The sequence below is a fragment of the Eublepharis macularius genome, chromosome 2 (assembly GCF_028583425.1).
Source record: "Eublepharis macularius isolate TG4126 chromosome 2, MPM_Emac_v1.0, whole genome shotgun sequence".
Lineage (NCBI taxonomy): Eukaryota > Metazoa > Chordata > Lepidosauria > Squamata > Eublepharidae > Eublepharis > Eublepharis macularius.
Window position 1 is genome coordinate 80,942,212 of NC_072791.1, and position 72,089 is coordinate 81,014,300.

The window sequence follows — 72,089 nt, forward strand, 5'->3', positions numbered from 1 at the left end:
CAGCAGAAATGGGCCCCAAATGGCCATTTTGGGCCCGGATCGGGTCAGAATAGGCTGGGACTGGGTCGATGCCAGGCAGGGAAGGCTTCCCCTGCCCGGCACCAACCCAATCCCGGCTAGTTCAGCCCTGAACCCGGCAGAAATGGGCCCTAAATGGCCAAAAGTGGCCATTTGGGGCCGTTTTAGGCCCAGATTGGAGCCGAAATGGCCCGGAACGGGTCAGTGATGGGTGGAGGAAGGTCTCCCCACCAGGCACCAACCTGATCCGGGCTGTTTCTGCCCTTATCCGGGCCATTTCAGCCTCAATCCTGGTCAAAACGGGCCCAAAATTGCCACTTTGGGCCCGTTTGGGCTCAGATCAGGGTTGAAACAGCCTGGATTGGGTTGGTGCCAGGCAGGGGAGGGTTCCCCCACCCAGCATTTCAGTCCTAATCTGTGCCGTTTCAGCCCCAATCCAGGCCAAAATGGGCCCCAAATGGCTGAAAATGGCCGTTTCCCGCCCATTTGGGCCCAGATCAGGGCCAGAATGGCTGGGACCAGGTCGGTGCCAGGCAGGGGAACCCTCCCCTGCCTGACACCATTTCAGCTCTGATCCCAGCAGAAATTGGCCCAAAATGGGCGAAAGTGGCCATTTGGGACCCAGATCGGGGCCGAAACCACCGAGATCGGGTCAGTGCCAGGCAGGGGAGGGTTCCACTGTCCGGTACCAACCTAACCCAATCCTGGCCGTTTCAGCCCCGATCTGGGCCATTTTGGCCCCAATCGAGGCAAAAATGGCCCCAAATGGCCAAAAGTCAGGTGGGTGGGGCCACCTGACAGTGACCGTTTGGGGAACTGCCGGAACTGTGTTCTGGCGCGTTCCTCTTCCAAGTGAGCCCTGCAATGATGTATATACTTGTGAGGAAGTACATGAATCTGAGCACAGAAGGTCAGCTGAGAACCTCTAGGTTAAAAGAAAAAAAAATGGTGATATTATGGTGGGTCTCCGTTATACGGCACCAAGCCAAGCAGGGGATTTGAATAATACATTCCTAGACCAGTTTACAATATTTTCAAAGAGACGGGACATAGCGGTCGAGATTTCAAGTAGCCTGATAACTGTTGGAATTCAAACTGCTAAAAATGTACGATCTAATAAAATTCCTGATTTGTCTTTCCAACTTCATCTCCCAGAAGGTGAAGGAAGAAACAAGGGAGTCTGCTACCTTGGTTGTGATTCTCACCAACAGGGAAGAACTGGTTGATAAGTTGAAAATAGTGGGCACCCTGGGTACTAGTGACCATGTAATTTTGGAATTTAAGACATTGCAGGAGGGAAGATCTAAATTCTGTAGTCAGACATATAGGATGGATATTTGTAAAAAGTTAATTTTAACAAGCTCAGAGTTATGCTGGTAGAATTCCATGATCAGAAATACTTGAGGAGAAATGAGTTCAAGATGGTTGGGAGTTTCTTAAAAGTGAAATTTTGAAGGCAAAATCACAAACAATTCAAATGAGAAGGAAAAATGGGAGGGACCTAAAGAAACCAGGGTGGCTCCATAGGCAGCAAAGATCTAAAAATTTAAAGACACGTTTAAGAAATAGAGAACAATATAACCAAAGATGAATATAAAACAATAGCCAGTGCTTGCAGGGAGTATTAGAAAGGCTAAGGCTCAGTATGAGCTTAGGCTAGCGAGAGATGCAGAACACAACAAAAAAAAAGATTTCTTCAGTTATTCAGAGAAAGACAAAAACAAGGAAGTGGTAAGACTGTACAGGGAGAAGTAAGTGGAATTTTAACAGGTGAAGAGAGACTGGGTAGAACTGCTCAATTACTACTTTGCCTTGGTCTTTTCTTGCAAGGGGAACTGTGCTCAACCTGGCAAAAAGAAAACACATGATGAAGGGAATTGCAGCCTAAGATAGGCATAGGGGTGGTGTGTAAACACCTAGCTTCTTTAAATGAAATCAAGTCCTCAGAGCCAGATGAATTGCATCCCAGAGTACTGAAGGAACTTGCTGATGTAATTGCAGGGCCTCTATCATCTCTGAGGATTCTTGGAGAACAGGTGAGGTGCCTGAAGATCAGAGGTGGGCAAACGTGATCCCATCTTCAAGGAGAAAAAGGAGGATTCAAGTAACTACCGAGCCATGAGCTTGACGTCCATACTTGAAAAGATTTTAGAACAAATCATCAGTCATTGAACATTTAGAAAAGAAGGCTGTAATTATTAAGATCCAGCAGATTCCTCGAGAACAAGTCATGTCAGACTAACCGTATGTTCTTTTTTGAGAGTTACTACTTTGTTGGATCAAGGGAATGCTGTGGACATGGTTTTATCTTGATTTTAGTAAGGCTTTTGATTAAGTTCCACATGAGATGCTTGATGACAAATTGGTAAAATGTGGTTTGGTTCCTACCACTGTTAGATGGATTTCTAAGTGGTTGACAGACCACACCCAAAGAGTGCTGGTAAATGGTTCCTCTGGGAGAGGCGTGACAAGTGGAGCGCTTCAGGGATCTGTCTCAAGGCCCTGTGTTGTTCAACATCTTTGTAAGTGACCTGGATGAAGGAATAGAACATCTTTGTAAGTGACCTGGATGAAGGAATAGAAGGGATGATCATTAAATTTGCAGATGATACTAAATTGGGAGGGGTAGCAAATATAGTATATGACAGAATCAAAGATTCAGGATGATCTTGCAGGCTGGAAAACTGGGCTGAAACTAACAAAATGAATTTCAAGAGATAATGTAAGGTTCCGCATTTAGGTAGGAAAAATCAAAGGCATAATTATAAGATGGGCGAGACTTGTATTGCGAGTAGTACATGTGAAAAGAATCTAGGGGTCTTAGTAGATCATACATTGAACATGAGTCAGCAGTGTGATGTGGTAACTACAATGGGAAATGTGATTTGGGGCTGCATCCATAGAAGTATAGTGTCCAGATCGTGTGATGTGATAGTATCACTTTGTTCTGCTCTGATAAGACCTCACTTGGAGTACTGTGTTCAGTTTTGGGCACCACAGTTTCAGAAGGAAGTTGACAAGCTGGAGTGTGTCCAAAGGATGGCAACCAAGATGGTGAGGGGTCTGGAGACCAAGTCCTATGAGCAAAGGTTGAAGGAGCTGTGTATGTTTAGCCTGGAGAGATGACAGAGATGATATGATAGCCATCTTCATGTATTAAGAGGGTGGAGCAGAGTTGTTTTCCTTTGCCCCAGAGGGCTGGACAAGAACCAACACTTTAAAATTAAATTGCAAACGTTTTTGGCTAAATATCAGGAAGAATTTTCTTTTTTTTTTCTTTTCTTTTTTTGAATTTTTTTTTATTTTTAATATCTAAAACAAAAACCTACAAAAAAACTACAAAAGTACTAAGAAAGGGGAAAAGGGAAAGAAGAAAGAAAAAGGGGAAGGAGGGCTGGAAAAAGGGGGGAGGTTACATACAAACAATAAACATATTATATTTTCTTCTCCCCCCCCCCTGGGCCTCGGACGCAGTTCTCTCTGAGCAGCTACAGCCACTGCGCTCACTGCCTCCCCCCTCCCTTCAGGCTTCGAGTCTTCTTCATTTTGCATGGTATCTTGCCCGAATTCTTGATTTTTGTCCACAAAATCCCTTAGCTGATCCTCTGAGTTTATCTTGTAGGCTTGATCTTTATAATTAAACCAAATTCCTTCCGGAAATAGCCATTTATACTTTATCCCTCGTTCCCTCAGGAGAGCCGCGAGCTTTTTGTACTTAAATCTTCTTTTCTGAACTAGAAATGGAACGTCCTTCAGTATCTTGACTTTATTTCCCAGAAAATCCAAGTCCGCATTATGAGTTAAATAGGATAGTGTCTCGGACCTTCCTAGATGAAAACTCAATAAAAATCTCGCGAGGCAGCTGCCGCTTCATTGCATATTTTGAAGAAACCCGACGGACTTCCAAAATGGCGCTTTTTACCTCTTCCTTAGTTGCCCTCGCGGGTGACGCCAATAATTCCGAGGCAAGCTCCCTTAAATCCTCGTTTTCCTCCTCTTTAACATTCTGGAGACGCAAAACAGTCTGTGTTCGTTCCACTTGCAGCCCGATCAGCTGGTTTTCCACCAGCTTTAGCTCCTTGTTCGTTGCTCTCATGAGTGACGCATTTTCCCGAGCAGACTTCTCTGCCCCCCCCTGCTTCCTTAATGGCTTTCACATCGCTCTCAATTAAGCCCACCCTTTGATCTGTTTCATTCAGCTTGTCAACAAAGGGTTTTATGGCTTCGATGACCGACCTTTTCACCAATTCCTCGAGCGACTCCGCTTTTCCCTGCAGGGCAGCCGAAATTGACTTGCCCAAAGCGGGACTCTGCTTTTTCGCTGCCATTTTAGGGGGGGGGGGACCGCCAACCTTCTGAAACTCAGCGAGGGGGAAGACATCCGAGTCTTCTTAACTTCAGATCCCACCACTCCTTTGCATACGCTTGTAATAACAGAAGGGATTCGCTTACTTACAGGCTTCCGCCTAGTCCTGTTCTTTGCCGTTTTCCGTGGCCCGGCAGCACACAAGGTGCCGCGCACGTCTGCCGGCCTCCATGGGGACAAACGGGCAATTTACCCCCTGCCTCGATTTGCCAGAGGGCTCTTTCCGCAGCGTCCCGGACCCTGACTCCCTCCCTGGGAGTCCTGGGGGCTAATCTTTGCAGATCAGCCGCCCGGTCAGGCTGCTCGGACGTTTCCTCTCGGACCTGCGAAGAGGAGCGTCCGACATGGCCGCGAAAACGAAACCGAATCTGGAAGAATTTTCTGACAGAGCGGTTGCTCAGTGGAACAGGCTTCCTTGGAAGGTGGTCACCTCTCCTTCTTTGGAGGTTTTTAAGAAGAGGCTAGATGGCCATCTGACAGTAATGCTGCTTCTATGACTCAGTATGAATTTAGGCAGATCGTGTCGGGGAGGGCAGAAAGGGATGAGCTGGTGCTAGGCTCTTGTGGCCTCTCTTATATGCACACAGTAATGCTGATCACCATTTTGGGATCAGTAAGGAATTTTCCTCCAGACCAGATTGGCCAAGGATCCTGGAAGTTTGGTGCCTTCCTCTGCACATAGAGCAGGAGGTTTGGGTTGAGGTAGCTATGAATTTCCTGCACTGTGTAGGGAGTTAAACTAGATGACCCGTTGTACCTTCCAGCTCTTTATTTCTATTTTTCAATTTCCATAAATTCTTCAGTCTTACTATGTACTAGATAGTCAGATGCAGCACAACTAGGAGTTGGCGTCACATAGATAACCATTTGCTACTTCCACATGACACAAACACGCTATCAGTTGTGCAATCTATCAAAATTGCATTCACACTGAGGATCTATGACTTTATTTGCACTCCATACCATGAAGATGGAGATACCCTACTCTAATCCTAGTAATTGGCAGCTACAGTATCAATTGCAACTAAAGTATAATCTAGGAATGCAAAACATTAAATGATCAGGATTTGTATATTTATATATTGATGTCAGCATTTTCCCAGGTTTGAAAAATTGGCAAGGGGGTTATCTGTCAGTTCCAAGATTGCTTATGCCTGAAGAACATGTTTTTCAATGCTGGCTTTACCGTTAATTGCCTGAGCACAGGAATGTCACTAGAGAATGTTAATTTTCTTTAAAAAATCAGTAGAGAGCTTATAATATATATGTGGGCTAGATAGATTGTGAACTTGTTAATGTTTAAACAATAAATTATCCAATTGTAAGTGGTTGCTTTATTCAATAACATTACATCCCCGGTATAACTCCCATGATTGTACACAACCAAGCAATAGTTTTGTCACCTCTTTAAAAATACCTCTGAGTTTGCACTTGCAGATCCTAGAGCTCCAATGACTCGTCTAAACCACTCTCCTTGACCTGTTTCCAAAACACCCCTCCACAACCAGGCAAATGGCAAAAATCCTATGACTGAGACCGCTCTCAGTCACCCTCAGAATACTTTCTGAGAGTTGTATATGCATGAAGAACCAGGTAGGAAGTAGGGGAAACTGTTCAAGAGAGCAGGGACTGTGTGTTGGACAGTTCCTTTCCAGGGCCCAGCGCGTGCACACACACACACACACGCACACACTTTCAAGCTCCTCCTTACAATAAGAGTGAAATATTTATAAATTAATATTGATTGTTTAGATTTGGGCCTGGGACAAGCATGTGTGGCAATCAGTGCAACTGTTACTAGTATAGTTTCAGATGGGCAGCCACATTGGTATGCGGTTGAACAGCAAGATTTGAGTCTGGTAGGACCTTAAAGACTAACAAAACTTTCAGGGCATAAGCTTTCAAGAGTCAAGGCTCCCTTCATCAGATAATATATTTTTTCCATTATTGAGCCTTATCCCATGTAATTGGTACATATTCTCTTCTTATAACATCCTAGTCCTCAATTTAATTATTTTTCCTGCACAACAGTGAAATCCTAAGCAGACTGACGAAGAGAGCTTGCATCTGATGAAGAGAGCTGTGGTTCTCAAAAGCTTATGCCTCAATAAAGTTGGTAAGCCTTAAAGGTGCTACTGGACTTTTTCCTTTTTTGCATCCTAAGCAGAGTTACTCAATGGGCTTAGACTAGAGTTCCTCTTCTTAGGATTTCACTGTAAGTTTGTTTTCTGCTACAGTGCTAATTAAGGGCAAAACCTGTAATCTGATATGTTTAAGATGTTCTTTAAATATGGCAAAGTGTATGTTTTTCTAGAACTGCTGTCCATTTTCAGATCTAGAGATTTTCTAGTGAAAGAGTCATATGTACACAGTAATCCATTTGGATATGCTGGACTTCTCATCAATTACCTGAGATACAACAAATAGGGTGATAAAAACATTTATAAAACAAATTAATAGTTAAACACAACAATAGCCAAAGCTGGAAAACATTTCAAGGAAGAAAAGTCACAGTTTCTGAATCTGAACTGTAGTAAGTGCGTTTGTTTCCTACTCTGCAATACAGAACAGAGCTGAATTCTTCTCATGCCCTCTACCATATGACGTTAAATATTTACAAGGTGACAAAACATTAGATAAAAAGGATTATTTAGCTTTCTTTAGAGAGGATTAGTCATAGTAGTTTGGAAAGTGGACCAACAGAGCAGCATTCCTTTCAGGGAAAAGTTACTAGTTCTCAACATATGACCAAATTATAGTGATATAGCTTATAAAACTGCATGACTTTCCCCATGAATGCATAGCTTCAGGTGTCATCAAGTCCATTTCCCCCTTACCAGTGTTCTCAAATCCAAAGCCCAGACCCCTAATTCAGGTAAAAGTCTGTGTTCCCATTACAATGGAGAAGGCCATCAAGCAATTTTCTAGCTCTACATACTGCATCTGTGACTAGCTTCTTGGAATCTGCTAACACAACCAAAGTATTTTATAAAGCAAAAAATATTATTCTGGGTAGTTCATTTCACTACATGATAACAGCTACATAGAACAGTCTTCCCAGAGTCTTAGAAAATATGGCATTTCCCATTGGTGTGATGCAGGAAGTGGGCCAGCAACCCTGCCAAGACCACACTGAAATCAAATGATGGCCACATGTCCAATAATCTGAAGGAACTATGAAGATGTCTTTTTAGAATTCCAAATTCTGAGTAAGATTAAAGAGAAGCACACAGTCTCAGACACATACTCTAGGAACAGTTAAAGGTGCAAATTCACTGCATCCTATAGTTGGGAAAACAGAACAAGAGAAGTGCTGAAAAAAGTCTATAGACAGGAAAGATCTGTTGGCCTTACTAAATCCAAGTGACACACCTCCCCCCACCCCCCAAGTCATTACAATGGATCTAGTTCAATCCATGTCAGGAGCTTCCTGTAGTAAAAGGGGGGGGGGATTCCAGGCAGCGATGAACAGATAGGCCTTTCCTCAACTGGAAACAGTTCTTTCTCTTTGGGGAGTACACTTGTAGAAGAGCAGGCCATCAAGCAATTTTGTAGCCACATACTCTAGGAATAGTTAAAGATGCAAATTCACTGCATCCTGTAGTTTCCACCAACCTTCTTTGCCTAATAATCCAAATTCTGGAAAAACAGAGAGGTTGCAAATCAAGTTATATTTATGTACTCTCTCTTATTCTGCACAATTTATTTTGCTTCTGCTAGTCTTGGGAGGAGGAAGGAGCTACATATGGCACTAAAGCCACACCTTTTGATCACAGGAAATCTTATTCAACAACTGCTCTGGTTTCTGAAATTTCATAAGATATAATGAATACATTTAAAGCACTCTTTTTTGTCTTAAAAAAGCAGAGGCAATTTTATGGTAGCCAAATTCTGTGGCAGTTCTATTCTGCAGCATTTTTGTTGTTCCTGCTGAAAAGCAGATATAGCCCTGCCCACAGGCAAATGATCAAATAGCAAGAATACCTCAGAATCTATTAATAGTTAACATGTGGTAAAAAAAGCTATAGTGGCCTCTCTGGACTAACAAAATAATTATTTCCACTCTGACCCTCCACCAACCTTACTACCATCTGGGAAAAAATGGTCATTATTATGCAGCCACCTTAGAATCACTCATTTTCCTCCAAGTACTCCAATGCATGATGCTTCTCCTGTCTGAATTTCAAGAGACTCTCTATTTGGAGTGTTTTAACAGGTGCAGCAGCATGTGGACCCATGGTGAGCACCATGACATATTTTGCATGGCTCATCTCACTACCTGCTAATTAACAGCAGAGAGAGAACACTTAGTAAATGATGCTCTAAATGGAGCAACAAGTGGAACAGTACATGAGGTAAATGGAATATACTATGGAATAAGCACATTTCATTCCAATGTCTTGTCTTAGCAGAATCCAAATGTATCTCAGGAAAGCCAGATATTTGTTCCCTGGGCTGCTGTTTACTGATGAACCTTGCTCACTGCATCCTGCACTGGAGTTGCAGAATCCTTTGTGGCGGTCATGTTGGTTACACATTCATACAGACACTTGACAGATGAAGTTGGTCAACATTATGATCCTTCAGGTAGCAACACCTCTCTGCTACTGCAGTGGCCATTCCATTATCTGGTTGTTGCCTTGTCAATCTCCTATTTCAGGCTGTAAAGAAATGAAAAAACCACATAATCATTTCCCCCCTAAAACAGGGGATTTTCTTCAGAAACACAACCTTGATGCAGTCATGAAACAGTACTTCCTAGCTATTATTTAGAAAGTCTTCATTGCAGTATTGTTCAGCTTGGTCAAACTCTACACTCACTCAATCTGCTATCTTGGACCAGACTTTTTACCATCCTCTCCTTTGTTTTACTACGTTTTTAAAATTAAGATGTACAAAATGGCATCATTGGGGCATGACTGCTTGTGGGTGACAACTCACCGGCTGAAGAATAGAAGTGTTAAGTTTACTGAACATTAGACAAGTCTGAGCTTTCTCCTCCACCCTTTTACTAATATCCTTGTCTTTTATATTTGGGGTTAGCTTTGACTTAACAAATGCTAGCACCTGCAGGCTTACAGTGTAAGAACAGGGAAGGAGATGCAAAGATACATTTAAGTAGCCTCTGAAAATATGTAAGGAAGAGTAGTGCAGTTGTTAGGAGGCAGTGAGTTCCAAAGAAAAAGATAAAAGACAGAGGTGAAATAGAATATGTAATCTGAGGTTTAACCAAAAGGAGAGTTCTGGCACAGTGAAGATAACAGGAAGCAAGGTTCGCTCCCTATCCAAAAATAAGAATATTTAAAGATAAAATAGTAACCTGATTGGCTGCAATAAGGAAATGAAAAAAGAAGAACAAACATAACGAGACACAGGAAAAAATAGAACAAGCAACAGCATTAAGAATGAAAATAAAGGTGAAGCGAAAAAACAAACAAGCAAAGGTAATTACAGTAAGTCAAGCTAAGAGCTGGAGAATAAGTCACTAATTTTGCAGTGAGTGAAGGCAAAACAAATTTTAGCAATAGTTAAGATGGCAAGTGGTAAGGTTTTGCTGTAGAGTGAATAAGTCAAGAGACCAGGTGAGTAACAGTATTTCTGAGTTCCAGAGTGGGGGAGAAGGAAGAAGAGTAGCATTCTCAGGGAAAGAAAAAGAAGGTGGTAGTGGTACAAATACAGGATAAAGAGAGAGCAACAATTAAGCTAGTGAGAAACATCCAGTCAAAAATGCCAGAAAGTAAAATAGATATTAGAAAGAGGTAACAAACTAGAACAAATAAGAGGTTTAAGGAGATTGGTGCTGTTGCTCGGAGCACCTTCTTTCAATTATATCTAGCGCATAAGTTGGGCCACTAAATTACACAAGACTTATTATTAAAAAGCACTGTAAAGTAAACATAATATCAATAACAGAACATGTAACGAAGTATAGCAGAAAGTAACATTAGTGAATAGACATAACAGAATATTAAAACTATACTTTGTTATAAATTCTGCTCTTGCTATTTTTCCTGCAGTTCAATGCTATTTTCGGTTTTAATAAAATAATTTTTAAGAAAGCATTGTTAAGTTTGGCCCTAGTGAGTGAAGCTCAGAGAGTGGCTTTTGGACAATTTACAGTTTCTCAACCAACCTTAATGTATGGTTGCTGTTAGCTTTACAAAGGGATAAATATTGCTTTGAGCTCCTTGGGAAAAGAGGCAGGATAAACTGTGGCTAGATATCAAACAATCTTTTAGACATACAATCACATCAAAGGTGATAGGGTGGGAAACAATGCCTTCTTTTTAAAAACAAACTTAAGGCCAGTTCCCAACAGATTCAGAACAAAAATATGGCACTGCCCAATGCTGGCTAGCTTAGAAGCATGATAAAGATCTCCAGAAGACACCTTTAAATGAAGCAACCCCCTTTCTTCCCCTATCCTAATCCAGTTTCATAAATCAAAAACCTGGTGGTCATCAGTCTCTCCTTTAAAATCACAAATGTTCTTACAAGTATGAACCAATAGTTTAAAGAGCCAGGATAGTACAAATATGTGTGCTTTTACAGCATCTCCTCTATTTTTGGCTTTAGAAGTTACATAATTGCCCTTTCTTCCTTCTGTGCAGCATTCCAAGTGGGATCCAAGCATTTTGGTGGTGGTGGGGCAATAGTTTCACTTTGGATATTACAAGACAGCGCAGGGCACTTCTGCTTCCTGTCCATTATACAATGTGTAAATCCACTCACACGGCACCCTTCTAGTGAACCAATTTTATCCCACCCTTTCTCCGAAGAAACTTGGGGTGGCCTACATGGGCCTCTATGCTTTCATTTTATCCTCACAAGCAAGGAAATAAATCATATATAACAGTATTCAGAGGGAGTGTTTCAGCATACGCAAGGGTTTTATTTTTTACTGCTTTAAGACTGAGTAAATCTGACAATGATATCAAGCAGAAAAAGTACCCTTCTGCATAAAGTGTGCAGTTGTATGGGGCACTAGTGCCTGAATAACAATCAACCAACAGGGCTCTGTTATTTGAATGGACAATCAAGTGAGTTCCAGTGCAAAAAGCAAGCTAGCTACTCACATTCTCAAGTTCTTGCTGTGGATTCTGTGAAATTTGCAGAGCTGTTACCCTAGCTCGTTTGTACAACTCTCCACTGTATTCACTTACAACCTCATGCTTTCGTTTTGGAGAAGTATGGCCCAGGAGAGACTGTCTTGGCACTGCAAAAGGATAGAGAAGGGTCATTAAAACATTCCTCAGGCTCCAGAGATTCAAATGCTATTGACTAGCTTTGCAAGTGGGTAATCACTGCAAAGTTCAAGCAGAACTAACTATATATAGAGACTCCCCTTATTGTGTTGTTTCAAATTTCAGCACTTACCATTTCTCCTTTAGCCCCAAGCATTAAAAAAGGATCTTTTTATCAGCCATGAATTCCAGCTTTCCTCTTTAAAGATCCTCTCAAAAAGCCCATGTCTGGTCAGGCTTCATGTGCAGCTCGGAAAATGTTTTACTGGTTAACTTAGTTTTACAGAATTTCTAGAAAGAGACTTCACTGTATTTTTGAGAAACCCTAGCAGAGATGAATAAAAGTTATGCCTTGCTACCTCTATTCCTTGTATAAACGGCCATTTATGGTCTTCAAGTGCCCATTAAAAGATCTGTGTAATTTACAGTCAGATGCTACTCACTTGTATTAGTACTGTTTCCCTGTCCCACAGAAGGGTCTGTGACTGGGCTGTTGAAGTCTTCCATGCAGGAAGGGACAGAGGCCAACAAACCTGTAAAAAGTAACATGCAGTCTCTATTAAAGCAAGGCATCATTTTTCACTGATGCACACACATACCAACAGGTAAGACCCACATGTTTGCTTTTAGAGTATCATGCCATCTTTCTTACATCTGAGAATCAGTGACTGACTCTTGGAAGAATCTTATTAGCTCTTAAGTGCTGATGGCTGCAACTAATTTGCCTTTATCTGTTTAAAACGTTTATACACTTATTTTGTTGTTGACTCAAAGCAGTTGCCAAGTATAATCCTATAAATACTAGTAGAAAAGAGCAAGATCCCAGTAGCACCTATAAAAATAACAAAATTTGTGGTAGGGTATGAGCTTTCGTGAGTCACAGTTCACTTCTTCAGAACATCTTGACCTATAAATACTGAAACCAATAACAAATTCAGACAACTAGCACAATAACAGGTCAATTTCCAAAGGCCCATTTAAACAATTCAGTTGTACATCTCCCCCTAAAGATATATTAGTTTTATTATCATAAAAGCAATAGTCCATAAATGCCATTCTAATGTACCAATACGGTTGAAGCTTTCAAAGCGTCCAATTAAAGCCAGAACAGTTGTATTAAGAAGTTGCTCGTAGGGGGAAGTGGCTCTCTTCTAATGACAATCTTTTAGCAACTAACATATTCAGTATTAGAAGTGCTACTTCTTGCTAATAATACACCCTGAACTAATTTTAAATGAATGCAGCTACATCAAAGCCTATCTGAGGGACTTTAAATAGTTTCAGAACCATTTCTGCTTCCCGTGTTTGTGCGACTTTCACACTTGGGATGCAGAACCGAACAATGTCCGTGGTATCCCCAATTTTTCCCCTTGCACACGTACCACGTGTTTATTTTGAAGTCGCAGACAAGTCGCAGCTGGTGTGAACAACATCAGTGTTAACACTTATACTCCTGCTTCTCTTCTCCCCCCTTCTCCTTTACCACAGGACCTGATTGGTTCATGCGGAACTAACCACACGCACTCTTCACAGCTCCTCGACCGCTTTTTCCACCATTACTTTTTAGTTTTCGTAAGGACAGCAACGTTGCCACATTGCAATATTAGAAGATAATTTTAAATTATCACATTTCCTAAAGAAGACAAAAGTAAACAGTGGGACTCTAGCGAGTTTGTTCATGGTGATTGCTGAATCTAATTTTTAAAAAATGTGAAGGGAGGAAGCAAAGCTGAAGCGTTACTTTAGTGTGGGGGGGGGGGGAGCCTTTGCGGAGACTCCCCAATATTTGCTCTTTTCCATGGAGAGTGCTTTTTACACATAATGCAGCAGTCACGATCAGGCACCAAAAACTCCTATCAAACAACAAGAGGAAAGTGGTCTCAAACACAGCATTTTACACGGAGGACCCCGTACAAAGACACAGTCCTAAGAGACCACTGTATATAAAGTATAAATTTAGTATATCAGTGAAAGTGCAAGAAAATCCCAATCAATATCAAAGCTCTTAATAATATTTCAAAGCTCTCTGACAAAAATTTAACCAATGCCTAATACCAGTGTTAAAATTGGTTAAATTTTTGTCAGAGAGCTTTGAAATATTATTAAGAGCTTTGATACTGATTGGGATTTTCTTGCACTTTGCACTTTCACTGATATATTAAATTTATACTTTATATACAGTGGTCTCTTAGGACTGTGTCTTTGTACGGGGTCCTCCATGCAAAATTACCATAAACTCCTAAGCAACTCCGAAGAAAAGCAAAGGAGACAGGAAGCTGTGCAGTGCCTATATACTGCACTGGCATCTTTCCCGCCAAAGGATTACAGCCAATCTTCAATGTTTCAATTTTGGTGGGACCCTTGAAGTCCAATGAAGGAAAGATTGGCATGGGAGGGTGGGATCCTATTGGGCAGACAAGGTAGCAATGCCACATTACAACACATGCGCAAAGTTAAGAAAAAAAGGTGACGTGCACCTCGGGGAAGCTGTGCAGTGTCTATATAGTGCACTGGCATCTTTCCTGCCAAAGGTTTACAGCCAATCTTTGCTGTTTCAATTTTGGTGGTATTCTTTCAGTCCAATGAAGGAATGATTGGCATGGGGGAGTGGGATCCTGTTGGGCAGATGAAGTAGCAACATCACGTTATAATGCATGCATAAGGTTTTTTTAAAAAAAGATGTGTACCTTGAAGCCCCAAAAGCCCGAAACTGAACCGAGGAAGAACCCACTCCCCAGGAGCGCAATATTCACTTGAACCTTTTTCCTTTTCACTAAAACTTATATATTCATTAAACTCTGTAAGGATGTGTTGAACTGCTTATTATTATTCACACGTATCACATACAGAGGAGCTAATTACAAAAGTACCTTCTTTGAATACAGGACATGTATAGTAACACCTAATCAATACAGAAATTAGTTCCTCAAATATACATAAGAACCAGGAAGGATCGAGAGCCAAGGGGGAGCAAAGTTAATTCATTTCTGACTTCCCCCTACAAGCAACTTCTTAATACAAATGTCAGAATATGGTCTACCATTCTCTCAGTTCTATCTATATGGAGGTACTTATGATTTTCCTGCACCACTGGAAAGAAACAGACCCTTCCTCTTAGCACAAAACACTTACCTGTAAAAGGTAAATGCCAATTCTACTACAGAAACTAAGATGGTCAACTCCACTGCACGATGCAGCTGTCAGTACTTACAGAGGCCTCGGTAGCGTGATAGTTGCTGGTAAATCTGTTTCATGCGCTCGATGTTCAGTCGACTGGTTTCTGCATGATTCACCATGGGTTTGGGATAGTCTACCCCAATGATACATTTTGCTGCCTTCTGCACTGACTCAGGGGCATTCCAGGGCTCATAGATATAGCGTGAAGGAAAGCCTTTCAGCTTTGGCAGATATCGTCTACAACACAAATTGAAATAGGTATTGTTCACTCTTTACATTACAGAGTTTACATATGATCAGACAGTCAAATGGCACAATTCTATAGAGTTTTTATTCTTTAAAAGGTAGCAGACAGAATTGGTCAATGTGCTCACCTTACAAAGTCACCACTAGGATCTGTACGACGTCCAAAGCCAACAGGGCAATAGCAGTGGAAGAACTGTTGGAAGAAAGCACTGCAGGAAAGCCACATCCAGCTGCCTGAATTCACACTGAAATCTGCATCCAGCAGCAGCTCATCAAACACCTGTAACAAATCAGAATGAGAACTCCAATGAGGAAAGCCTTTTAAGGCAAATTTCAGAGATGGTGTCATGATAAGTTACTGGTGCAAAAGTTGATGAGTGGAGTAGGAACCAAAGCCCCCTGTCAACTCGATTATATTTAATTACTTGTGCCTTGGAAAAATAAGGTGCTAAATAGTCAACCAAATTATAGGTTTGTGGTATAATGAAAGCCAAACTAGATTGTTATGGGGAGATTTATAAGCATGTTAAGCTGTTTAAAGAAGGGTGTCTATTTTTAAACACAAGGTACATGAATGAGGAGAGTTAAACTCTGCCCTGTTCCCCCTTCTTTAGCTCACTGTATTAATGCTGATTTTTTTTCTCAAATCCCAGCTTGAGGAGATAAGATCCTGAAAACAAGAGTATAATGAGGAAGGGTTTAATACCTCTCACCCACACAGTTTTTTGCCTACACCCTCCTACCCAGACACTTTAACTATGGACATATTACTTCTTTTAGCTTTCCCCCCAGTTTGGTCAGACAAGAAAAGTACCTCCCTTCAATCTAGTAGCACCTTAGAGACTCTCCCTACCTTTAATTCTCTTACTACTCTTAGGTAAGAAAAAATTAGATTTCAACCCAAAGAATGATACATTTCTAAATATATGCCAGCTGAATTTGGTTTTTGGATGTCTGCTTGTCAATTTCATCTAGATTCTAGTATTTGGCCTTCAATACAAGATCATTAATACATCCACATTAACATGGTAGCAGGATTTACATGTTCTATTTAAGCCTAGGCATGGCCAGAGGCTCTTCTAGCAAGGGAGGTGAATCCTGAGATATCTGCCAGCAGAATAAGATCTAGGCTGAGTTTCTGCTTCCCTTACTGTTTAAGCCTCAGCATGGCCAAAGGGAGTGAGCCTTCTAGCAAGAGCCAAAGAAGTCTTGACCCTTGACTCTTAACCCGGGACTGACAACCCGTGATCCTGAATAAGCTGGCCAAGCCAATCCAGGAGCAGGCCAGGATATGGTGTATGACTGGTTTGGGTTTTTGTTTATTTAAATTTTACTAGTTGTTTAGGGTCCCCACTGAGGGTTTAAAAAACCTTAAATAGATCTTCCTAACAAGCTCATGAAAACAAACTTACTTCTGGAGGCTATCCATAACACCTTAATTCAAGAGTTTCTTTTTAAAGAGGCTTTTGTCAGATTGTAGTTCTGTGGGATAAGCTTTTGTTTCAGGAGGTAATATGCAGAGGTGATGCATCTACAGAACTATTTCAAAGATCTCAGTAGCCAATGCACACTTTTTGACTCAACAACTCACCTTCACTCCAGACTCCCAGCTGATCCACAGATCACCTCTTGTCAGAAAGCAAGCTACAGCATGCCGGGCCAGATGATGAATCCAACCCTCCTGTCTCAATTGTGTCATGATGGCATCAATCCAGGGGAATCCTGTCTTGCCTTCTGCCCATTTTGCCAAGGCTTCAGGATTCTTGTCCCATGGGATCTGGATGCAAATTGGGTTTCCATCCATACGGTCAAATTTGGGATTGTTTGTTGCAGCTGTATAGAAAAATTCTCTCCAAAGCAATTGGCCATACAGCGATAGCGGAGGAGTACTGTTCCGCTTCACCTAGAGAAGGCATGAAAAGAAGGTGCATAAAACAGAACTAGGATTTTTTTGGTACCCAAACACATGTCTACACTTGGGATGTCCAGTTGAAATCTGACTAATCAAGAAGCTACCCAAAGTATGTCCAATCTTAAATAAAGTAAATGCTCCAAATCCAAACAGAACTATTTCTGATATTCAGTAATGGTTAGCAGCTTTCCAGCTGGTAGTTATTCTGCCACTATTTTCCCAAGCAGCAAAGGGGGGGAAAACACCAGATATATGACCCCAACCAGGGCTTTTTTTGAGCGGGAACACCCCGGAACAGTGTTCCGGCAGCTCTGGAATCTGCCTACGTGATTCCTTCCTCCTTCAGCTCTGTGGGCTCTGCAGAGGAGGCTAAGCTGCTTTGAATTCATTCTGCTTTCTTTTCATTCCTCTCTCTGTGTGTGTGTGTGTCTGCGTGTGTGAGCGAGCGGCGAGAGAGAGCAAGACGACGCTGCTCGGGCCTGGCGCGGGCTCTGCAGAGGAGGTTAAGTGAGACTGTGGAATTTTGAGAATTTTGGATTTTTTTTTCTACGCTGGCAGAGGGAATCTGTTAGAATTTAGATTCGTGAGATAGGTTTTGGATTTTTAGAGGCCTCCTTCTTGCATTTTTTAAAATATGATTCCAAAGAAATGAAATGTTTGGGAAAGGGAATGGAAGATTTCACTTTTGGTAGAGGATACAGAAAGGAAAAAAAACCCTCTCTCATAATACTTTAATTTTCCAAGTGTACTAACATTTATCTCGTAATGCATTGTGCTATGTTCCGGGAAGCGGCATCACTTTCGGGGGTGATGTCATCACATATTTCCAGGAGCGCGTGCATGTTTCACGCGTGCACATGTGGTAATAGAGAGTTCCACCACCTCTTTCCCCCCCCAAAAAAGCCCTGATCCCAACCAAAACTATTAGTCAATCTTCTCATCAAGCAGGACTGTCCTGCCAATCAGTGCATCATTGTACTGGTTTGGGTGGGGCTTTTGAGTATATGTAGGCACACAATGCATTTGTACAAGCTACTTTGTACTCTAGGGCAAGGTGGAGTTGGGGAGGGGGGAACAGAGGCAGAGGCTGTAGCCTCCCTCTTCTGATCCCCTCTTCCACAAATAGGCTCATTTGTTTTGCAGACTTGGAGGGAGGAAGAGAAGAGAAATAAAGACAGAGAAGGGAGGCTAGAGCCCCCCAACCCCCAGCCAAGCCGCCAGTCATCCTTCAGGGAGCAGTTACAAAGACTCTCCTTGCATATGTTAGCTGGCAAGTGGGACTGCAGACTTGGGAAGGAATAAAGCATAGGCCTAGCTCTGACTACAGTATTAGGCAGCCTGGGGTGCGTGAGAAGTGAAGAGAGGTGTGTGCATGTGTATGTGTTGGATAATTCAGGGTTTTGTCCCCTTGTCTGCATCATTTTCACAAATACAGACCTGCAGCCAATACTATAGTATCTTCAGAAAGGAGGAAAAAGCTCAATCAAATATTAGTTTACACATCTCCGTGCCTGCTCTGTGAGAACTTAGTTGCTTGAAGTAGCAAGAAGTTTTTTCTTATCAGCCTGAAATTTGGGAGCTAGGATCTCTTTGGTAAGGAATATAATCCCTGTAAATTTAATTCCGAAGGGTTTCGGGGGGGGGGGTGCCTTTCAGTAAAAGACCACCTAATTGATTTCCTAATATAACTGACTATCTTTAGTCAGTTATATTACAGTTAGAACATAGCCTAACTCAAACAGGGCACAGTATCTTATTCCAGGACACCAAAATACTGGACAACACTTCCAACTACTTTGTCAGACTGCACAGGGAAGCCATTGAAATTCACAAGCATAAGCAAAACTTCAACAGGAAAGAAGAAACCTTAAGAATGAACAGAGCATGGTTTCCAGTTCTGAAAAACACCAGGCTAACAAAACATTCTATCCCCGACAATAGCCCTGCAGAGAAGATTAGCACATCAAGTACCAATCCATATGCAAAAGAACCTCCTCAGGATACAGTGAAGCCTCCCGCCATTAGCATTCCACACCCTGGGAAACTCTTACAGGATGACTCAGCTCAACCCCACCCCTCCTGAGTAGATACAAATGACCTACATCTTTACCACACTGTGACACTGAGAGATCTCTGTCTTTTGGTGCTACACCTCTGAAGATGCCAGCCACAGCTGCTGGCGAAACGTCAGGAACTACAATGCCAAGACCACGGCAATACAGCCCGGAAAACACACAACAACCATCGTTCTCCGGCCGTGAAAGCCTTCGACAATACATTGACTATCTTTAATTATAATATTAAAAAGCAAGATTCTAGAAAAAAATGTATTGGACATTTTTGCAAACAAAAATTTCCTTCCATATCCTATTTCAGGAGAGACCATATTAAGAGTGTCTTCTTTTAGTGATTGGACCACAGAAATAATAGATTTAGTCAAAAAGCATCCTGATATACTTAACTCAGGGAAGGAAATTGGAGCCCAGTGACACCTTAAAAACACATGCTTTCATGAATCAGAGCTCACTTCATAAGATGTGCTCATTTTATTTAATTGTTATAGCAAACATGGCTACCCAGCTGGAATTACTAGATTAGGGGAGGACCTGAAACTCTGTAGCAGAGCATATGCTTTGTGTACAGAAAGCACTGCATTTAATCCCTAGTCTCTCAAATTAAAGGATCTCTGTGACAGACCTGGGACTGGAGAGCTGCTGCCAGTCACAACGAACAACACTAGATGGAGCAGTGATCTGACTCACTGCAGCTGTTAATGCAGCTGTGTATGTTTCACCACTCATTTGTTTATCCAGCACAAGATAACAGGTTATCTTTCTATAACATGGGATATCAATTAAGCCATAGCTACAGTAGGAAGTAAAGCACAATCCAAGGAAGAATGCAGATAGAGGGGAATAGCACATTGTAAGGAATAAGCCAAAAAGCTACAAAATATTCCAACAACAATCTTTGCTAGAGACAGAGAATTAATGTTTTATTAGATGTTCAAAACATCTTGATTCTTGGCCTAGATATCTTCCATTTTTGTTTTCTCACCTTTTTGTATAGTTCCAAGAGACGGTAATAGAACAAGCGGCAGGATAAGCAACCAAACCGAAGATAGGGACTGACCCCGGTTGGGCTTGCCAGCAATGAGTTGGCATTCATCCTTGGCCTTTCATAATTTGCAACCCATGCCTTGGAGGATTCAAGAAAGACAAAGAAAATGATTGTAAGTGGATATGGGAAATAAAGATCTTTTAAAAGTTTGTCAACAAGAGCTGCTTATTGCTACTTCAGTATTCCTCAGTATACCTCAGCCATCTAAACTCTACCAGCATTACAACCCAACAGGATTCAATGCATACAGCACTACTTTCTCAGTTTAGATTTTATACCCCATTTCTCACTAGTTCATAAAACCTGGTTAGCTATCTCTTATACATACTACGAATGTTCATGGTATCAGGGGCCCAACCAACTGTTTCCACAAGAATGTAGGCAAGGGATACTAGAACAGTAATATGAGTGCATATTAAATGTACACCAATCTGTAAAGCATATACAAGCCTGGTCAGAATGCTACGTAGGATACTACTCTCCCTTGAATATTTTTACTTACTGTACCGCTGTTTTCCCCCCTTAACTCTCCTGCTGTTATCTGGTGCCATACTAAAGACTGATGAACTCTTTTTTCCATGCTTGGTTAGTTGGCATTAAATTTTCAGATGACAGTATTTACACAACAAGAAATACAGGTACAGAAATAGCATGAATTATGTGGGGTAAGCCATACCTAAAATAAGTATGTTTATTTGAAAAGAAATAATATGGAAGACAATTTGGGACTTAGTTCTCATTTAAAGAGAGAGAACAATAAATAATGACAACCTTTGGCTTGCAACATCTTCAACTAGCCAGAGCAGCAGTGGGATGATCATTATTTTTATCATCAAAATATAAATGCATTTATACTCAACAAGTTAAGAGCAGTTCAGCAGATAACAGTTTAGAAGCAAGTGGTACAGTAACGGTTGTATTGCAATGCACAGTTTTATGGGGTTACCTTTCTTTCCAGATGCTTATCCAGACGAGTTAAGGCTTCAGTTTCCCCTCCCTGCCAAACAGCAGGGGCAAGCCCATCAGTGGAGAAACCTGAGGGGAGAGAGCAAAAACAGAAGTGGTGGTTAACCTTAAAAACCTCTAACATTAGGCGTCTGCTTAACTCCAGCTTTAGTGGAATACTGCTGCACTTTTGCTAACTATGATCTTATTTAATTCAGGATTGAAATAACCACCTGTAACCACAAGAGAGTACCACTGAATAAGGACTTGCACAAGGCAACTAAAAAACGCAGTATGTTCTGAAATACAGAAAAGAGACCTTTTTTGTACAATTACCTTATGAGCCTGGAAAACAAGCCCCATAGTGAAAACTCAGAAAGACAACAGCAATTTAATTTAGAGATGCCTCAGGTAATAGACTGTCATGAACTGGATAAGATAAATTGACTCTTTTTGCCCACTTCTAAATTTAAACAGCCCACTTAAACACACACTTTTCTATCCAATATGCTGTACTTCCACCTGTTGGGAATGAACTGAATGGCAAGAAGGGTTATGATTGGGACATAGCAACAAAACTATAGTAGCACTGGAACAGCATTAAATAGCAAAACATTGATAAATACTAGCAGGAAAGCATTTGAAATGCTTAAATTCCTTTTACCTGCCCTCAGTGCATGCCATTTGCTATCTTTATGTCAAAACAGTGTCTGGTTCTATTTTTTAGACATTTCTGTAACAAGAATAGGGTTTCACAAATGCCCTGAAATACTAAGATCCTTAAATAAACATTACTTTAATTGATAACATTGTCATTAAATTTAATAGAAGGCTAGATTCCCTGTCAAATCATTTATTTTATTTACTTAGATCTTTATACCTCACTTTCCCCTCCAATGGGGACCCAAAGCAGCTTACAACATCTTTTTTTCTTCCTACATTTTATCTTAATAACAACCTTGCAGGGTAGGTTACACTGCAAGAAAATGACTGACCCAAGGTTACCCAGCAAGTTTCAGTGGCAAGGTGAGGATCTGAACCCAGATCTCCAGACCCTAGTGCAACACTCAACTACTACATCATCAGGGAATTCACCTGGAAAGCAGAAAAATATGACTTCATAAACTGACTGAAAGGAAAAGACTGATGCTAGAACAAAATCATCATATTTGATCTGGTTCTTAACGTCGGAGTGATATATTTTTTGCTAAATAACCTGATTTGTGGGGGGGGAAACCCATCTATTAGTAGGGGGGGGAGTTCTTAAATACTGATGCTTTCAACAATTGCTAGTGACAGTATTTTATAAGAAAATTCAGAGCAGTTTTTCATGTATAGCTTCTTTTTAACTATTGCCCTGCAATTAGGCAATTATTACTGCAAATAAAAAAAAGGTTACTCTGTAATAATGAGATGTAGGATAAGAACACTTCAATTTGTTTTCTCAAGTCCCAAGTTGCATCAATAACCTGGAAACTTTTTCTAAATGCATAGCCAAATCTGGTCAGGCAAGGAGTAAACTGCGGCCCATCTTGAAGGCATTACAAGCCCAAAGCAAGTTGGGTGTAGCTGCCCCAGAACTCTGCAACATACCCAGCTCCTCCAGGGACGGAACCCCGTATGTGTCGTCATGATTTTCTTGAATCTCAGTCTTGCATTTTTCCATTTGATTGCTTGTTATGGCAGCAACTGGCTTCTTGGGCAGTTCCATACGACTAATGATGGCTTGGAAACGCTTATACGTAAGAGGAGGCTTGTGTCCATTCAGTTCAATTATCCTATAGAACATGAAAATGCAGTTACAGAACAGTTTTACTACCATAGGATGTGTAGGAGAAAATGCAGCTTCAACCATGAACAAAGAATGTCTTTGTCCAATTGGGGCGGGCGGGCGGGTTAAGAGAGAAGAAAAAGAAAAAAAGGCACAAAACAGACATCTTTATTTATTCTCTTATTCCCGTCTCAGTCACTAAACGAGACCAGAGTACCCATCTTTGTCCTAAAAATCCTACCAAGCCCATTGTACATCTTTTTAAAATCCCCACTCAACAATATCAACCCCCAGAAAGAAATCTTACCATGAACCTCTCCTCATTTCTTCACTCTAGGGATAATATCCCAAGGTATGGCATGATCAGAACACTTGCCAAGAAGTAATGCAAGGCCTCAGTTCATACTAGTATTGCATGTGTGTCTATTAGGTTACAGTGAGAAAATGTCATTGTTCCTAGAACTTTGTGTTATATGAGTTCCCTTCTGTGCGATCAGTGAAATCCCTCTCCAACTGCAACAAAGAATCATGAAATCAGGTTTCACATGTTTGTATTATTTGTCATGTAAGAGTTCTATTGTCATATATGTCTGTCTACATATCTGCCATGAGTATTCTGTGCGCTCTGTAATGTGTGCTGATCCGCTGAGAGTATGTGAAGTTGCATATTGGGGGCCTGTTTAGCTGGGAGTTTCTTATCTTACAGGTGCCTGCTGTGATGTCTATTTTCATTTTCACAGCTGCTTGAGAATGTGTCCTTGAGTGCTGGCTCTTCCTGGAACTGAAAATAACTTCACTCTCCTACAGTTCTTCTCTCCTCCTGTCCCAAACCCCTCCCCCCTTTCTGGCTCCTTCGCACCAGAATCCTAACCATCCATATCGTAAAGGCGGGAACTTTCCCTATAACTAACCCCACCCACCTTACACAAGTCACTTCTGCCAATACCCTTGTCTGCGTTTGCTGATACTGATGGATCTCTAATAAAGTAACTTTAACTCATACACTGGAGTGAGTGCAGTGGAGTACTATGGGGATCTAACTGCCAGAACCCGACATCTACCTGCATTTAATTCAGGCCAAAAGCACAAAAAGAACATTAAGCAGCACTCAATGAGTAGCACAGAATGAACTCACAGGCCAATGTGACAGAATTCTGGACTGTTTTGCTTCAGCCTACAGGGTATATGGTAGTGGTATCAAGTATCACATTTCTGACGGCTTCCCTACCCAAAGACTCCTGACATGTAGTGAGCTAACATATCAGGAAAGGGAGCTATGTTAAAGCTCTATGCCTGGTGTGTTAGCTTTCAATATGCAGGCAGTTTTTAACGTGGGCAAACATTCAAAAGGTATGATGGTTACCTACTCGCAGTCTCAAATGGAAGGGGGCCTAAATTCTATCACCTCATTCTGTATAACTTGTTCCAAGCTTTCTTCTTCTAAATTCTTACTGTTCAATGGGAGCAAAACCTTGAGAGTACATAGGATTGCAAAAATATCACTTTTTTGTCTACAAAGACAAAAAAGTCTTCAGGAAATATATGGGTTATGAGTGGAGCCTGAGCTGCTCCAGATTCCCGAGAGTAGACTTCCCCTTAAGATTCTACAGCTTTTACTGATGCTCAGAAAGTAACTGTTCAATTAGTGGTAAAGTTGCTACCATGAACGCATTTATGTTTAGTGCTCCTCCTGCTCATGGTCAGCCAATTTTGATCACATTAGTGAATGGAGTTATTACTGCAGTTAAGAAGGCTCAAATAGGGCAAGGTGCTGCATAATTCAAATGATTTCCTATGTGGCTAGGGAGCCCATATGGTGTGGGCTCACAGTAGCAATCATGCTCAAATATAACCCAGGAATGATCCCTAGATGCCCCTGCAGGATGTAAAATCCAGCTAATGAGGAAGCTTAACAATTATGGAGTGGCAGAATCTTATGTACTAATAGCCAAATGGCCCTGATCTGCGAATTCTTGAAATCTGAAAACTGGAGTCATGGAAAGACAAGACATATTTCTATGCGCCTGAAAAATATCCCAGGTTTACAGAAAAATCTGAAATCTAAAAAATAATACATTGGATGTTGAAAAAATCAGTATGATAGAAGAAGCGTCTATGGGTTTAACCAGATGCCTCCAGTGACAAGTGATGCTAGAAAACCGCACGTTAGCCAGTATTCCAGCCTTAGCTTCTATCAGTAAAAGGCAGGGGATGGGGACAAGACTCTTTTTTTTTCCAGGGCTGTTTGGGCCTTTGAGGGAGGATTCATTGGGGCTAGGCCCAGAAGCAGCCACTAGGCGACCTGATACCACATGACTTGCATGATTCACCCAGGCTGGCTTGCTACTGTTCAACAGCACACCCCTCAGCCCAAAAACCAGTGTAATGTAGTGGTCAGAGTTTCAGAGAAGGACCTGGAAGACCCATAGTGTGGGGGACAGATAAAAGGTAAAATTTTAGTGGGTTTGAAGGGAAGAAGGATGTAGGAAAAGGTGAGCACATGCAGACTGCCAGGAGGTACACAGGAAGTCATATGGGGCTGGAGATATAGGGAAAACTGAAGACCCTCCCACTAGTCCTATGCAACTGAGCCTGGCTCAGCTGGCACCATGCAACTGGGCCATAAGGGACAGGCTGCCAGAGGATGGAAAAAATGGGAAAGGTGATGGCACGGAGGGCAGACAAAGGTGAGTGGGAAGGAGAGAAGGAAAGGGGAAAGGCTATGAGGACTGGGAAGGGAAAGAGGATATGGTGGGATAGGAGAAAATGAGATGCCCCCTGCAAGTCCTTGTGGTCTGGGTCCCCTCACTGTGGTTTTCTGAAACTTACATACCACCAACACAGAACACACTGCCATACATTTAGAATGGTTCCAGATACAGATCTCCATTGTAGTGATGCATGTTTTATACAGATTAAGTACACTGCCTTCGTTCTTGGCTTCCAACCCTCCTCTGTATTGAGGAAGCCAATACCAACTAGGAAAAACAGAAGCTCCAAAACTCAAAAAGTATTTCACAAAAAACAGGAGTGGAAGAGTTAATGAGGAAATCTGAGCTGAGTTGCTAACTTATATAAAATCGAAGCAGCCAAATCAGCTTCCTGCTCAGTGTGCGCTGCAGCAGTTACAGCTCCAATAGCCACGTCCTCTCTGTCAACAACTTATGCAAAGGGTTGGGCTTTTAGTCTAGTGTTTCAGCAACAGCTGTGTGCCAGTCCTTCCCCCGCAGGCTGCACGTGTAAAGGGGAGGGACTCCACACCACCCAGGTATCCATGATAGCTTTCACCAGCTACATTCACATGCAGTGTTCTGTGAGCCAACTTCTCAACAAAACAAGGCAGCGACAAAACAAAAGACAGCTCCTTGCTTCACAGTACTTCAGTCCCTTGAATCCAAGTTAACAAACATTAATATTATTAGGAAGCGTTGGGCCAAGGTACCCTTGAAAAAGACTCTTTTCTTTGACAAAGGAAATGTGTGATCACTGTGAAGATTTGAAAATGGAGTCAAAGAAACAGTCCTGTATCAACAGCTAGCATGGTCAAGGGACCAGAGTACTCATCTCAATATCCCCTCCCCCCAGTTTAGTCATCTCAGTAAGAGGAAAGGCTCTCAACTTAGCCTTCCCTTCTTCCTTGACATCTGAAACAGGCATTTCCACTCATTTTTTCACACTGTAAGGATGAATGAGGTAAGAGTAAAGATGGGCACAAACCGAGATACAAACCAAAGTTCGTGATGAACGGGGCCGGTTTGTGGTTTGCGGTTCGTCAGCCCATTTCTGACGAACCGTCACGAACTTTAGGCTGGTTCGTTTCGTTCATTTTTTGGTTCTTCACGGCAGACAACCTGGTGCAGATCAAACAGTTTCCTAGGCAACAGGGGATGGACTTCCTGCAGACCTTCTGCTGACCAGGAACTGGCCTTCTGCTGGCCAGGAAGTGACGATTTGCTGACCTGGATGTGACGTTTTCATGAACCAAACGAACCGGTTCGTGAACCGGGGCAGGTTCGTGAAATGTGGTGAACCACAAACCGCATGGTTCATCCCCCCCCCCTGCCGCCCGTTCGTGCCCATCTCTAGGCAAGAGTAACAAGAATGCTTTTTAAGGATGCCTCCACCCAAAGGCAAAAACATAAACAAGCTTCTTTTCCAGGGACAAGTATGATTTAGTAAATCAAACAATAACACAGAGAGAGAGAAGAGGAGGGAGAAAGGGAGGGAGGGCCATATGATATCATATGCTTCTTTCACTTTTGAAGCAATCAAACAAGATCTCTATAATTCAGAGGATTTTCTTTTCCCCACTGTACTTCATGGCTTAATATGTAATTTGTGGCCCAACCACAAGAGATTGTACTATTAATAGTGGCAAACCAAATTCTATCCTGGTAGCATCTGCTGAATGGTTAAAGGGTAAACAAGGCTGGGAAACCCAGGTTCAAGCCCCCACTCAGGGTGTCTCTAAACTATTCTTTTCTGCCCTGTCATGCACTCATTTTAACATGGTCTCCACATGGTCACACAGCAGCTGAGGGGAACTGCTTCTTAAAAAAAAAAAAACAGACTGGCTGAGAATAGTACCAAGAGGGGAGGAAAGGCTCCTGAAAGGGGAGAGTTATTTTGCCAGTTTTGCTATTCTGCATGGAGCATCTGTGAACGATGCTTCACACAGAGAAGCAAAATCAGTGAAATAACTGTCCTGGCATTGTTCTAATGAAATAAAACTGCATTGTGGGAAGGCAGAAGCTTTCCCTCCCCCTGTGGCTCTGTTCTGAGCCCATTTGAGCTCTCCTTTTTTAAAAAAGCAGCAGTTCCCCACAGCAGCTGTGTGACTGCCAGGAGCACATTAAAACAAGCGCATGCCTGTTCAGAAAAGTATCATCTGGAGGTGCTATTAGCCATAATAAGAGCCAGTTTGGTGTAGTGGTTAAGAGCACAGGACTCTAATCTGGAGAGCCGGGTTTGATTCCCCACTCCTCCACTTGAAGCCAGATGGGTGACCTTGGGCTAGTCACAGTTCTCTGGAGCTCTCTCAGCCCCACCCACCTCACAGGGTGTTTTGTTGTGGGGATAATGGCATACTTTGTAAACCGCTCTGAGTGGGCATTAAGTTGTCCTGAAGGGCGGTATATAAATCAAATGTTGTTGTTGTTATTATTATAAGGATCACTAATGAACTTGGGCCAGTCATACTTACTTCACACCACTGTTGTGAGGATAAGCTGATCAGTGGAGAATCATATACCTGCCTTGAGCTTCTTAGAGAAAGAATAAAATGTAACTCACATGCTTTTTAAGCAGTCTCAGCTCCTCTAATTCACTAATGAAGTAGTATAACTCTTCCTTATGTCTGCATATTTTATTTTACTTCATTTATACCCTGCCCTTTTCCCCAGTGGGGACTCAAAGTAGCTTTACATTGTTTTTTCTCCTCCATTTTATCTCCATAACAACCCTGTGAGGTAGTTTAGGTTGAAAGTGTAAGACTAGCTCAAGGTTACCCAGCAAGCTTCCATGGCACAGTGAAGATTCAAACCTGGGATTCCCAGATCCTAGACCAATACCCTAACCACAATACCACACTGGCTTTTATCTGACTAATGTTTAGCACTGACAAGAGATAACTATCAGTAATGAACCAGGCTTTATACTTTGGCCAAGACATCCAAAGGCATCCTTTGGTAAATATCCTGAATCCCTGGGACCTTTAGCTTATGAAAGTGTATGGGAAAAGGTTATCCTTGATACACTAGGAGGCAGCTCTGGGTGCATATAACCACACTGAGGAGAGATCACATTCACACCAAAAATAAAATATTTGGGTAATATGGCACAGTGCCCAGCTTTCTATGTGGTTGGTAACTTGTAATTCGTAAATCTCACAAGAAACTACATCCTTGCTACTGACTCCAGCCCTTTAGTACTTCCTATACTACCAGGCACACATTCAGCAGCAGGACAGGAAGAAGTGTTCTAAAATAAGGATGACAGCTTTAAAATGAGGCAGACATTGCCAACACTGTAGCACAGTAAAACACACCGCTTGTCCTCAAGCTACGCACTATCACTTCTTGCATGAATGATTCACATGACAAATACTGCATGCTTGCTTTCCTGAAGTTTTCCAAAGATAGCCATATGAAAAAAGAACCATACTCATAAGAACAGTTGTATTGCTTGTCCCCTCACCCCAAGTTATTTAGCAAAAAGGCATACACACTCTTTGTCCCCAAAGACAAGGACAACCTGCATTTTAAATTCTCAGGTTAAGTGCAAAGAAGCCAGTAACTTCTGCAAGTAAAGTTTTTAGCTTTTATAACTTATTCCCACAAGTCCCTTTTCAATAACAGCATGACATTCCATCTGCACATGCTGAAGGAGGTGGGAACAGAGAAAGCTGAAGCAGTCAACCCTGGAAAAACATGCACCTGTCAAAAATGGAATTCAGGGACTAGTTCGCTACAAGGAGAAAGAGGACACAGCCTTTGAAAGTCTTAATGTCAGTAACCACAATTTTGAGGTTGGCATTGCTCTATGTATAACTTTTGCCAGCAAAAGGTCTAATGAGTATCCCTCTGATGGAGCTGTATAGAAGGAAGGTGCATAGTCTTTAAAGAAATTTAAATTTTATTAACCAAAAAGATCAAAGTGGTGCAGGCAAGGGAGATTATAATGAACAGTACAAGTCACCTTCAACCACAGCACAAATAACATCTAACAAGGGCCCATCACTTTGTGCAACCACATTCTTCACAACAATCACAACAGTTATAAATGCACTATCAGGGTAAGAAAGCAGTAACCCATAGGATCGCACAGGAAACTATGTAGTCTGTGTGCGATGTATACTACACAGTTCCATATGCAGAATAAGAAACCTCTATCAGAAATCTGGACAGACACTGAAGGAAAAAAATCAAACAGTAATCCAGATAGGTAACACAAAAGAATTCAATGCTGATGTCTCAAAACAGATACATACCATACACAAGATGGTCTTGTTTTAAGATTACCACTACCCTCTCATTAATATGTCTATACAGCTAATCAACACAATTCAAATAAACACCCATATGCAAGATGGTCAGAAGTATGTATGTAACTGTAAAATATGGAGTTTACCTGAATATGACAAACATAGAAGTGTGAGAATCTTGGTTTGTTTTTAAACAAAAGCAGAGTAACTGAGTGTAATAAGCCATTGCATAATAGCTACTGGAGCCACCCGCACAGGCCCAGCTATAGCCGCGGGAGAAAACGTGCCTTAACACCCACTCAGAGCAGTTTACAAACTATGTTGTTATTATCCCCGTAACAATCACCCAGTGAGGTGGGTGGAGCTGAGAGAGCTCCACAGATGTGTGACTGACCCAAGGTCACCCAGTTGGCTTCAAGTAGAGGAGTGGGGAATCAAACCCAGTTCTCCAGATGAGAGTCCCACTCCTCTTAACAACTATACCAAACTGGCTCTGGTATTGTCTGATACCACTACATATGCGTTTTCCTTTTATAAGTTATGAATCTCCTTCTATAGTCTATATTCAAACAATTCACACACATCCTTCCCTAATTTGTCTAATGTATATACCTGTAATGACTCTTTGTCATATCTTAATTATTGTATAGTTCCTCACAGTAGTAAATAACGATAAACTTTTTTTCCACTTATAAGTTCTGGACTAATTCCTTGTCTCCTCAGTAAACCTGGAGTTTAGTATGAAAAGTGAACTCCTGCTCCAATGGGAGGAACTGAAATCTCATTCAATTTACATTCCAAACCTCTCCAATGTATAGGTTTTTTCTACCCAAACATTACAATATCATCTGCTTTTATCTTACCTGTCCAAGTCATAAAGGGTATGAGAATTCTCTGTCACCACTTCCACACCAGCTTCTTTTGCCAACTTCACTATAGCAGCATCTCTTTCTTTCCCAAATGGTTCAGAGTCATATTCAAAGGTAAGGCGAGTCACCCCCCATTCCTGCAAGAAATCACAAAATATTTAGCACTCACTACAAAGATGATTCACCATTGTTAGGGAAGCAGCAGCAACACTGAAGTTTAAAGAAAAGTCTTATGGAAGTTAGGCCAATGGGTAACGGAAAAGTCAAATAGAGGAATTAGGGAGAGGACATTTTCCAAGAACAGTGGCCTTCAACTTGTTGGTACCCTGGAATGCACTGCAAGCCCCTCTGGAACCACCTTTTGGTGCTTTATAAAGGGCCTGCTGCTCATGCATATTCATAAAGACCATGCCTCCTGCCTCTCTTTGTGTGCATGATGAGAAAAGCACCAAGATGGCAAGGCAATGCCACTCAGCAATGAAGAAGATTCTTTTGTAGCACAGGCAAGTTCAGGTATCCCTTGCCTCCCTCCTTCCCCAGCAAAGAATGGTCCAGATAGCTCCAGCAATTGGCCCTCCAATGTTGCATGAACGCTTGCAGCACCAAGCCCCTTCCCCCAAAGAAGTCACAACTCTGGGCCCTCCTTTTCCCATCATGCATGATGTTACATGACTTCCTGTCAAATTCTTGCAGCTTAGTGGGTATAACTGCATTGCATGTAGATTAAGGTGGGTCCTGGGCCTGGAAAGATTTGTTTCAGAAGTAGCATTAACAGCTAAAGCACTGAACACTCCTCTTCCAACTACATACAATCAGGATGCCTAAAAAGCTTTTACTACTAAGAAGAGCCGTTTCAACCCTTACCATCAAGACACTCAACTCATTCAAATAGAAACAGGCATATATTAGAGATTTTGCACACATTCACTTCTATTCTATTGTACAGTGTATAAACCGGCATATTGCTTTTATTCCACTGCATGCTTTTATGTTTTTATTCTACTGTGCATGTGTGTATATATAAAAATTAAACATGATTAAGAGTTGTTATTAACAGGGGTCTGCCCACTTATCTTTCAAGCAGTACAATTAGCTCACAACATGGAAATGAGTATGTGCCAAATGTACTTGTACTCTAACAAGAAGCCATGACAACTTCCTGAAGAATTAATCCTATCAGCAAAGTGTATTAAGCATCAAGAATTAAAACTAAGATGTATATGTGTACTGAATATTTATATTTATTTTTCAAATGTTTCTACTGCCTCCCCCTTGAATGAAGCCCAAAGCGGTTTACAAAGATTAAAATTTTAATACATAATATATGATAAAATTGGAAAGCTCCCACCAGGATTCAGTCAGTAAATCAATGTAATCCCAATAACTGAACAACCCAAAATTAAGTAGCCAGGTGGCAAAAATTCTAAATGCTGCATCACAGCTAGTTAAAAGCCTGTAGGAACAATCGTGCTTTGCATGCCCTGTGGAACATAATGAGATTCCACAGGGCACACAGGTCATCAGACTGAGCATTTCATCAGGATGGGGCCACCACAGAGAAAGCCCTTGATCTGGTGGAAGAGAGATGATCCACCTGTGATCATTTAGTAATGTGACATTATGCTCCAATTGTGGCAGAGATCATGAGACGGGAGCAATAATGCAGCGGGAAAGCACATACTTTCCACAGTTGGAGCCCACTGTCAACACTACTTCCAAACTACCCAAATTCTATGTGATATGTAAGGTAGTTAAGGCATCTAGTCTCCCAACAGTAATCATAAAAAGACCCAAAAAAGTAGTATCACAGAACTCTAATAATCATTCTAAAAATGGGAAATGGTGTTATTTTCATGCCTAGAAAGGCACAGGGAAAAAACCAGGCACATTAAGATAAGGCCCTTCTTTCCTATACAGAAGATCTATTTGGAAATATACACATACATAATTGTATAATTACAAAGAAACATTCAAGCACATTCAGAGCTTCATCTAGAGCTTTCTGCAATGTCTCACTCTTCAAAAACTTTACTTTTTTTATAAATATGGGGGGAGGAGTAATGATCGCCACAGCAAGTATCCCATAGTCACCTCAAAGCATGACACAGTTAAATAGATATGGAGGACACAGTAAAACTTTGCAAACAAGTTCTAGGTTTTCCCAAGACACAGACACAGGGTTGCTACAAGTTTGAAATGAAATAGCTTAAAAGCATACAATATTACCCAATATAATATTATTTATTTATGCAGAGGAGTTAGCCGTGTTAAGTCTGTGGTAGCAAAATCAAAGAGTCCAGTAGCACCTTTAAGACTAACCAATTTTATTGTAGCATAAGCTTTCGAGAATCAAGTTCTCTTCGTCAGATGCATGGTACAGAAACTGGTCAAATATAGAAGAGGAGGGGGGAGGAGGGGAGGAGAGAGAAGATGCAATTAGGGGGGGAGAGGGAGGATGCAAGCAAAACATTCCTTTGCTAGTAAATGTAAACATCTCCTTTTGGTGTGGAGATTAGTTGGCTTGTGTGAGGCTTCAAAGGAGTTTGCCATGTTGGTTTGTAGCAGCAAAACAGCCAGACCATCCAATTCCAATGTAGTATAAGCCTTCGATAACCACAGCTCTCCCCGTCATATATATCTGACAAAGAGAACTGTGGTCCCCGGAAGCCCACGCCAGGTGCCACTGGGCTCCCCCAGACCCCGCCTCTGTAAAGGAAATCTGTTACCTGTGATAATGTGATAACCATTATCACAGGTATAATATAATGTGCTTCCTTCATGTGGTGTTTTGGTTCACTGGGCTTTTTTATTATCAGCATTGGTAAAATAACTGAAACTAACATTATTCTTTGCAATATTACAACTGACTTAATTTACAATGGCCACCTCATAACTGGCTGTTTGCAGAAACTAGGTCCGATTCTTAAAATAAAGCAATCAGTTGAGAGCAAAGCAAGGCCTTGTTTATGAGCTTATATTTATGTTTAGTGAACACTTGTGAGAAATGAAAATGCCGATAAACTGTTCAGCAGGTTTCGTTAAGACAAAAGCAGCACACAGTTCTTCTAAAACAAAGAGCAACTCTGAGGCTTAAAAGGTTTTATTCATCTTTGAGAGGGCAAAACATACTTATGGTGTGACTTGGTCAATGTCTTGGCAACTGGCTTGCCTCCAAGTGAAGACACAGACACAAGGATGTGTAGACTTGTTAGCAGGTCTTCCTTAATTCTACTGTGGCTCCTTTCTTTATGCCCACACACTAGGATGTATTGCCTCCCACAATTCGTGTTATGTTCAACCTCTTGAGAATTCAGAAGGGTGTACTGCACTGCAAATCTCACATGACCAAGAGACAGAAGCTAGCTTTTTAAAACTATAAAATTGACAAGCATACAAAAAGCACCAGCCTTTCAAAGGGTTCACTCTTCCACAAATAAAGAAATCCAACAAGGTTATTTAGATCATAGATTAGAAATAATGGTTCTTTTGAAGCTAGTTCCCATTGGACACTTTTAAATGCACCAAGGCAGCATTAGGAAGCAGATGGTGTATCCTGCTCCTTTTACCCATTCCTTTCCTCCCATTGACTGTGGTAAAACTGGAATCCTGTGACAGGAGGCAAAGGAATAGGCAGACGGGACCATTAAAGGAATGGGAGTCACATTACTATAGATCATTTAAAGGCAATAGGTCAGATAAGCTTAAGACTGTACCCAAAGTGAGATTGAGTGGGTTGCCGAAACCTAAATAATATATTCCAATTGACTTCAACAACCTTTTGCTTTAATTTCATTTGTTTGCCAAATATTAACATGCATATTTTCACTGTTCTGGACATTTCAAACAGACGACTTATTCACTGCTGATCACCAGTCTAATCAAACATGCAATCCTGAAAACTGCTCTCCATTACTGGCATTGACAGGGAGGGCCACACGTGGAAACCTACTTAACGTAAGGATTGAAAACAGGAAAACTAGTATCTGTAAGGAGCCTCCTATTAGATGGATGTGTTACATATACTTGTACTGGGGAGATGAGGTTAATACCATGAACTTTAAGATTCATGCAGAGGGCATGAATTTCTCACACAATTATAAACTTACTTTAAAGAGCCTTGGAAAAACATCAGTGGGTTGACCTCGTACTACAAATAAGCGGGAGTTGAGTTTCCTTAAACTGTTGTCCAAGTCTTCCAAGGATTGGAGCAAGAACCTATGGAGAAAAAAGAAATGCAATCAGCAATAGTTGGGAAAGGCAGAGTTAGTTTATATCCATACAGCACTGACAGATTCCCTTCAAAATGTCATTTTTTGAGATATGGAAGAATTTATTAGAGATTCTTATGATATCATAAGTACTATATTTCTGTACTACACTATAGTTCCATAAGCACACACAATACTCCTCTGCTGGGATATAAGTTCTCATGTACAAATTTTGCAGTTCCACTGGATTCAGTATGACAATTCTAAGTAAATAACCACAGAATTGTACTATTAAGCAAGTTTCCCCCTACTTCTTTACTTCAATTTGTGGAAAATAGTCAATAAGTCATCATGGAATCCTGAAAAGATAACTAAAATTATTTTAAGTTTTTGGTCCAGAAGTTGATAACTAACAGCTACCACACACAAGCTTCAAGCAATAACCCAACAGGCAAATGAAGCAGCAAATTTATTCACTTTTTAAAAAGATCTATGCTGTGTTTTTTACAATGTGATCTCTTTGCAAACAATAAGTTACAGCATGAAACAAACTCCACAAACCAGTATCAAACAAATTGATGCGCAGCTCTGAGACAGGGAAAGGCACCCAAACTGCTACAGGATGGGAAAATGAGACCCAACAGGAAAAAAAGAACTCAAACCCTTACATTCTCAAAGACCAGTTGAACAAGACAGACTTTGCATACTGCTTAAAATACAAACAAAAAATAACACTGTGATCTGAGATCATTTAAGACTTCAGAGATCAAAGCTGGCACTTCACATTGTACTCTAGTGTCTCCACTGTTCCACTATATGAGTTTTATATTTATTTATATGAGTTTTATATTTAAAACTCATCTGCTTATCAGGATCACTACATAGACTGAAGTTCTCAGCAAACGTGGTCAATTTTCTTTTAGTTTCCAGTCACAACTGGGTCTAGAGACCAAAGTTCAAAACAAAAGAAAATAAACATTGCTCTGACAGATTCTAAACTGTCCTAGAAAGTGCTTTAAATTGCATCAGCTATGCAAGGACATCAAACACTAAACATGAAGTCCAGATTCAATGTTTCCCATTTGTGAAGATGTGCAGGCTCATGTGTTATCAGTGAAACCTGGTCATAACTGATATGCTTTTTAAAATTTATGAAGTCACTCGCCCTTTAAATTATACCCTTCCACCATCTAGAAGCCTTACTGACTGGGTACATCTAAGTTTCGGTACTTTTGCACCTCCTGACTATCTTTTGGTCCCTCCTATCCTCTCCCTCCCCTGTACATTTTATGGCAACTTAAGTTTGTGGTAAAATCCTGCAGCACATGTGCAGGATTTTTGGTTTTTTGTAAAAAAATTATTACAGGTATAAATGCTCTACTACATCTCAGTCTCCCTGTACACAGAAAACTAGTATAACATGATGAATGGGTTTCATCCAGCTTAGTACCAGCGTTTTGTGCATAGTAAGTTGTGATGTCAGCAAGTATTCATATTTTTGTTGGAAGCTCTGACTTCCCTTGCACACAGCCAGGTGGAAGTAGAAAGGCTGGGACAACTGGAAGGTCACAGTGCATCCCACATTTCTAGCTTTGCCAATTTTTTGGCTATTACAAATAAGACAGGGATAGTTTTTTGCTGTCATTCCCTTCCATTTGAAAACTCTACTTCAAGAACTCTCAACTATTTGTCCATGGGATAATTCATTTAAACATCACATTTCGATACATATTCTCTTAGAGGAATAATTCCAAAAACTTTCATAAAGAAAGAGTTTTGCCAAAAGGTCTTTCCCTCTGAATTAGGCACAGCCTACAATAACAATAACAATAATAACAACAATAATAATGTCTTTGAAATGGAAGCATTATTTGTGCATACATATGATGAAGGTGAAAAATCATTTATAATCAAAGGATTCATTCAAACAAAGTTGTGACATATCATTATGTAATGCTATCAGACAAATAAAGCAGGTTACATATTCAGCTTCTACTCATAAGAGCAATTTCAACATACAAATCATTACAGCTGCTGCATTAAGGAGAAGAGGTAACTATTCACTCCATCTTTTCTTCCTCTAAGCAATCACAGAAGTATGTCTACTTGCATAAAAGGCTGAAAACTTCATAGGCTGAAATGCATTTTGCCTAAGATTTCACACACATACAATTAAAGGTACAAAAGGAACATTATTGTTAAGAAGTACAATACTCGTTCTCTTGTGTCAGTTTTGCACTTTTAAAACATTATACAAAGCAGAACACAACTGTACACATAGTTACTAGATGCTGGCACATGTTGTGATAAACAATACAAAACAAAAATCCAAATCTTAGGAATTTGCTATCACTAAGAACACAGAATTAACTGATTTTATATATCAGAAGCAACGTCAGTCAGGCAGACCCAATCATCAAGAGTATTAAAACGTCTTCTACAGAACCAACATATATATATATTTTAAAAATCATCACATCCCCAAGAAATTAGTCATGCACTACTGATGCTTTCTACTTTCCAGTAAATTCTTAACCATTTAACTTTTAAATTAGCTAAATTACATATAAGGGCACAGACACTATTCCTCTGGTTTAAACACAGAATAATCCAGGTCCAATTACAACAGTGATTACTGAGCACAACATAAAGGGCTTTCCCAGATTCTATATGTGGAAACCAAGTTAAGTATACACCATGTATTTTCAAACCAGTAGAACAAGAATAAAACCAACTCGAAAAGGCGCTGCCTTTACTGTGGTGACATAATTCCATCAGCCACACCAACTGTCAGCAATACTACCACTTCTTTCCACAGACTTTTAGCACATTTAATTTTTTTAACACTTTTACAAAGGTTGCAAAAATTCTGAAGTAAGGAAAGCTTTTCAAATGGTTATTGCACTACAGCCATACACAGAAGTCACAAATTCTACCAAATCCAACATCTTGGAAAACCAACACAGAATCTACATTACAATCCTATACACATTAACAAAGGAAAAAGCCTCATTGAATCCAACTACTACTTGTAAGCAAGTAGGCATTGGACCAAAATGTTTGTTAAACTCTCTGTCACTAAGTATGTGGGCTACAATCTTAATGGTCTTATTTGTAAAACTGAGGAGGGAAAGCTATACAAAGCAATCTAACAAAGCAGCTAGAATAACAAAGTCTATATAAGAAGGGAGTTCTCACATGCCTTCCCAATTAAAATATTTAATTGCAGAGTCATCTTATCATAAAATATTATAAGACAGTTTACAAGTCTCAGTTCTACAGCTGCTTAAACATGCCCACAAATTATTTTTGATGCAGCAAGAGCAAGGAGTGACTCTTCCAATGGTGAGGTCACACTTTCCTCCCATTCTGAATCCTACGGACCTGCAGGGGGGCATGTTTGTGTGGCTCACTCATTTATTCCCATGATTGCAGAACCTTCCTTTTTGCAGCATTAGATACCCTATGGAGAAAGAAGGGCCTGCGAATCATGAGAGGAAGTGAGGAAGAGAGGAAAAACACACATGCATAGCTTTACCAGAGACAAAACTGCCTAAACACCGGAAATCAACTGAACAGCATTACATCCCATACTGTTCCTCAGTTAGCACATAAAAGTGGCGATACAATTCTTGTTAACAGGTATTTTCAACAAATGCAAAGCTGTTCTCTGCTTTCTGTAAATTAGCAAGCCATCGTTTTCTGCACGAACCGGCCTGACCTCTTCATTTAATACAAAGGGCAGCATATCTAAGAAGCTTCCTGGTTACTTAACCCGACACACGGCTTTCTCCAGAATGAATCATTCCTCGCTGGCTGCTGTTCTGAGCATCCCAAGCCCTGAAGCGAGAGGGAGCTCCACTATCCGAAAAGAACCGGCCACAGTAAGACCCAGAATTCGCAATGCCTTTCGGCTACCGATTTAAGACTCATTCTTTCGCTGTCAAGTCCCCTCCTACGACATCGCCCCGGGATTAAACTCATCTCCAATTTTAAAAAGTTTTAATCGTCAATTGTCTTCAGGGGTCAACGGACACCAAGTGGCCAAAGGCAGCCTGCTCCGACAGCTCCCAGTGGAAACTGGTTACATATATTCTTTTTACAACCGACTGGGCTACCCTTCCGCAAGCTTTCCCACAGCCTTGGGAGAGCGGGTCCCAAGAGGCACACAAGCCTTCGACCATTCGTCTCTCCCCACCCACCCCGACGCCTGCTACTGAGAACAGCCCCAAGGAGCCGCGCCTTATTCCCCTCTTCCCCGCACAACGCCGCGCATTTCGCGTCCCCCGCTCACCTCCAGCGGTTCATGCCCACGGCGGAGGAGGCCGCGAACCAGGGGTCCAAGATATAGATGCACCGCACCGAGCCGCCATCCCGGACGGCCGCCTGCAACGCAGGGTTGTCGTGGAGCCTCAGGCCCCGGCGGAACCAGTGCACCGAGCAACGCTCGCCGCCACCGAAAGACCGCGCCGAGGCGCTCAAGCCGGGGAATGCGGCCATCGTCAACCACAGAGGCACAACCGCCACCACCGCCTTCCCAGAGGCTATCCTCGCCCCCTCCCCCGCCCAAGCGCCGGCACCACTCTGGCCCCTCCCCCAGCTCGGGCGCGCGCGGCTCAACCCACCGAAGCCGATTGGTTGTTGCTGCTGTTGCGCATAACCCAGAGGCCCCGACGGGGCGGAGCCACCGTTCGCTCCAAGGGGTGCGTCAACGCCGCGCGACCGGAGAATGGGCGGGGCTGTTCCAGGCAAATCCCCAGTTGCGCGCCTTTTCGCGAGGCACGTTTTCTCCCGCGGCGATAGCTGGGCCTGTGCGGATGGTTCCAGCGCCTATTATGCAGTGGCTTATTAACTCTCTTATTAAGCAGCGTGTGGGCGTATATGCTCCTGGGCATCCTCTGGCCCACCCAAGAGCCTTTCTATCATATCATCCCTTATGTGGCCGGGTCTGGAAACTGTGTCGTGCCACTTTGGGTAGAAGGGGGGGGGGCGGTTTGAGATAGAAAACCTGACGTCAGGGGCAGAGCATCTGAAATGATTTCACGGGTCTCAGCCACGCACGCGCGCTTATTTAACAAGGCTTTTTTTAAAGAAATGACAAACGTTACTAATGATACCTGGGGAACTCTTACCCAACCCTGCAGATCTTTACAATAAAGGACTTTTTTGTCATTTTCATACAAGTTTATGTGCAAGCGAATACATACACAAGCATGTGACGTTTTGTGCTAAGCAAGTATAGGAACACATGGAATATTTGCACAAGTCAATTCATAGGTCTATTTTGGGGGATGTACTAAAAGGAATCACAGGATTGCCGGTTGAAAATAATGGGAGAGGCTTGAAGGTCCATTCGAAATAAACAGGAATGCTCACTTACAAGGGCTCCATGTGAATGCTCAGCATAGCCAGCTTAAAGTGTGCCTTGCAGACTACGCCGTGGTTTTCCTGGTGCCCACCAAGTGTTTTAAGAAAAAGCGTGGCCAGATGTGACACCTGCCCAGCAAGGATACTGCTGCATTGTGCAGATTTAAAAAAATATTCCATTGGCAGCAACTGACACTTCATCACAAGGATCTTCACCGTGCAACTGGAGGAACGCTGTGGCCAGTCTTTCCTGACTAGATCACCTGCTGCAGCAGTCATTTTGTGTCTGCACCCACCATGGTGTGTCAGAATTGCAAATGTGCCTGCAGGCTCCAAAAGGTTGCAAGTTTGGGGACCTCAGAACTATTTGTTTCTTTTACTGGATTTGTAGTCCGTTATCCCTGCAAACAGACTAAATGTGGATAACAACAAACTAAGTAAATAAAGAGATAAAACAGTAAAAGCATAAAACAAGATAAAACCATTAGTTTGTTAACTATTTTATTTGTTAACTTGAGTATGAGATGGGATTTTTCACAGAGAGACTATGGAGGAGTGTTCTGGGTCAGTGGTCAAGAGAGTGAGCAAAAGTGAGCAAGGAACTCATGCAGAGTGTGACACTTAAGGGGAAAATGGAGATCTGGAAAGCTGTGGAATAGGTCAGGGAAACAGGAAGGGGGGCAACAGAAGGATACATGTTTGAAAACAGAGGAAGTGGCCAATATAAACCTCATGAAAGTGTAATGAAACTGAGCAGGTGACAGGAAGGATAAATATACAAATGGAGCTGATATGGTGATAGCTACACATCTCCCCAAAATATCAATTAAAATATAAGTCTTGGTGACTCGAATTGTAGACCACTCTGCCCTTATATCTACCCAGGGAATACAATTACAGGACCCAATGGCATCAACTACACTGTCTCTGGCTCTTACAGCTGCTCATCCTCCAATGTGATATATGCCCTCATGTGCCAACGATGTCCATCTGCTCTGTACATTGGACAAACCAGCCAACCTCTACGCAAAAGAATAAATGGACACAAATCTGACATTAGAAATGGCAACATCCAGAAACCAGTGGGAGAACACTTCAATCTACCAGGACATTCCATCAAAGACTTAAAGGGCACTGTAGTTCAACAGAAACCTTTCAAAACCAAAATCCAACGGGAAGCTGCTGAATTGGAATTCATATGTAAATTTGACTCTGTCAAGCTGGGACTGAATAGGGACTATGAATGGTTATCTCATTATCAAAAGTAACTGATTTCCTTTACAGAAGCAAACTGATCTCCATATCAGAAGGAGCTGTTTGCATTACGCCGCCCTCCCCTCTCCTCCTCTATATCTGACCAGTTTCTTCTTGCCCTCCACGCATCTGACAAAGAGAACTGTGATTCTCAAAAGCTTATGCTACAATAAAGTTGGTTAGTCTTAAAGGTGCTACTGGACTTTTTTTGATTTTACTACTACAGACTAATACGGCTAACTCCTCTAGATCTCTCAACTCTCAGGTGCCATCATTCCACTCAGGGGCATGTCATTCCAGACACAGAGCTCTTCTGCAGTATTCAGGGAGCATCATTCCATTCAGGAATGAGTCATTCAGGTCCCAGAACGCTTCTGTTACACCTAGGGGCCATCATTCCACTCAGGGGCATGTCATTCCAGACACAGAGCTCTTCTGCAATATTCAGGGAGCATCATTCCATTCAGGAATGAGTCATTCAGGTCCCAGAACGCTTCTGTTACACCTAGGGACCATCATTCCACTCAGGGGTCTGTCATTCCAGTCCCAGAGCACTTCTGTCACACCCAGGGGCCATTATTCCAGTTAGGGGCCTGTTATTCCAGTTCCAGAGCCCTTCTGATACACCCAGGGGCTGTCATTCCAGTTAGTGGCCTGTCAGTCCAGTTCTACAGCCCTTCTGTCACACCTAGGGGCCGTCATTGTACTCAGGGGCCTGTCATTCTAGTCCCAGAGCCCTTCTGTCACACCCAGGGGCCATCATTCCAGTTAGGGGCCTGTCTTTCCAGTTCCAGAGCCCTTCTGTCACACCCAGGGGCTGTCTTTTCACTGAGGGGTATGTCATTCCAGTCCCTGAATAGTCTATCTGGGCTCAGAGACCTTCCTTCAAAATCCATTCCACTTTTTCTTTGCAACTTTTTTTTTGGCTGTAATGTGTTTCAATGGAGCCCATGCAAGTAAATGTGCATTCCTGTTTCCCATTATTTCCAATGGGCCTTCAAGCCTCTCCCATTATTTTCAATGGGCAATCCTGTCATTCCTTTTAGTACATCCCCTAGTACATCCCCATCTCAAGACGATACTGCCAATGTGCCACAACTCAGGGCAGCAAGCCCTTCTTCCAGACCACCTGTCCCCAGTTGACCAAATACTGCATTTAGTTACAATATTTGCACCCAGTTCTTCTGCCCCATCAGGGCCACCCCCCCTGGGTACCAAAGGAGTAACACCCTTTCCCAGGAAGCCCACTTAGCATCTTTGCCAAGGAGAGGTTAGTGATAAACAGGCCTCATCCTCCTTAATAAAGAAAGGAGCCAGAGAAGGCACTAGTGAGGCTCCTCGTAAAAGCTAGAGATTACCAGGAATGTGGGTTTATTTGGCAGCGCCCCCCCCCCCTTTAGGGTTGCCCATGCAAAAGAAACGCTGTCCTTTTAACAGGGGCTTTTCATGGCAGGGAGGTAAACAGCATCACCTGGTCGTTGCTGCAGCTTAAACAGATCCTAAAGGGAGGAGGCCTAGAGGGACTAGTTAGCAATCCTACTTGGCAGAACCGAAGAGGGTCCAGCTACCAGGACACCCAAAGCAAAACTTGCAAAGTTTAGAAAAGCGGCATGCTTGCTCAGGCCAGTAAGGTAGACTGCCTCTCTCCTGGAGGTTTGCATCATCCTTCGGTTCTAACACACACACCCTGCCCCAGCTACCAGGACACCCAAAGCAAAACTTGCAAAGTTTAGAAAAGTGGCATGCTTGCTCAGGCCAGTAAGGTAGACTGCCTCTCTCCTGGAGGTTTGCATCATCTTTCAGTTTTAAACGCCCCCCCCCCCTATTTCACCATGCTTCAAAGGCTGGTTTGATAACTGCCTTTTAAAAGAAACGGAACAGGGCAGGAGTCCCTCAACAGGGACAGGGGTGGTCTAATGGTGCAAGTCATGCCTTCCCGATAGGTCTCTGGTAAAGGCTTCTCACCAACATACTTTCCAGCTGGCCAGGTGAAAACTGCCCTGTCCCAGAGGCTGAACGTGCGCAAAGGGCCAGCTGAGCATTCTAAGGACATTTAGATAAAGACCCCCCACTGGTGACTGGGACGCTTGAACAGATCCTGAGGGCATAGTGAGGGTTGCCAGCCTCCAAGAGGTGGTGGGAGATTTTCCCGGAATTGCAACTGCTCTCCAGCGTTGGGTAGTGGATTCTATGTGGGCTGACTCCCTGCACCCCAGAAAAACTGCCTGTGCTTGAACTGGAAGCTGGCACCCTCCCCTTTCCTGGTGTGCAAAAATGCAGCGGCCCCTCTCCAGTACGCCCTTCTCGAGTTGAGGTGCTCTTGGCCGGTATCCCAGTGAGAAGATGGATGCCACCAAGAGTAGGTGGGCCAACAGGGCTACGGAGGCCAGGCAGGGGCTGATGCCCAGCAGGCAGCAGAAGAGGCACGAGCCAGGGCAGGACAAGGCAGAGGTAGCGGGACTTGGTACGGCCGGGCTGCTGCTCCCAGGAGCTGCTGCATCTCGCAGAGGTCCTTCTCTGGTTCCTCTGGCCCGGGAGGCTGCTCATCTGCCCTTCCTCCCTGACTCCTGCCCGGCTCCACCTGCTCCAAGCTGCCCCAAAACAATAGCTGGTGTTCCCCCTGGCCAGCGAGGCTTGAGGCCGCCTCTCTTCTGCACTCCTGCTGGTGCCAGCCGCTTAGCTCACAGTCTAGGCTGTTGGAGCAGCCAGTACCATAGGCAAAGTGCGTAAAATGGAGTCTCGAGCTTTTGATTAATTTTCCTTAGAGTCTATTCTATTTTGTCTTCTTTGGGGGGCTGCAGATGTTTCACGCGGAGGGTTGCCAACTCCGAGTTGGGAGAGAGAGTGCTGGAGGTTTGGGGGTGGAGTCTGGAGAATAAGGCCATAGCGTCTACTCCCGAAGCTCTCATTTTCACTGGGGTCTAGAGAGAGGAGGTAATTGTCATGAATCAGCCTCCACTGGCCACCTTACCTCTTGCCCCAGAATCCTCCTCAGAGGATGAACAGGAAGAGCCAGCAGGGTCTACTCTGGAGCTGGAGCCAGCTGTGGAAGAGCCAGCAGGGTCTACTCTGGAGCCAGAGCCAGCTGTGACAGCTGCTCCTCCAGAGGAAACTCAGCAGGAGCAGCCAGAAACCTCTGTGGAGGCTGTTGGAAACAAAGACTCCCCCAGAGCAAAAGAGAAACCTGAACTCCCTGTGCCAGCTGAGAAGAAGAAAAATAAAGCAAAGGCAGCTCTGTTGGAGAGGAGAAAATGTGCTCGTTTGCAGGCACAACACCGGCTGGGGCAATCAGGCAAAGAGGCAACACCTGCCCCTTGTTAAGACAGTATAAGAGAGAGAAGTGGAAAGAAGTTGAGTGTGGAAGTAACTCAGCTTGTCACTCCCTGCGATTGAGAAGCGCCTAACCTGCCCTTGCTGTGTACTTTGCTCTGCTTATTGATTTATTGGACTCTGACCTTGGCCTGACTTCTCTTCTGCCTGCTCCCCTCTCTGACTGATGCATTGGCTCTGATACTTGGCCTGACTTCTGGACTCTCGTGTGCCCGCTCCTTGGCTACTGACTTTCTGGGAACTAACCTGGGTGTGGCTTGTGTACTCCCAGCAACTGCATCTCGCTGGGACCATCTGCAATACCGGTGAGCCACCTGCCTGATGTGGCCAGCCCTGAGTGCGACAGTAATTTAGGGAGGTCTCTAGCCCCCACCTCAGGCAAATGTTTCCTAAAAGGAAGTCTTTTTCCTTGCAGAAAACTATGGGTTTGAAAAGCCTGAGGAATTTTTTTTTTAAGTATTCCACTGGAAAACTTAGAAATTTGGGAGGGGGGAAGTGTTGAAAAAAGTTAAAGGTATTATTTTCTCTTTTGTCATGAAGTAGGTCTTCCTTATACATGGGTTTTCCTCACTCAGAATGCTGGGATTGAAAAGGCTTTTTTCAGATATTCCAATGGAAAAGCATGGAAATTTGGGGGTGCTTTGTGGGGAAAAAACCCATGGGAACTTTTCCTCTTATGTCATTAAGTAAATGCTTCTTTAGACAAGGTTTTTCCCTGCACTAAGCTGGGCTTGAAAAGTGTGAAGACTTTTTCAGTTCCAATGGAGAAAATGTAAGTGGTATGGGCACTGGCAAAAAGAACCTAATAAGAACTGTTTCCCCCTTTTTATAAGGTAAATGCTTTCTATAAGGAGGTTTTTCCTCACACAAAACACTCGGTTTAAATAGCCTGAGGACTTTTCAGTTATTACAAGGGAAATCATGGAAATTTGGGGGATGCATTAAAAAAAACCCTCATGGGAACCTTTACCTCTTATGTAAGGTAGCCAGCTCAAGGTTAGCTCAGTCTTCCATCCTTCCGAGGCCGGTAAAATGAGTACACAGTTTCCTGGGGGTAGAGTAGATGACTGGGGAAGGCAATGGCAAACCACCCAGTAATACAAAGTCTGCCAAGAAAATGCTATGATGTGACATCCCCCCATGGGTCAGTAATGACTCGATGCTTGCACAGGGGACTACCTTTACCTTTTTAATGAAGTAAATGCCTCCTTAGACAATGTTTATCCTCATGCAAAATACTGGGTTTGAATAACCTGAGGAATGGATAAAAGAATCTCACAGGAACTGTTTTCTCTTTTTTCATAAAGTAAATGCTTCCTATGAAGAGATTTTTTCCCTCACACAAAATACTGGGTTTAAATAGCCTGGGGACTTTTTCAGTTATTCCCATGGAAAAGTCTGGAAATTTGGGCATACACTGAAAAAACAAAAACCCTCATGAGTCCTGGCTGTCACAACTGTTTTGCTAAGTTGAATTTGAGGAAGGAGGGGAAGCAGCCACACTCATGGGGGCTAATTGGGGAGGGACCAGATTGCATGCCCCCCTCGCCTTAATTTTGCTGGGGTGCCAGTTGCTAGCTTTGTGAGGCAGGGGTAGGCTGTACAACTGGTGTGCTCAAGACAGACTGCAACTGGCTCAACGGTGAGTTATTTACTTCAGTTGTACCCTGCTTTTCTCCCTAGTAGGAATCCAAAGCAATTTTACCTCATTTTTCTTTCCTCCATTTTATCCTTACAACAACCCTGTCAAGTAGGTTAGGCTGAGAATGTCAGTGGCCCAGGGCCCCTCAGGAAGCTTCCATGGCAGAGTGGGGATTCAAAGCTGGGTCTCCCAGATCCTAGTCTGACACTGTAACCACTACCCCGCACTAACTGCCAGCCAGTAAATTATTGCCAGTTACACGCTCTGAGCATATCCTGCCTCACAGGATTGTTGTGAGGATAAACTTGGAGGGGAGGAGAATGATGGCAACTGCTTTGGGTCTCCAGCAAGGAGAAAGACAGGTTATAAATGAAGTAAATGCATAATTTCCGATACCCACCCCACCATGACAAAGCCTTTTTCAGTTTTTTTAAAATGCAGCATTGGATATCATATTGTCATAACAAACTGTGGAGTAATATGCCACCATCCTCCATTGGGTGGGAGTTGCCTTGGAGTAGGGAAGGACTCAAATGCCCCAGTCTTGCTAGTTCGATTTGATTGCCCTCATTTTCCCCCTGGAATAATTGCAATGTCCTACCATGGAGAGGTTTTTGAAACTTCGAAAAACCAGGGGTGCTCCTTTCCCCTCCCCACTGCTTTCCCGCCTTTCCCCAGTCTTTGGCAGGGGTGTCCTTCCCTCAGTTCTCTCTCTGCCACTGAAAGAGTTTCCCTTTCCTGAAGCACCCCATTTTCTCTTTTGTCATGAGGTAAATGTTTCCAAAGAGAGGGTTTTCCTTACACACTTTCATGGGTTTGAATAACCTGAGGAACATTTTAATTATTTTATTTTATTCCAATGGAGAAAATGGAAATTTAGGGATGCATTTTTTAAAAAAAACCTCATAGACACTATTCTCTCCCTTGTCATGAGGTAAATGTTTCCTTTAACAACAACAGCTCTTATATACCGCCCTTCTAAACAGATTAGTGCCCCACCCAGATTGGTGAACAAGTTAGTGTTGTTATTATTATCATCCCCACAATACAGCTGGGGAGCTGGGCTGAGAGGTGTGGCTTACCCAAGGCCACCTGCTGAGCTCATAGCAGTAATGGGATTCAAACTAGTAGAGTGCTGATTCACAGCCAAACCACTTAACCACTGTGCTACAGCAGCTTCTGTGAAATATTATCTTTTGTAATGTTTTTTAAGGCTTCTCACAGGCAAAATGTATAGTATAGAACAGTCTGAGGACCTTTTCATTAATTTTGTGGGGGAAATTGTGAAGTTTGGGGCTCACTAAATAAAAACTCCTGGGAATGATTTTATTTTTTATAATGAAGCAAATGCTTCTTAAGACAAGGTTTTTTTTTAATCAGGCAGGTCTGAGAACCTTTTGAATTAATCCAGTGAAAAAAATGGGAACTTTTGGAGTGAACTGATTGTAACCCTGTGAATTATTCTCTCTTGTGTCATGAGGGGAATGCTTCTTAAGACACAGCTTTCCTCACTTAAAATGTATAGCCTTAATAAAGTCCGAAGTAAAATGGGGAAATTGAAGGGAGTACTGAGAACTCCACAAACTAATGAACTTTGCACAGAACCAAAATTGGGACATTTCTAAAGCTAAGATTTAGGAGCGAAAACTTCCTACTCCCAAAATGTTCTTCCTGCCTCCCTTGTACTTGGTGAAGGGCCAGCATAAGGCTATAAGCACCTGGCCTCAAAGAAAGGTAAGTTAGATAAAACGGGGCTAGATATGTGTTGGAAGGAACCATGTTTATTTTAGCAAAGAAATAGAAACAGAAACTGGCAAATTTGCAATTTGTTATCACTCCACAGAAGTAAAAATAGGAGAGTATCACGGTAAATGAACCAAAATGCAAAAAACAACTGTTGCCGTGATATCCTTACTATATAGAATATTTTATGCCACAATAAAAGTAATTTATTAAGTAAGTGAAATTCTTGCAATGGCTTCATGCCAGACCTGCCATTTATTACATAAAAACAAGTTGAGGTCTGAGGACTGTAGTAGCACCCTAAAGACTGATCCTATATTATTGCATCTAAAGAAAGGAGACCTGTGCAGCCTTCACAGCTGACAATGTTTCAATCCGTCTAGCAGAAGCAGGAGTCTTGTGGCTTTCACAGCCTGACAAGATTTTCTCATGTATAAAGGAGCCTCCTCCTGGCTTAAGTTCCAAGGAAGTTTTGTTAAGCGGAAGGGAAACAGAAGTCTATTGGAGCCTTCAAGTCTGACCATATTGTGTGACTTGTTTGTGGTCTCTCTGGGTTACACGAAGTAATTTTGTGCCTGTTCAGAGCCACCATGAGGAAATGTTCAGAGCTAGGCTTTGGTGGGTGGGGAGGTCTCCTCGTGGCAAGCTGTTCTAGAAGGCTGAAGGAGATCTTGGGAGAACTCTTCTCTGTCTGTGAGCAGTCAGCATTTGCATCTAGTGCTGAGGTCGTCATGTCTGGAAGACCTTCAATTCAGTAGGGCAAGCTTCTTTTCAGTCCATTTTCCAAATAGTTACTTTAATTCTTTATTTGAAGCAACATCCAGAATATTTTTTAAAATGCCACTTAAAAAAACACAGATGTAGCTGTTCTTTTTGTTAGCAGCAGTGTATAGTACTTTCTTAATATGAAAGATAAACATATTGGGGAAACAGTGCTACTGTGGCACCTAAACAATGATGATATTTTGCCCTGGCCCCTTAGCATTAAAGAAATGCAAACCATGTACAAGAGGAGTACTTTAACCATAATGAGAACTAGCTGTGTAAGAGTAAACAAGCAAAGTGCTTTTTTTCTGGTTTATTTTAGAGAAGAACTGGGAATGGAGACACATCATACCATGGCATGCGTGAAGAAGAATTTCTTGCATCTAAAATAACCACGAGGCTTGGACTGGCTTTAACCTTAAAGTGGGATTCTCTCAGTGGTTTCCTGCTAGACCCATATCTATTAGATACAATAAAATGGCCAGCTAATTCCATGGTCTATGCAAGATCTGTGGACGATTCCTCTGTGCCTGTGATCTGCTATCAACTTTTGGATGTGGTACTGTTAACAACTTCCAGCAGGGTAAGCTGGTTTTCCGTCAGTGTTCCACTGAAAGGGACTTCATTTCATTGATGGAATTAAAAAGCGAGGTCATTGTTAATTTTGTCAGCAGTAGTGTATTTTCTCGACCTATGTGGTTGGGACCAACACTCCTGAAGGACCGCTTTGGGCCTTTCAACCTACTGGCCCACTGCAGTCATCTTCAGAGGCCCTGCTTTTGGGTTCTCCTGCCTTCTGAAATTAGGAGGGTGGCAACCTGGGAGAGGGCCTTCACAGTAGGGGCATCAAAATGGTAGAACTGCCTCCCCAGGGAGACCTGTCTGCCCTGTCTATTACACCCAGGGAGACCTGTCTGCTCTGTCTATTACACCCAGGGAGATCTGTCTGCCCTGTCTATTACACTCTTCCATGAACAGGTGGAGACGTCTTGGTTTTGCTTAACATTTTTTCTGTGATCCCTCCTCTATACCCAATGTTTTAATTCTTGTTTTAGCTTGTATTTTATGTATTTTAATGCATTAATATTTTTTCAATGTTTCTGTCTAAATAGAGATTGTCGTCCTGCTGTGTCTGTGAGGTTCAGGGGCAGCTGTGAGGGGAGGTTGGAGGCTGCATAGTTCCAGCTTCAAGGAATGTCTGCAAAAAGGTAAGGTTATGTCTCTTGTTCTCAAGTACAAATATGTCTGAATGTTTATGAAATTTGAATACTTTTTTGGCATGCTTATGTTTGTGGATGTATATAGTCAAAGAAGGGGAATCATCTTTCCATGAAACTTGATTGATAGTCTGGATTGTCATTTGTAGATAGTTGTTCTGCTATTTTGTCTATTACAACCAGGTCTCCAATTTTATCTGTCCTTTGTGTGATTGTTGGTATTTTGTTGATTTTCCACATTTGTGCTATAATAAGTTTAGCTGCCATTATTAGTAGAGCTATTAGCTCCTTTCTTAAATTGGTAATGGTGAGTGGTTCCAGAGGTTCAAAAGTATGGTTTCAGGACTGTATGGGATTGAATTTTTTGCAATAGATTCTATAGTTTTTACAACTTTGTTCCAAAGCACTTGAGTTTTTACACATGACCACCAGCAATGTATAAAAGTTCTAGTTTTTCCACATCTTTTCCAACATTTGGGATCATTACCATTTTTATAGTAGTGTAAAATTAAAGGTGTAAGATAGCATCTAGCGGTTAATTTAAAAGCTTGTAATTTAATGTTTAAAGATCAAAGAATTCCAGATTGGATTCCATTGATTTTGGTTCAATGTTGTCTTACAGTCTTTTTGCCATTCTTTTTGTTGCAGAGTAATCCTTAACCATTGTTCTTGATTCAGTTGTTTATATATAATTGAGATTAATCCTTTGTTTTGAATATCTTTACTTTTTAATATAACTTCAAATGGCTTCAGTTCTCTATCAATTATTTTTGCTAAGCCCATTTTGGTTACCATATGATGGACTTGGTGATGTTGCATCCAAGGTACTGTAATGTTGTTTTGGTGTTCTATTTGATTTTTTGGCATAATATGCCCTTTTGGAATGATGTCACAAAGTCTAGTTATGCCTGTTTTCCTCCAGATTCTATAGGCTCCAGGATTTCTTCCAGGCTCAAACCAATATTAGCCTAGGAAGGGAGCGACTGGAGATACTCCTGGTGCTAACATTTTTCTAAACTTGTCCCATATTTTGAGAGTTGTTGTTAGATACGGGTTTGATTTAATACTCTCCAGCCTTTTGTTTGGTTTGTTCCATATGATCTCTTGTAAGTTACTTGGAGTTATGTATGATTGTTCTATTTGTACCCAGTCTGTTAAATTGTTTTGTTTGTATAATTTAATAGTTTTTAGCTGGGCTGCTACATAATATTGGTATAGATTTGGGAATCCCAGTCCACCCTGGTTTGTGAGGCATGTCATAAGATTAAAATTTACTCTTCGTTTTTTGTTATGCCATATGAATTGGTTCAATTTGGCATGTCACTGTTTTGATTCCCTTTTGCTGTAATATAACGGGGTATAAACAAAAATTGGGGTTATATGGTAGATTTGTTAAGTTTAATTCTTTCTATCCATGTTAAAATTGATTTTTCCCATAAACAAATTAGTTGTTTATTTTTGTTATAAGAGGTTTGTAGTTATAATCAAAAAGGTTTTTCAGATCGGTAGTGATGCTTGTACCTTGATGTCTCTGTCTTTGAGATCCATTTGTACTGAAAGTCTTTGATAAGTCGCTGATGTGTGTTTGGTGATACCAGGATTGGGTATATTTCTGTTTTGTTAATGTTAAGTCCTGATACCTTGGCAAAATTTTGTACTGTATTTTGTAATCTGTGAAATGATTGAATTGGGTTACTTGCATATATCACCATATCGTCTGCAAATAAACTTAATTTGCATTTCAAGGTGGTGATTTGGATGCCTTTAATTTTTTTACTGTGGCGTATTGCCCAGGCTAATGGCTCTAAGGAGATGGCAAATAATATGGGTGAAAGCTGGCATCCTTGTCTGGTTCCTCTGGTCAGAGACAAGTTCTCGGATTTGTAGTTTTCTTTATATTTGAGCCTTTGGACTTGAATGAAGCATTTCTATTATACATAAAAAGAGTGGGCCGAAGCGCATAGTATTTAAAGTTGCTTTTAGGTATGGAATTTCTAATCTTGCAAAAGCTCACTAAGTGTCTAATGCCACAATGACTGATTCTATATTTTTTCACAACAGCAATGGATAATATTGAGGGTTTTCCTAATATTGTTTGTTACAGATCTGCCAGGCATAAAATTGATCTTGATGTATATAATTCAGGATAATTTTGTTCAGTCTTAATGCAATGATGAATGTGAATATTTTCAACTCATAGTTTAATATTGAAATTGGCCTGTGGCATCTTTCCCTAGTTTTAAAATAATTATCACCCTTGCTTCCTTCCATGACGTGGGCATGCTGCAATATTTCATTTAAAAATTACATGTAGCTATTATTGGTTTTAATAACTGATTTAAATCGTTTACTAAATTCATTTTGGGATATCATCTAGTGCTAGGATTTGTTATTTTTAAATTTTTGAATTGCATCACCTACTTCAGATTTTAAGATTATTTGTTTGAATGCCAAATGATCATTGGAGAGCTTGTTTTTATAACTTATTGGTTTTAAATATTCTTCAATAGCCTGTTCTTTAGAGTTCTCTGAATGAATAGAGTTTTTCATAGAATTCTTGAACAGTTTGGATTATTTATTTAGGGGATTTTACCTTGAGAGTTGCCTATTGAGTAAATTAAATGTGACTTGTTACTAGGTAAGTTTTGGAGTAACAATGTAATTAAACATGCAGTTTTCATAACTGATTGTTCTGTTTAAACAGAGAAGATACTTATGCAGCCTTCATGGCAGACTAAGTTTCAATGCAACTAAAAGAAGCAAGACTGCTGTGGCTTTCACAGCCTTACAAGAATCTCCTCTTTTTGGCTTCGGGCCTGAGGAATATTTAGTTCATAGAAGAGAAATAAGATTCATTACAGTCTTCAAGGCTGACTACGTATTTTATTTCATTAAAAAGTTGAGGTCTTCTGGTGGCTTCATGCTGGAGAAGATTTCCTTTCCTGGAAAAAAAAGAAGACCCTTCTGGCACACTAAAGAGAGAATCTTATAGTCTTGCTTGTAGAACCAGAAAAGAAAACTGTGCAGCCTTCACGGCTGATAACAGTTGAATGCAACTAACACAAGCAAGAGTGTTGTGGCTTTCACAGCCTTACCAGATTCTCCTCTTTTTGCCTTCAGGCCTGAGGAGTATTTATTTCATAGAGGAGAAATAAGATTCATTGGAGTCTTCAAGGCTGACTACGTAATTTATTACATTAAAAAGTTGAGGTCTTCTGGTGGCTTCATGCTGGAGAAGATTTCCTTTCCTGTAAAAGAAAAGTCTATTGTGGCCCCCTAAGGAGACATCCTATATTGTTGCTTCTACCAGAAAAGAATCCTGTGCAGCCTTCATGGCTGACAACATTTCAATGCAACTAACAGAAGCAAGAGTGTTGTGGCTTTCACAGCCTTAGCAGATTCTCCTCTTTTTGGCTTCAGGCCTGAGGAATATTTAGTTCATAGAAGAGAAATAAGATTCATTGCAGTCTTCAAGGCTGACTACGTATTTTATTACATTAAAAACTTGAGGTCTTTGGGTGGCTTCATGCTGGAGAAGATTTCCTTTTCTGGAAAAGAAAGAAGCCCCTTTTGTCAACTTAAAGAGAGAATCGTATAGTCTTATCGTCGAAGGCTTTCACGGCCGGAGAACGATGGTTGTTGTGGGTTTTCCGGGCTGTATTGCCGTGGTCTTGGCATTGTAGTTCCTGACGTTTCGCCAGCAGCTGTGGCTGGCATCTTCAGAGGTGTAGCACCAAAAGACAGAGATCTCTCAGCACACTGAGAGATCTCTGTCTTTTGGTGCTACACCTCTGAAGATGCCAGCCACAGCTGCTGGCGAAACGTCAGGAACTACAATGCCAAGACCACGGCAATACAGCCCGGAAAACCCACAACAACCAATCGTATAGTCTTGCTTGTAGAACCAAAAAAGAATCCTGTGCAGCCTTCACGGCTGACAACATTTCAATACAACTAACACAAGCAAGAGTGTTGTGGCTTTCACAGCCTTACCAGATTCTCCTCTTTTTGCCTTCAGGCCTGAGGAGTATTTATTTCATAGAGGAGAAATAAGATTCATTGGAGTCTTCAAGGCTGACTACGTAATTTATTTCATTAAAAAGTTGAGGTCTTCTGGTGGCTTCATGCTGGAGAAGATTTCCTTTTCTGAAAAAGAAAGAATACCCTTTTGGCACACTAAAGAGAGAATCTTATAGTCTTGCTTGTAGAACCAGAAAAGAATCCTGTGCAGCCTTCACGGCTGATAACAGTTGAATGCAACTAACAGAAGCAAGAGTGTTGTGGCTTTCACAGCCTTACCAGATTCTCGTCTTTTTGGCTTCAGGCCTGAGGAATATTTAGTTCATTGAAGAGAAATAAGATTCATTGCAGTCTTCAAGGCTGACTACGTATTTTATTACATTAAAAAGTTGAGGTCTTCCGGTGGCTTCATGCTGGAGAAGATTTCCTTTCCTGTAAAAGAAAAGTCTATTGTGGCCCCCTAAGGAGACATCCTATATTGTTGCTTCTACCAGAAAAGAATCCTGTGCAGCCTTCACGGCTGACAACATTTCAATGCAACTAACAGAAGCAAGAGTGTTGTGGCTTTCACATCCTTACAAGATTCTCCTCTTTTTGCCTTCAGGCCTGAGGAATATTTATTTCATAGAAGGGAAGTAAGACTTGATGGGAGCCTTCAAGGCTGACTACGTAATTTATTTCATTAAAAAGTTGAGGACTTCTGGTGGCTTCATGCTGGAGAAGATTTCCTTTTCTCGAAAAGAAAAGTCTATTGTGGCCCCCTAAGGAGACATTCTATATTGTTGCTTCTACCAGAAAAGAATCCTGTGCAGCCTTCACGGCTGACAACATTTCAATGCAACTAACAGAAGCAAGAGTGTAGTGGCTTTCACAGCCTTACCAGATTCTCCTCTTTTTGGCTTCAGGCCTTAGGAGTATTTATTTCATAGACGAGAAATAAGATTCATTGGAGTCTTCAAGGCTGACTACGTAATTTATTTCATTAAAAAGTTGAGGTCTTCTGGTGGCTTCATGCTGGAGAAGATTTCCTTTCCTGTAAAAGAAATGTTTATTGTGGCCCTCTAAGGAGACATCCTATATTGTTGCTTCTACCAGAAAAGAATCCTGTGCAGCCTTCACGGCTGACAACATTTCAATGCAACTAACAGAAGCAAGAGTGTTGTGGCTTTCACAGCCTTACCAGATTCTCCTCTTTTTGGCTTCAGGCCTGAGGAGTATTTATTTCATAGACGAGAAATAAGATTCATTGTAGTCTTCAAGGCTGACTACGTATTTTATTACATTAAAAAGTTGAGGTCTTCTGGTGGCTTCATGCTGGAGAAGATTTCCTTTTCTGTTAAAGAAAAATCTATTGTGGCACCCTAAGGAGACATCTCCTCTTTTTGCCTTCAGGCCTGAGGAGTATTTATTTCATAGAGGAGAAATAAGATTCATTGGAGTCTTAAAGGCTGACTACGTAATTTGTTATATTAAAAAGTTGAGGTGGCCCCCTAAGGAGACATCCTATATGGTTGCTTCTACCAGAAAAGAATCCTGTGCAGCCTTCACGGCTGACAACATTTCAATGCAACTAACACAAGCAAGAGTGTTGTGGCTTTCACAGCCTAACCAGATTCTCCTCTTTTTGCCTTCAGGCCTGAGGAATATTTATTTCATAGAAGGGAAGTAAGACTTGATGGGAGCCTTCAAGGCTGACTACGTATTTTATTACATTAAAAAGTTGAGGTCTTCGGGTGGCTTCATGCTGGAGAAGATTTCCTTTCCTGTAAAAGAAAGAATACCCTTCTGGCACACTAAAGAGAGAATCTTATAGTCTTGCTTGTAGAACCAAAAAAGAATCCTGTGCAGCCTTCACGGCTGACAACATTTCAATGCAACTAACAGAAGCAAGAATGTTGTGGCTTTCACATCCTTACCAGATTCTCCTCTTTTTGGCTTCAGGCCTGAGGAATATTTAGTTCATAGAAGAGAAATAAGATTCATTGCAGTCTTCAAGGCTGACTACGTATTTTATTACATTAAAAAGTTGAGGTCTTCCGGTGGCTTCATGCTGGAGAAGATTTCCTTTTCTGAAAAAGAAAGAATACCCTTTTGGCACACTAAAGAGAGAATCTTATAGTCTTGCTTGTAGAACCAGAAAAGAATCCTGTGCAGCCTTCACGGCTGATAACAGTTGAATGCAACTAACACAAGCAAGAGTGTTGTGGCTTTCACAGACTTACCATATTCTCCTCTTTTTGCCTTCAGGCCTGAGGAGTATTTATTTCATAGAGGAGAAATAAGATTCATTGCAGTCTTCAAGGCTGACTACGTATTTTATTACATTAAAAAGTTGAGGTCTTCCGGCGGCTTCATGCTGGAGAAGATTTCCTTTCCTGTAAAAGAAAAGTCTATTGTGGCCCCCTAAGGAGACATCCTATATGGCTGCTTCTACCAGAAAAGAATCCTGTGCAGCCTTCACGGCTGACAACATTTCAATGCAACTAACACAAGCAAGAGTGTTGTGGCTTTCACAGCCTTACCAGATTCTCCTCTTTTTGCCTTCAGGCCTGAGGAGTATTTATTTCATAGAGGAGAAATAAGATTCATTGGAGTCTTCAAGGCTGACTACGTAATTTATTTCATTAAAAAGTTGAGGTCTTCTGGTGGCTTCATGCTGGAGAAGATTTCCTTTCCTGTAAAAGAAAGAATACCCTTCTGGCACACTAAAGAGAGAATCTTATAGTCTTGCTTGTAGAACCAGAAAAGAATCCTGTGCAGCTTTCACGGCTGACAACATTTCAATGCAACTAACACAAGCAAGAGTGTTGTGGCTTTCACAGCCTTACCAGATTCTCCTCTTTTTGGCTTCAGGCCTGAGGAGTATTTAGTTCATTGAAGAGAAATAAGATTCATTGCAGTCTTCAAGGCTGACTACGTATTTTATTACATTAAAAAGTTGAGGTCTTCCGGTGGCTTCATGCTGGAGAAGATTTCCTTTCCTGTAAAAGAAAAGTCTATTGTGGCCCCCTAAGGAGACATCTTATATTGTTGCTTCTACCAGAAAAGAATCCTGTGCAGCCTTCACAGCTGACAACATTTCAATACAACTAACACAAGCAAGAGTGTTGTGGCTTTCACAGCCTTACCAGATTCTCCTCTTTTTGCCTTCAGGCCTGAGGAGTATTTATTTCATAGAGGAGAAATAAGATTCATTGGAGTCTTCAAGGCTGACTACGTAATTTATTTCATTAAAAAGTTGAGGTCTTCTGGTGGCTTCATGCTGGAGAAGATTTCCTTTTCTGAAAAAGAAAGAATACCCTTCTGGCACACTAAAGAGAGAATCTTATAGTCTTGCTTGTAGAACCAGAAAAGAATCCTGTGCAGCCTTCACGGCTGATAACAGTTGAATGCAACTAACACAAGCAAGAGTGTTGTGGCTTTCACAGCCTTACCATATTCGCCTCTTTTTGGCTTCAGGCCTGAGGAATATTTAGTTCATAGAAGAGAAATAAGATTCATTGCAGTCTTCAAGGCTGACTACGTATTTTATTACATTAAAAAGTTGAGGTCTTCCGGTGGCTTCATGCTGCAGAAGATTTCCTTTCCTGTAAAAGAAAAGTCTATTGTGGCCCCCTAAGGAGACATCCTATATTTCTGCTTCTACCAGAAAAGAATCCTGTGCAGCCTTCACGGCTGACAACATTTCAATGCAACTAACAGAAGCAAGAGTGTAGTGGCTTTCACAGCCTTACCAGATTCTCCTCTTTTTGGCTTCAGGCCTTAGGAGTATTTATTTCATAGACGAGAAATAAGATTCATTGGAGTCTTCAAGGCTGACTACGTAATTTATTTCATTAAAAAGTTGAGGTCTTCTGGTGGCTTCATGCTGGAGAAGATTTCCTTTCCTGTTAAAGAAAAGTCTATTGTGGCACCCTAAGGAGACATCTTATATTGTTGCTTCTACCAGAAAAGAATCCTGTGCAGCCTTCACAGCTGACAACATTTCAATGCAACTAACACAAGCAAGAGTGTTGTGGGTTTCACAGCCTTACCAGATTCTCCTCTTTTTGCCTTCAGGCCTGAGGAGTATTTATTTCATAGAGGAGAAATAAGATTCATTGGAGTCTTAAAGGCTGACTACGTAATTTGTTATATTAAAAAGTTGAGGTCTTCTGGTGGCTTCATGCTGGAGAAGATTTCCTTTCCTGTAAAAGAAAAGTCTATTGTGGCCCCCTAAGGAGACATCCTATATGGTTGCTTCTAACAGAAAAGAATCCTGTGCAGCCTTCACGGCTGACAACATTTCAATGCAACTAACAGAAGCAAGAGTGTAGGGGCTTTCACAGCCTTACCAGATTCTCCTCTTTTTGGCTTCAGGCCTTAGGAGTATTTATTTCATAGACGAGAAATAAGATTCATTGGAGTCTTCAAGGCTGACTACGTAATTTATTTCATTAAAAAGTTGAGGTCTTCTGGTGGCTTCATGCTGGAGAAGATTTCCTTTCCTGTAAAAGAAAAGTTTATTGTGGCCCTCTAAGGAGACATCCTATATTGTTGCTTCTACCAGAAAAGAATCCTGTGCAGCCTTCACGGCTGACAACATTTCAATGCAACTAACAGAAGCAAGAGTGTTGTGGCTTTCACAGCCTTACCAGATTCTCCTCTTTTTGGCTTCAGGCCTGAGGACTATTTATTTCATAGACGAGAAATAAGATTCATTGTAGTCTTCAAGGCTGACTACGTATTTTATTACATTAAAAAGTTGAGGTCTTCTGGTGGCTTCATGCTGGAGAAGATTTCCTTTTCTGAAAAGGAAAGAATACCCTTCTGGCACACTAAAGAGAGAATCTTATAGTCTTGCTTGTAGAACCAGAAAAGAATCCTGTGCAGCCTTCACGGCTGATAACAGTTGAATGCAACTAACACAAGCAAGAGTGTTGTGGCTTTCACAGCCTTACCATATTCGCCTCTTTTTGGCTTCAGGCCTGAGGAATATTTAGTTCATAGAAGAGAAATAAGATTCATTGCAGTCTTCAAGGCTGACTACGTATTTTATTACATTAAAAAGTTGAGGTCTTCCGGTGGCTTCATGCTGCAGAAGATTTCCTTTCCTGTAAAAGAAAAGTCTATTGTGGCCCCCTAAGGAGACATCCTATATGGCTGCTTCTACCAGAAAAGAATCCTGTGCAGCCTTCACGGCTGACAACATTTCAATGCAACTAACAGAAGCAAGAGTGTAGTGGCTTTCACAGCCTTACCAGATTCTCCTCTTTTTGGCTTCAGGCCTTAGGAGTATTTATTTCATAGACGAGAAATAAGATTCATTGGAGTCTTCAAGGCTGACTACGTAATTTATTTCATTAAAAAGTTGAGGTCTTCTGGTGGCTTCATGCTGGAGAAGATTTCCTTTCCTGTTAAAGAAAAGTCTATTGTGGCACCCTAAGGAGACATCTTATATTGTTGCTTCTACCAGAAAAGAATCCTGTGCAGCCTTCACAGCTGACAACATTTCAATGCAACTAACACAAGCAAGAGTGTTGTGGCTTTCACACCCTTACCAGATTCTCCTCTTTTTGGCTTCAGGCCTGAGGAGTATTTATTTCATAGAGGAGAAATAAGATTCATTGGAGTCTTAAAGGCTGACTACGTAATTTGTTATATTAAAAAGTTGAGGTCTTCTGGTGGCTTCATGCTGGAGAAGATTTCCTTTCCTGTAAAAGAAAAGTCTATTGTGGCCCCCTAAGGAGACATCCTATATGGTTGCTTCTACCAGAAAAGAATCCTGTGCAGCCTTCACGGCTGACAACATTTCAATGCAACTAACACAAGCAAGAGTGTTGTGGCTTTCACAGCCTTACCATATTCGCCTCTTTTTGGCTTCAGGCCTGAGGAATATTTAGTTCATAGAAGAGAAATAAGATTCATTGCAGTCTTCAAGGCTGACTACGTATTTTATTACATTAAAAAGTTGAGGTCTTCCGGTGGCTTCATGCTGCAGAAGATTTCCTTTCCTGTAAAAGAAAAGTCTATTGTGGCCCCCTAAGGAGACATCCTATATGGCTGCTTCTACCAGAAAAGAATCCTGTGCAGCCTTCACGGCTGACAACATTTCAATGCAACTAACAGAAGCAAGAGTGTAGTGGCTTTCACAGCCTTACCAGATTCTCCTCTTTTTGGCTTCAGGCCTTAGGAGTATTTATTTCATAGACGAGAAATAAGATTCATTGGAGTCTTCAAGGCTGACTACGTAATTTATTTCATTAAAAAGTTGAGGTCTTCTGGTGGCTTCATGCTGGAGAAGATTTCCTTTCCTGTTAAAGAAAAGTCTATTGTGGCACCCTAAGGAGACATCTTATATTGTTGCTTCTACCAGAAAAGAATCCTGTGCAGCCTTCACAGCTGACAACATTTCAATGCAACTAACACAAGCAAGAGTGTTGTGGGTTTCACAGCCTTACCAGATTCTCCTCTTTTTGCCTTCAGGCCTGAGGAGTATTTATTTCATAGAGGAGAAATAAGATTCATTGGAGTCTTAAAGGCTGACTACGTAATTTGTTATATTAAAAAGTTGAGGTCTTCTGGTGGCTTCATGCTGGAGAAGATTTCCTTTCCTGTAAAAGAAAAGTCTATTGTGGCCCCCTAAGGAGACATCCTATATGGTTGCTTCTACCAGAAAAGAATCCTGTGCAGCCTTCACGGCTGACAACATTTCAATGCAACTAACAGAAGCAAGAGTGTAGTGGCTTTCACAGCCTTACCAGATTCTCCTCTTTTTGGCTTCAGGCCTTAGGAGTATTTATTTCATAGACGAGAAATAAGATTCATTGGAGTCTTCAAGGCTGACTACGTAATTTATTTCATTAAAAAGTTGAGGTCTTCTGGTGGCTTCATGCTGGAGAAGATTTCCTTTCCTGTAAAAGAAAAGTTTATTGTGGCCCTCTAAGGAGACATCCTATATTGTTGCTTCTACCAGAAAAGAATCCTGTGCAGCCTTCACAGCTGACAACATTTCAATGCAACTAACAGAAGCAAGAGTGTTGTGGCTTTCACAGCCTTACCAGATTCTCCTCTTTTTGGCTTCAGGCCTGAGGAGTATTTATTTCATAGACGAGAAATAAGATTCATTGTAGTCTTCAAGGCTGACTACGTATTTTATTACATTAAAAAGTTGAGGTCTTCTGGTGGCTTCATGCTGGAGAAGATTTCCTTTCCTGTTAAAGAAAAGTCTATTGTGGCACCCTAAGGAGACATCTTATATTGTTGCTTCTACCAGAAAAGAATCCTGTGCAGCCTTCACAGCTGACAACATTTCAATACAACTAACACAAGCAAGAGTGTTGTGGCTTTCACAGCCTTACCATATTCTCCTCTTTTTGCCTTTAGGCCTGAGGACTATTTATTTCATAGAGGAGAAATAAGATTCATTGGAGTCTTCAAGGCTGACTACGTAATTTATTTCATTAAAAAGTTGAGGTCTTCTGGTGGCTTCATGCTGGAGAAGATTTCCTTTCCTGTAAAAGAAAAGTCTATTGTGGCCCCCTAAGGAGACATTCTATATTGTTGCTTCTACCAGAAAAGAATCCTGTGCAGCTTTCACGGCTGACAACATTTCAATGCAACTAACAGAAGCAAGAGTGTTGTGGCTTTCACAGCCTTACCAGATTCTCCTCTTTTTGGCTTCAGGCCTGAGGAGTATTTATTTCATAGACGAGAAATAAGATTCATTGTAGTCTTCAAGGCTGACTACGTATTTTATTACATTAAAAAGTTGAGGTCTTCTGGTGGCTTCATGCTGGAGAAGATTTCCTTTCCTGTTAAAGAAAAGTCTATTGTGGCACCCTAAGGAGACATCTTATATTGTTGCTTCTACCAGAAAAGAATCCTGTGCAGCCTTCACAGCTGACAACATTTCAATGCAACTAACACAAGCAAGAGTGTTGTGGCTTTCACAGCCTTACCAGATTCTCCTCTTTTTGCCTTCAGGCCTGAGGAGTATTTATTTCATAGAGGAGAAATAAGATTCATTGGAGTCTTCAAGGCTGACTACGTAATTTATTTCATTAAAAAGTTGAGGTCTTCTGGTGGCTTCATGCTGGAGAAGATTTCCTTTTCTGAAAAAGAAAGAATTCCCTTCTGGCACACTAAAGAGAGAATCTTATAGTCTTGCTTGTAGAACCAGAAAAGAATCCTGTGCAGCCTTCACGGCTGATAACAGTTGAATGCAACTAACAGAAGCAAGAATGTTGTGGCTTTCACAGCCTTACCAGATTCTCCTCTTTTTGCCTTCAGGCCTGAGGGGTATTTATTTCATAGAGGAGAAATAAGATTCATTGGAGTCTTCAAGGCTGACTACGTAATTTGTTATATTAAAAAGTTGAGGTCTTCTGGTGGCTTCATGCTGGAGAAGATTTCCTTTCCTGTAAAAGAAAAGTCTATTGTGGCCCCCTAAGGAGACATTCTATATTGTTGCTTCTACCAGAAAAGAATCCTGTGCAGCTTTCACGGCTGACAACATTTCAATGCAACTAACAGAAGCAAGAGTGTTGTGGCTTTCACAGCCTTACCAGATTCTCCTCTTTTTGGCTTCAGGCCTGAGGAGTATTTATTTCATAGACGAGAAATAAGATTCATTGTAGTCTTCAAGGCTGACTACGTATTTTATTACATTAAAAAGTTGAGGTCTTCTGGTGGCTTCATGCTGGAGAAGATTTCCTTTCCTGTTAAAGAAAAGTCTATTGTGGCACCCTAAGGAGACATCTTATATTGTTGCTTCTACCAGAAAAGAATCCTGTGCAGCCTTCACAGCTGACAACATTTCAATGCAACTAACACAAGCAAGAGTGTTGTGGCTTTCACAGCCTTACCAGATTCTCCTCTTTTTGCCTTCAGGCCTGAGGAGTATTTATTTCATAGAGGAGAAATAAGATTCATTGGAGTCTTCAAGGCTGACTACGTAATTTATTTCATTAAAAAGTTGAGGTCTTCTGGTGGCTTCATGCTGGAGAAGATTTCCTTTTCTGAAAAAGAAAGAATTCCCTTCTGGCACACTAAAGAGAGAATCTTATAGTCTTGCTTGTAGAACCAGAAAAGAATCCTGTGCAGCCTTCACGGCTGATAACAGTTGAATGCAACTAACACAAGCAAGAATGTTGTGGCTTTCACAGCCTTACCAGATTCTCCTCTTTTTGCCTTCAGGCCTGAGGGGTATTTATTTCATAGAGGAGAAATAAGATTCATTGGAGTCTTAAAGGCTGACTACGTAATTTGTTATATTAAAAAGTTGAGGTCTTCTGGTGGCTTCATGCTGGAGAAGATTTCCTTTCCTGTAAAAGAAAAGTCTATTGTGGCCCCCTAAGGAGACATCCTATATTGTTGCTTCTACCAGAAAAGAATCCTGTGCAGCCTTCACGGCTGACAACATTTCAATGCAACTAACACAAGCAAGAGTGTTGTGGCTTTCACAGCCTTACCATATTCTCCTCTTTTTGCCTTCAGGCCTGAGGAATATTTATTTCATAGAAGGGAAGTAAGACTTGATGGGAGCCTTCAAGGCTGACTACGTAATTTATTACATTAAAAAGTTGAGGTCTTCTGGTGGCTTCATGCTGGAGAAGATTTCCTTTCCTGTTAAAGAAAAGTCTATTGTGGCACCCTAAGGAGACATCCTATATTGTTGCTTCTACCAGAAAAGAATCCTGTGCAGCCTTCACGGCTGACAACATTTCAATGCAACTAACAGAAGCAAGAGTGTTGTGGCTTTCACAGCCTTACCATATTCTCCTCTTTTTGCCTTCAGGCCTGAGGAGTATTTATTTCATAGAGGAGAAATAAGATTCATTGGAGTCTTCAAGGCTGACTACGTATTTTATTACATTAAAAAGTTGAGGTCTTCTGGTGGCTTCATGCTGGAGAAGATTTCCTTTCCTGTAAAAGAAAAGTCTATTGTGGCCCCCTAAGGAGACATCTTATATTGTTGCTTCTACCAGAAAAGAATCCTGTGCAGCCTTCACGGCTGACAACATTTCAATGCAACTAACAGAAGCAAGAGTGTTGTGGCTTTCACAGCCTTACCAGATTCTCCTCTTTTTGGCTTCAGGCCTTAGGAGTATTTATTTCATAGACAAGAAATAAGATTCATTGCAGTCTTCAAGGCTGACTACGTATTTTATTACATTAAAAAGTTGAGGTCTTCCGGTGGCTTCATGCTGGAGAAGATTTCCTTTCCTGTAAAAGAAAAGTCTATTGTGGCCCCCTAAGGAGACATCCTATATGGTTGCTTCTACCAGAAAAGAATCCTGTGCAGCCTTCACGGCTGACAACATTTCAATGCAACTAACACAAGCAAGAGTGTTGTGGCTTTCACAGCCTTACCAGATTCTCCTCTTTTTGGCTTCAGGCCTGAGGAATATTTAGTTCATAGAAGAGAAATAAGATTCATTGCAGTCTTCAAGGCTGACTACGTATTTTATTACATTAAAAAGTTGAGGTCTTCCGGTGGCTTCATGCTGGAGAAGATTTCCTTTTCTGAAAAAGAAAGAATTCCCTTCTGGCACACTAAAGAGAGAATCCTATAGTCTTGCTTGTAGAACCAGAAAAGAATCCTGTGCAGCCTTCACGGCTGATAACAGTTGAATGCAACTAACACAAGCAAGAATGTTGTGGCTTTCACAGCCTTACCAGATTCTCCTCTTTTTGCCTTCAGGCCTGAGGGGTATTTATTTCATAGAGGAGAAATAAGATTCATTGGAGTCTTAAAGGCTGACTACGTAATTTGTTATATTAAAAAGTTGAGGTCTTCTGGTGGCTTCATGCTGGAGAAGATTTCCTTTCCTGTAAAAGAAAAGTCTATTGTGGCCCCCTAAGGAGACATCCTATATTGTTGCTTCTACCAGAAAAGAATCCTGTGCAGCCTTCACGGCTGACAACATTTCAATGCAACTAACACAAGCAAGAGTGTTGTGGCTTTCACAGCCTTACCATATTCTCCTCTTTTTGCCTTCAGGCCTGAGGAATATTTATTTCATAGAAGGGAAGTAAGACTTGATGGGAGCCTTCAAGGCTGACTACGTAATTTATTACATTAAAAAGTTGAGGTCTTCTGGTGGCTTCATGCTGGAGAAGATTTCCTTTCCTGTTAAAGAAAAGTCTATTGTGGCACCCTAAGGAGACATCCTATATTGTTGCTTCTACCAGAAAAGAATCCTGTGCAGCCTTCACGGCTGACAACATTTCAATGCAACTAACAGAAGCAAGAGTGTTGTGGCTTTCACAGCCTTACCATATTCTCCTCTTTTTGCCTTCAGGCCTGAGGAGTATTTATTTCATAGAGGAGAAATAAGATTCATTGGAGTCTTCAAGGCTGACTACGTATTTTATTACATTAAAAAGTTGAGGTCTTCTGGTGGCTTCATGCTGGAGAAGATTTCCTTTCCTGTAAAAGAAAAGTCTATTGTGGCCCCCTAAGGAGACATCTTATATTGTTGCTTCTACCAGAAAAGAATCCTGTGCAGCCTTCACGGCTGACAACATTTCAATGCAACTAACAGAAGCAAGAGTGTTGTGGCTTTCACAGCCTTACCAGATTCTCCTCTTTTTGGCTTCAGGCCTTAGGAGTATTTATTTCATAGACAAGAAATAAGATTCATTGCAGTCTTCAAGGCTGACTACGTATTTTATTACATTAAAAAGTTGAGGTCTTCCGGTGGCTTCATGCTGGAGAAGATTTCCTTTCCTGTAAAAGAAAAGTCTATTGTGGCCCCCTAAGGAGACATCCTATATGGTTGCTTCTACCAGAAAAGAATCCTGTGCAGCCTTCACGGCTGACAACATTTCAATGCAACTAACACAAGCAAGAGTGTTGTGGCTTTCACAGCCTTACCAGATTCTCCTCTTTTTGGCTTCAGGCCTGAGGAATATTTAGTTCATAGAAGAGAAATAAGATTCATTGCAGTCTTCAAGGCTGACTACGTATTTTATTACATTAAAAAGTTGAGGTCTTCCGGTGGCTTCATGCTGGAGAAGATTTCCTTTTCTGAAAAAGAAAGAATTCCCTTCTGGCACACTAAAGAGAGAATCCTATAGTCTTGCTTGTAGAACCAGAAAAGAATCCTGTGCAGCCTTCACGGCTGATAACAGTTGAATGCAACTAACACAAGCAAGAATGTTGTGGCTTTCACAGCCTTACCAGATTCTCCTCTTTTTGCCTTCAGGCCTGAGGGGTATTTATTTCATAGAGGAGAAATAAGATTCATTGGAGTCTTAAAGGCTGACTACGTAATTTGTTATATTAAAAAGTTGAGGTCTTCTGGTGGCTTCATGCTGGAGAAGATTTCCTTTCCTGTAAAAGAAAAGTCTATTGTGGCCCCCTAAGGAGACATCCTATATTGTTGCTTCTACCAGAAAAGAATCCTGTGCAGCCTTCACGGCTGACAACATTTCAATGCAACTAACACAAGCAAGAGTGTTGTGGCTTTCACAGCCTTACCATATTCTCCTCTTTTTGCCTTCAGGCCTGAGGAATATTTATTTCATAGAAGGGAAGTAAGACTTGATGGGAGCCTTCAAGGCTGACTACGTAATTTATTACATTAAAAAGTTGAGGTCTTCTGGTGGCTTCATGCTGGAGAAGATTTCCTTTCCTGTTAAAGAAAAGTCTATTGTGGCACCCTAAGGAGACATCCTATATTGTTGCTTCTACCAGAAAAGAATCCTGTGCAGCCTTCACGGCTGACAACATTTCAATGCAACTAACAGAAGCAAGAGTGTTGTGGCTTTCACAGCCTTACCATATTCTCCTCTTTTTGCCTTCAGGCCTGAGGAGTATTTATTTCATAGAGGAGAAATAAGATTCATTGGAGTCTTCAAGGCTGACTACGTATTTTATTACATTAAAAAGTTGAGGTCTTCTGGTGGCTTCATGCTGGAGAAGATTTCCTTTCCTGTAAAAGAAAAGTCTATTGTGGCCCCCTAAGGAGACATCTTATATTGTTGCTTCTACCAGAAAAGAATCCTGTGCAGCCTTCACGGCTGACAACATTTCAATGCAACTAACAGAAGCAAGAGTGTTGTGGCTTTCACAGCCTTACCAGATTCTCCTCTTTTTGGCTTCAGGCCTTAGGAGTATTTATTTCATAGACGAGAAATAAGATTCATTGCAGTCTTCAAGGCTGACTACGTATTTTATTACATTAAAAAGTTGAGGTCTTCCGGTGGCTTCATGCTGGAGAAGATTTCCTTTCCTGTAAAAGAAAAGCCTATTGTGGCCCCCTAAGGAGACATCCTATATGGTTGCTTCTACCAGAAAAGAATCCTGTGCAGCCTTCACGGCTGACAACATTTCAATGCAACTAACAGAAGCAAGAGTGTTGTGGCTTTCACAGCCTTACCAGATTCTCCTCTTTTTGGCTTCAGGCCTGAGGAATATTTAGTTCATAGAAGAGAAATAAGATTCATTGCAGTCTTCAAGGCTGACTACGTATTTTATTACATTAAAAAGTTGAGGTCTTCCGGTGGCTTCATGCTGGAGAAGATTTCCTTTCCTGTAAAAGAAAAGTCTATTGTGGCCCCCTAAGGAGACATCCTATATGGTTGCTTCTACCAGAAAAGAATCCTGTGCAGCCTTCACGGCTGACAACATTTCAATGCAACTAACAGAAGCAAGAGTGTTGTGGCTTTCACATCCTTACAAGATTCTCCTCTTTTTGCCTTCAGGCCTGAGGAATATTTATTTCATAGAAGGGATGTAAGACTTGATGGGAGCCTTCAAGGCTGACTACGTATTTTATTACATTAAAAAGTTGAGGTCTTCGGGTGGCTTCATGCTGGAGAAGATTTCCTTTTCTGGAAAAGAAAGAAGCCCCTTTTGTCAACTTAAAGAGAGAATCGTATAGTCTTGCTTGTAGAACCAGAAAAGAATCCTGTGCAGCCTTCACGGCTGATAACAGTTGAATGCAACTAACACAAGCAAGAATGTTGTGGCTTTCACAGCCTTACCAGATTCTCCTCTTTTTGCCTTCAGGCCTGAGGGGTATTTATTTCATAGAGGAGAAATAAGATTCATTGGAGTCTTAAAGGCTGACTACGTAATTTGTTATATTAAAAAGTTGAGGTCTTCTGGTGGCTTCATGCTGGAGAAGATTTCCTTTCCTGTAAAAGAAAAGTCTATTGTGGCCCCCTAAGGAGACATCCTATATTGTTGCTTCTACCAGAAAAGAATCCTGTGCAGCCTTCACGGCTGACAACATTTCAATGCAACTAACACAAGCAAGAGTGTTGTGGCTTTCACAGCCTTACCATATTCTCCTCTTTTTGCCTTCAGGCCTGAGGAATATTTATTTCATAGAAGGGAAGTAAGACTTGATGGGAGCCTTCAAGGCTGACTACGTAATTTATTACATTAAAAAGTTGAGGTCTTCTGGTGGCTTCATGCTGGAGAAGATTTCCTTTCCTGTTAAAGAAAAGTCTATTGTGGCACCCTAAGGAGACATCCTATATTGTTGCTTCTACCAGAAAAGAATCCTGTGCAGCCTTCACGGCTGACAACATTTCAATGCAACTAACAGAAGCAAGAGTGTTGTGGCTTTCACAGCCTTACCATATTCTCCTCTTTTTGCCTTCAGGCCTGAGGAGTATTTATTTCATAGAGGAGAAATAAGATTCATTGGAGTCTTCAAGGCTGACTACGTATTTTATTACATTAAAAAGTTGAGGTCTTCTGGTGGCTTCATGCTGGAGAAGATTTCCTTTCCTGTAAAAGAAAAGTCTATTGTGGCCCCCTAAGGAGACATCTTATATTGTTGCTTCTACCAGAAAAGAATCCTGTGCAGCCTTCACGGCTGACAACATTTCAATGCAACTAACAGAAGCAAGAGTGTTGTGGCTTTCACAGCCTTACCAGATTCTCCTCTTTTTGGCTTCAGGCCTTAGGAGTATTTATTTCATAGACGAGAAATAAGATTCATTGCAGTCTTCAAGGCTGACTACGTATTTTATTACATTAAAAAGTTGAGGTCTTCCGGTGGCTTCATGCTGGAGAAGATTTCCTTTCCTGTAAAAGAAAAGCCTATTGTGGCCCCCTAAGGAGACATCCTATATGGTTGCTTCTACCAGAAAAGAATCCTGTGCAGCCTTCACGGCTGACAACATTTCAATGCAACTAACAGAAGCAAGAGTGTTGTGGCTTTCACAGCCTTACCAGATTCTCCTCTTTTTGGCTTCAGGCCTGAGGAATATTTAGTTCATAGAAGAGAAATAAGATTCATTGCAGTCTTCAAGGCTGACTACGTATTTTATTACATTAAAAAGTTGAGGTCTTCCGGTGGCTTCATGCTGGAGAAGATTTCCTTTCCTGTAAAAGAAAAGTCTATTGTGGCCCCCTAAGGAGACATCCTATATGGTTGCTTCTACCAGAAAAGAATCCTGTGCAGCCTTCACGGCTGACAACATTTCAATGCAACTAACAGAAGCAAGAGTGTTGTGGCTTTCACATCCTTACAAGATTCTCCTCTTTTTGCCTTCAGGCCTGAGGAATATTTATTTCATAGAAGGGATGTAAGACTTGATGGGAGCCTTCAAGGCTGACTACGTATTTTATTACATTAAAAAGTTGAGGTCTTCGGGTGGCTTCATGCTGGAGAAGATTTCCTTTTCTGGAAAAGAAAGAAGCCCCTTTTGTCAACTTAAAGAGAGAATCGTATAGTCTTGCTTGTAGAACCAAAAAAGAATCCTGTGCAGCCTTCACGGCTGACAACATTTCAATACAACTAACAGAAGCAAGAATGTTGTGGCTTTCACAGCCTTACCAGATTCTCCTCTTTTTGCCTTCAGGCCTGAGGAATATTTATTTCATAGAAGGGAAGTAAGATTCATTGCAGTCTTCAAGGCTGACTACGTAATTTATTACATTAAAAAGTTGAGGACTTCTGGTGGCTTCATGCTGGAGAAGATTTCCTTTCCTGTAAAAGAAAAGTTTATTGTGGCACCCTAAGGAGACATCCTATATTGTTGCTTCTACCAGAAAAGAATCCTGTGCAGCCTTCACGGCTGACAACATTTCAATGCAACTAACAGAAGCAAGAGTGTTGTGGCTTTCACAGCCTTACAAGATTCTCCTCTTTTTGGCTTCAGGCCTGAGGAATATTTATTTCATAGAAGGGAAGAAGACTTGATGGGAGCCTTCAAGGCTGACTACCTAATTTATTTCATTAAAAAGTTGAGGTCTTCCGGTGGCTTCATGCTGGAGAAGATTTCCTTTCCTGTTAAAGAAAAGTCTATTGTGGCACCCTAAGGAGACATCCTATATTGTTGCTTCTACCAGAAAAGAATCCTGTGCAGCCTTCACGGCTGACAACATTTCAATGCAACTAACAGAAGCAAGAGTGTTGTGGCTTTCACAGCCTTACAAGATTCTCCTCTTTTTGGCTTCAGGCCTGAGGAATATTTATTTCATAGAAGGGAAGAAGACTTGATGGGAGCCTTCAAGGCTGACTACGTAATTTATTTCTTTAAAAAGTTGAGGTCTTCTGGTGGCTTCATGCTGGAGAAGATTTCCTTTTCTGGAAAAGCAAAGTCTATTGTGGCACCCTAAGGAGACATCCTATATTGTTGCTTCTACCAGAAAAGAATCCTGTGCAGCCTTCACGGCTGACAACATTTCAATGCAACTAACAGAAGCAAGAATGTTGTGGCTTTCACAGCCTTACCAGATTCTCCGCTTTTTGGCTTCAGGCCTGAGGAATATTTAGTTCATAGAAGAGAAATAAGATTCATTGCAGTCTTCAAGGCTGACTACGTAATTTATTTCATTAAAAAGTTGAGGTCTTCTGGTGGCTTCATGCTGGAGAAGATTTCCTTTCCTGTAAAAGAAAAGTTTATTGTGGCCCTCTAAGGAGACATCCTATATTGTTGCTTCTACCAGAAAAGAATCCTGTGCAGCCTTCACGGCTGACAACATTTCAATGCAACTAACAGAAGCAAGAGTGTAATGGCTTTCACAGCCTTACCAGATTCTCCTCTTTTTGGCTTCAGGCCTTAGGAGTATTTATTTCATAGACGAGAAATAAGATTCATTGGAGTCTTCAAGGCTGACTACGTATTTTATTACATTAAAAAGTTGAGGTCTTCCGGTGGCTTCATGCTGGAGAAGATTTCCTTTTCTGGAAAAGAAAAGTCTATTGTGGCACCCTAAGGAGACATCCTATATTGTTGCTTCTACCAGAAAAGAATCCTGTGCAGCCTTCACGGCTGACAACATTTCAATGCAACTAACAGAAGCAAGAGTGTAGTGGCTTTCACAGCCTTACCAGATTCTCCTCTTTTTGGCTTCAGGCCTTAGGAGTATTTATTTCATAGACGAGAAATAAGATTCATTGCAGTCTTCAAGGCTGACTACGTAATTTATTTCATTAAAAAGTTGAGGTCTTCTGGTGGCTTCATGCTGGAGAAGATTTCCTTTCCTGTTAAAGAAAAGTCTATTGTGGCACCCTAAGGAGACATCTTATATTGTTACTTCTACCAGAAAAGAATCCTGTGCAGCTTTCACGGCTGACAACATTTCAATGCAACTAACAGAAGCAAGAGTGTTGTGGCTTTCACAGCCTTACAAGATTCTCCTCTTTTTGCCTTCAGGCCTGAGGAATATTTATTTCATAGAAGGGAAGAAGACTTGATGGGAGCCTTCAAGGCTGACTACGTAATTTATTTCTTTAAAAAGTTGAGGTCTTCCGGTGGCTTCATGCTGGAGAAGATTTCCTTTTCTGGAAAAGCAAAGTCTATTGTGGCACCCTAAGGAGACATCCTATATTGTTGCTTCTACCAGAAAAGAATCCTGTGCAGCCTTCACGGCTGACAACATTTCAATGCAACTAACAGAAGCAAGAATGTTGTGGCTTTCACAGCCTTACCAGATTCTCCT

The 72,089-nt window shown here is 41.5% G+C and overlaps 1 protein-coding gene across 1 annotated transcript; it reads right to left on the minus strand.

The window, feature by feature from the left end:
- Positions 1-5,721: 5,721 nt before the first annotated feature.
- CRY2 (cryptochrome circadian regulator 2) lies at positions 5,722-39,410 on the minus strand. Its single transcript, XM_054971231.1, has 12 exons — positions 39,153-39,410; positions 34,757-34,865; positions 30,645-30,787; positions 22,622-22,806; positions 21,030-21,118; positions 20,021-20,161; positions 16,643-16,954; positions 15,180-15,331; positions 14,840-15,042; positions 12,072-12,161; positions 11,461-11,600; positions 5,722-9,045 (listed from the first exon to the last, which is right to left on the minus strand). Exons 1-12 carry the CDS (start codon positions 39,356-39,358, stop codon positions 9,028-9,030), a joined length of 1,788 nt encoding a protein of 595 aa, XP_054827206.1. The 5' UTR covers positions 39,359-39,410; the 3' UTR covers positions 5,722-9,027.
- Positions 39,411-72,089: the final 32,679 nt, after the last annotated feature.

Bases quoted from the DNA above. Each gene is read 5' to 3' on its own strand.
- CRY2 (XM_054971231.1), bottom strand. From the start codon at position 39,358: ATGGCCGCATTCCCCGGCTTGAGCGCCTCGGCGCGGTCTTTCGGTGGC. The intron at 21,119-22,621 runs GTATGTTGCAGA...CTCTCCCCTCAG, and splicing joins TCCGTCCCTGGAGGAGCTGG to GTTTCTCCACTGATGGGCTT. The intron at 15,332-16,642 runs GTGAGTTGTTGA...GATTTGTTACAG, and splicing joins GCTGGGAGTCTGGAGTGAAG to GTGTTTGATGAGCTGCTGCT.